We start from the raw sequence: 67,856 nt of genomic DNA, 5'->3' as shown, positions 1-67,856 counted from the left end.
TTGCAAGTTGTTTTGGAGCAAGCATTGCGTGTCATGTGCCTCTCTACAATTGTTCTTAGCAGTAGTTCTATTCACAAATTGTTTTCGAGCAAGAAGTGGATGTCATGTGCCTCTCTAAAATTGTTCTTAGTGGCAATTATCTCAATTGGGCTTATTATAAACAAAATCCATTGCTCCTAAATAATGATATGTAATAGTTTGCCTTTAACCTAAAATAAAACAAATGAATGATTTTTTGAGTGGATGTTTACCATTTAAATGTGACAAATTAGTGCAAAAGTTAAATTTATAAGTGTCATTTTCTTTATTTATTTGTATTGAAAATTAAGAGAGGCCACTATTTACACATAGCCCTCTATAAGAGGTAGTAGTAGAATTTTTTTTTTGGTTATTTAAAAAATTTTTCACACTACAAAAGGTCCCTTTTATTATTAAGAAGTTGTTTTGATAAAAAATTATCAAAGGTGTCATTTCTTTAGTAATTTGTATTAAAAATTAAGAGAGGCTACTATTTACACATAGCCCTCTATAAAAGGTAGTAGTAGCATTTTTTGGCTATTTAAAAAGATTTTCACACTGCAAAAGATCCCTTTTACTATTAAGAAGTTGTTTTAAAAAAACTATCAAAGGAACATTTTAAACGTGCAAATTATCAAAGTGTCAAAGTAAAGGGGGGAAGAAGCTTTCATGTCAAAGGAGGATACATTTTTTAAAATTTACAAAATTGATTTTAGATACAAATTTCCTATTTTTTAGGTTTATTTAAACTTGTTTTAGAAATCTTCACATACAATTTGTTGATTTGAAAGACTAGGGTTACAAAAATTTATTGTGTTTGTAAGAACTTTATACCTCATGTAATGAGAAAGTTATGACCAAAGTTTATGCATTTTATTACAAAAAAATGAATTGCTATGGTGTTTTAGTGGATGCAAGAACCATGTTGTTGAGAAGAGATATGCTTCTATGATAAGCATGCAGGTTTGTTTAGATGTTTTTATGGGTGCAAAGATTTATGTGGAGTGTGTGTGATTGATCTTTGGATGGACTAGTTTTCTTGAGAGCTTTGATTTCAGCACTATGAAAAGGAAACTACATTGATTATGCTTGCAAAGGTAGGCATGCGTTTATTTTCTAATCAAAACTATGGATGAGAAGTTGGTTTGCTCAAGGCCCATGTTTCTTATTCTCTCCATGATGAGAAGATGTTAGATGCCATGTGATGCATATTTCATGTTAAAGTAAATCCATGCACGAAGGCTTGTTTGTTATTATGTGCACCCAAAGTTTAAATATTTCTACAAAGATATGTTTTGTGAGGAGATGATTTCTTCATTACATGCAATACTAGTTAGCGGGGATGTGGTGAGCATAATGGTAGTAAGTTGGTGAAAGACATGCTTTTATGTGTTTTCCAACCATCACATGATCAAATGCACATGGTCAAGTGATTAATGGAAAGCATCCTTAAAGAAAGTTCATTTGAACAAGATTTGAAGAAGAAGTAATTTTTTAATATTTGATTTGATGTGCTCTATGGTGAGCTATTATAGCCATAATGATGGCTAGTTGGTCAACCCAAAGATGGTTTTATTTTGATGTCATGAAGAAAAGAGGAGATTGAAGCAAAAGGGACTCATGAAGAAGAGCTCAATTATGATCTAGCTACTACAACTTAAAGGATTATGCAACCCCAAAATATTTCCAAATTTTTTCTCTTTTGCGAGTAAAGAAAGAAGTTACCTTTTGAAGATGATCATGCCAAATAGTTGGAGTAGCCTATGTCAAACCTTGAAGAAGACATTATTTTTGTATGAGTGAGATGCAGAGAGAAAGTTATTTAGGAAGATTATTCAAGTAGATTACTAACCAATAAAGACTAACTTACATAGACAAAGGCATATATTTTTCACACATTTCAAAGGTAGCTCATGTAGTAGCTACTTCAAATGGAAGAATTGGGAGGGAGGAGGTATTAAGCATACATTCTACTTCAAGTGGAAGACATGCCACAATGGGATGAAAGAATTATCAAGAGGGGGATTTTTTTTTGTGAGCTTTGCTTGTGAGTTTCCAAGAATATCTCACGAGCTTTTGAATTTATAGTTTTTTTTTCAAGACATTGTTACTAGGTTATGGTGGAGTTTATAATTGATTATTCTCTCTCCTCCCCTATCTCTCTTCTCTCCCATCTCTCTCTCTCTCTCTCTCAAATCAAAGCCCATAGTGCATGTTGGCTTGCAAGAAGTTGCAATAAATCTTTGCATGGTGGGGGCTTCCATGTCTTTTATTATTCAAAACTCACACCACACAAAGCCTTGGACGAACCCAAGGTGCTCAAAAAGATGCCTAGGGCCCTCAAAAAGATGTTTTGAGGCCCACAACATCCCACCCCCACTTGAGTCTATGTTAAGACTAGCGTGTGCCATCACACACACACACACACACACACACACACACACACACACACACACACACATCACCATTATATTATTAAAAAAAATTCTAATGCATAATTTCAAACTTTTGACATAACAAATAGGCAATATGTTTCAATAAGTTTTATGATCTCAAATATTAAAGAAACAAGGTTTGAAAATCCCTTATATCTTTTTTTCAAAGGAAAACTCACACAACACACATAAGTCATCATTATATTTCAAACTTGTTTTCAAGTGGAGAATTTTATAATTTTGACATCATAAATGGACTCAAAAGGCTAAAATATGGTAAAAATGATTACAAACTTGGGTATATTTCAAAGAGTTTTATGGATTTCAAATATATTGTTTCCATCTCCCATATGAAAGAAGGACGCTACTTGGTACCAATTAAAAATATCGCATTACAAATATATATATATACATATATATATATAAAGTTCCTCTCACTCGGCTCACCAACCTGAACTTTCATTGTTACAATTTTAGGTATTTCATATTTGGAAAGCCCTCAAAAGCCAGCACATGCGTTGGCTTCTAAGGGCTTCCCAAAATTTTATTTTTATTTATTTTTAAGTGTAGAATTTCAAAATTTTGACATCACAAATGGACTTAGGATGCTCAAATATGGTAAAAACGACTGTAAACTTGGGGTATCTTTCGATGAGTTTAATAGATTTCAAATATTAGATTTATGGCTCTTTCTTTCTTTTTTTAGTAGTTCTATTACAAATAAAAATATGTGTATATATATATATCATAAATATAAAAAAACTAAAAAATAATATATATTTTACTAAATATTTTAAAATATTATATGTATAATTTAATAAATATATTTATTTATTTAATTTTAATAAATAATTATATACGTATATAAATAAACACCTCAATAAAATAAATTATATATGTATATAAATAAACACCTCAATAAATAAAATCTATGTCTTTTTTAATTTATTAAAGTATATTTATGTATTAATAAACATATAAATATATATGTTATTAGCTATATTATGTATACACATTATGTAAACATATATTCATAAATTAACAAATAAAAAGAATTTATGAAATTGAATATGTACAATTCATGTCTGGAGTGTCACGGAGACATCATTGTGGTATCTAGTACTCTAAGCCATGGGCCTTTCATGTTGGACAAGTATGAGCAACTGGAACATAATGTTTGTTTAGTTATTGCCACATGTGTGATGAGTAATGTGGAGCTATGGCATGCTTGCTTTGGTCACTGGAGTTTTGGTAGTTTGTTGCACCTTAAAAGGAAAAAGGTGGTGTAAGAGTTGCCAAATCTTGAGGCCTCTATTAAACATGTATGTGAGGGGTACATTTTGTTGCGCCTTAAAAGGTAAGAGATGGTGTAAGAGTTGCCAAATCTTGAGGCCCCTATCAAACATGTATGTGAGGGGTACATTTTGGGCAAGATGTAATAGGCCTAAAAGGTGAGTTAGTAAGGGCTATCCAAAAATTACAACTTATACATATAGTGATGAATGTGGTCCTATGAGGAAAATTTTTTGGGTGCCAATAAAAAGAGCACAACACCAAACCCCCATCAACAAGGAACCTAGGGATCCACTTATAGTACTTTCATTCATGGCGCATTGACCCTTTCATATGGATTTCAAGGTTTCAAGACATCCCTTTTGTAACTTGGATGCTCATCTTTAGAATCATAAATCCCCTTATAGTACTTTCATTCATGGGGCATTGACCCTTTCATATGGATTTCAAGGTTTCAAGACATCCCTTTTGTAACTTGGATGCTCATCTTTAGAATTATAAATCCACTTATGTAAGTATATTTTCTTTAGCTCCATGAAAAAAAAACCTTCTTTGTTGAATTTTTATTCTATCTTACTAGGCCCCATGTTGTAAGTTAACATTTTTGAAAAGTGTTTTACGTAAGAAGGTCCAATTATGAGAAAGTTTGAGTAGTCTTAAGATGGTTTCCTTGGCCATATGGTTTAGAGACGTTTTAGGAAGGTCTGTCGCACTACAAGTTAGCCACATGCTTGTGTGGACCACATTATTCCCATAACAATCCATACATGGGATTGGTGGAACTTACATTTTCCAACATATCCTTGTGCCATCTTGGGATTTAAGCTACACCTATGTCCAAAAGGAGTGGCTAGGAGTGTAAGAAAATTTATATTACAAGTCCATTGATGACATGCCTCGATGATGTTGGCCACTCCTAATGAATTTCTATTACAACTTTATTGATGTCATCCCTTGATGATTCCCTCAATGATGTTGGCCACTCCTGATGAATTTCATGATGTGTGGAGGAACGAAAATAAAACTATGAGAGAGAGACCTTGAATTAAATAAAAAGACATTGGAAGAAACTACAAGAGAGAGACCTTGAATTAAATAAAAAGTCATTTCATGATGTGTGGAGGAATGCAAATAAAACTATGAGAGAGGCCTTGGATTAAATTGAAAGCCATTTGAAGAAAATCCAAGTATTGAAATATATAACAAAGTAAATGAAAATTGCTTATATATTTTCCTCATAAGAGGTTACATATTTACTTAGAGAAGGCACCTATATCCAAAATCTTGTCCTCAAATTGCTACCTACAATCAAGTTCTAAAATCTATCTAATTACATAAACTTCTCCTACTTACTCCAACCATTCACATGACTTCTACCAACTAAGTAGCCCAATTATTTTTACCTATGAGGTTCTTCACACCCTTTCTACCTTTGAACCATCACCTAAGCTTCCAACACAATTTTATCAACTCCAATTCACATAAATGCAAGCTCATTGTTTTAACACCCTCCCTTGATCCAAGAATTCATAAGATGTAGCTGTGCTTGATCATCACTCAAATCAACTTGAACAAGGGTCACCCACATGTGCCCTCCATTAAGATACACACCATTTCTGGAGACTCTCATGCTCCATCACATAAAATAGAAGTACCTCAAGTCCTAACAAGTGGAATCTTATGCCACATGATCGACCCTAGTAAGTGCATCAGGACCTACCATGTGAACTTCCTGCCGCCATAGGATCCCAACCTCAACACCATTAGATGGCTCTACATCACTACTTTGAATGTGTTATCTTTCTCTTCATCGAATATGAAGAGAGATCTTCTCATCAACCTCACACCTCCAACATTAGTAGCTTCTTCATCCTGCTTCTTCTTCTAACAATTGACACTTTGTGGCCAAGTTTTCCACAATAATGACATTTTACTTTAACTTTAAACAATTGCACTATCTCCCAATGGAGAAACATCATCACTTTTGAGTCACTTTTCTTCTTCAATGAGTGAAGTTGTACACCATCCAAAGTCAGATTTGGAAGGTCACAAGATGCCTAGATTATTTAGGCATGCTCTTTAAAAGAATGGCTATAACATCCAAAGTCAGATTTGGAAGGTTCTTCAAGGTGGTCACAAGAGGCCTAAATTCTTTAGGCATGCTCTTTAAAAGAATGGCTACAACATCCTCCTCAATAGGAGCTCCAATGCTAGCCAATCGTTCCATTATGCTCTTTAATTTGCTCAAGTGTGATGCAAATGCTTCTTCAAATAGCACGATCAATATAAAAAAAGGGGATGTTAAGGCTGATTTTGGAGTTCTTTGCCTTGGCTTTGAAGGCCTTTTCAAGAGTTTCCTAAGCTTCATGGGAAGTAGTGCTTGCAAAAATATGAAGTATGAATGCATTCCCCAATGCAAGTGCAATAAGAATAGATAATGCCTTTTCATCTTTTGCTACCCATTTACTACTCTCTTCTTCTTATGTTGTATTATTTTCTCTTCTAGCCACAATTCCTCACGAAATGGCTTTTACTCAAGTGTGAAATCCTTCGCCTTGAATTTTTTAATGATAAGTACTGCACCCATTATGCTCAATATTACAATTAATTTTAGGTTAAAGTAGGCTAGAGAACCCAATGTGCTATGCTCTCAAACTCAAACCTTTGATACTATGAGATTACAAATGATAATGATTCATAATGTGATCACAAAAAACATTATGCTTGCTGAAATTACACCACCAAGGAAATCAAATAACTTACCAACTGTGATTTATTGAATTGCTCCTTTTCCTTTGATTCTTCATGCTAGAAATTTCTCCACAGGTACACTTCTTGTAGAGATAACATCTACTCCATATGAGCTTTGTTTAAGTTCAAAAATTGCGATCTTATAGAGCAAGAGACCTCAACAATATGGCAGGCAAGTCATTGTTTCTATTGTAAGGACTTGCACCATGTGGTCCAGTGTCCTAGAAGCATCACACCTAGCGTCCCAAGTCCATCTCCGATTCTAGTACCAAACCCCAATATAATTCTCTGTAAAGGCACATATTACAAGTGTGGATACAAACATGACTTCAAGGATTGTCCGAATAGAGTGATAATCACCCCAGTGGTGAGAGATGTCAACAATATTGCAGGAAATCCATTGATGTAATGTTTCCATTGTAAGGGCTTGCACCATGTTTCCCAATGTCCTCATAGAACCATCACACCTAGTGCCCCAAATGATTCTAGTACCAAACCCCAATATCATTCCATATAGAGGCACATGTTACAAGTGTGGATACGTGGTTTGTTGAGTTCTACAATATTCCATATCTTCCCTTCATCAATGGTGATCCCATTCTTGGATAGCACGTGCCTTGGGACTCTTCCACTCCTAATCATGAATTTACATTTGTCTGGGTTCATGCATAGTCTATAGTATCCGCATTTTCCAACACATATCCACCACTGCAAATGGGGAATATGATCTTTTCTCAACATTGAGTTCACACAAAGGTCGTCCAGACCTCTAAGAATTTCTATAAGAAATCCTTGTATGGGGTGGACATCAATTGTTGGAACATATTTGGCACGTTTGTGAGACCAAACGATATTACTCTATATGCAAATGTTCTGAATGCAATCTTATGCCGATCTTTTGGGTCGATGGATACTTGGTTGTATCTTGAGAATCCATCTAAGAATATATAAGCCTCTTTTTGTGCTACTCTTTTGAGCACATGTTCTATGTATGGTAAGGTAATGGTCTCTCACCATGGGCAGCATTTACCTTCTTCTAGTTCATGCATACGTGGACCTTTCCATTCTTTTTGGTACTCAATTTGTATGCTCAATCTCGTATATGAAACCTACAAAAATGAGTCTGTCAAATTCTTCCTTGACGGTATGGATTAGGTTTCATTATTCATATACATATTTTGTTTTGCTGATCTCCTCTTCAAGGGTCAAATCTATTGAGATGTGTTCCAAGAAAACACATCTTTGTATTCCTTGATTAGTAGCTCTATAAGTTTGGTCTCCTCTTCGAGGCTTAAATCTATTGAGATACAAAGGTTATGCTAGATCAATTTGTATAGCATCCTCAGGTCCCATCATAGGATACCCATGGTTCATGTGGTCTCTCCCTTCTTAATCTTGGGGCACATATCTTACGGTTTTCAATCTTGTAGTTCCTAAAATGCAAGGGGACTTGTCTCCAATCCTCTTCTTGATCACTCTCCTCGAAACTAGCCTCTTGAGAATCTCACTTGATTTGTTCCTCATGTATGGATTTATTTCGTCTTCTCCGTGTATACTTGGAAGTATTTTTTGAGTCAATCGAGGTAGAATAGATGAAATTATCCGTAGCTAAAGTTTTATTTGGATCTAATTTCAAGATATGTTGATGTGTTTTCCTCGTTAGATCCTTCCAGTTATAGTAGAATTTCTTTGTAGCTCTCAAGGCTTTAACGATGTAAATAATGGTCTTCATTCTTGAGGCTAGATGGATCTCTCGTTCTATTATGTATCCATTCTTTTGGATCCTTTAGAGAAGCTTCTCAACTTTCAAGGAACCCTTGGAGTAGTGCTTTTCTTATGACACTTCATCTCATCATCTACTACCAATTCTATGGAGCAGCTCGGCTCGAAGCTTGCACTGAAACCTCCGAGTGGTACTACATTGCATTTCTTAGGTGTTGTTTCTTTATATTTTTAAATCACTTCAACTCCTGGTTTTGTGAGTATGGTGGTGGATATGGTTCTGATAGGATGAATGCCATTAATGTCTTCGTACACAGAATTTTATTCCTATTGTTTTAGGGCATGTGTCCATAGTGGCCAATAGGTGCATCCATCTCTCCTCCTCTTCAGGGTCTAGCAATGAAGCATTGGAAGTTACCTCCTCCTTCTCGCACCTCTTACAACTATGTCCATTTATATGGCACATGTTTATGACTTCTAAATGTGCTATGTAGTATCCAATCCTAGGTCATTGGGTTGGTGTCCTAGTTAAATCTTTGTATGAGTGTTTCTTTAGGTTCACCTTGATGGTGTAGTCATCTTGTCAGAGCGGTAGTCTCCCCCAATCATGGGGACTAGCATCATTTGGCATATGAATGGGTGTCTAAGAATGACATCATAATTAGTGGAGCTTCCAAAGTCAACAATAACAAAGGTAGGCCGCACGACATTACTTCCACTTCCTTCAGGATTTCTATGTTCCTAGATTACCGTCTACAAGATTTAAGACAATCTTTAAAGGTTTGAGGGGCTCGCTTCCCTATCTTTGCCATATATCTCTTGTAGCTATGCTCTCTCCCACTCCCCTATCAAGGATTGCAGTAGTGGTCGCCTCATCCAGTTTAATTGGAATGGTGGCATTCATGTCGTCACCTTCAAAGTACGTCACCACTACACTGACTAGTACATCCTTGTACATCTTTTGTGGGTTCTCGTCATCATCTTGATCGTTCTCATTGATGTCTCCTAATGGCTTGAGCTATTTTCTCATCCATTGTGTGGATGTCCTTCCATGCTTTTAGCTTCCATGTTAAGTATTTAGCCATTGTGATAGTCACAGGAGCAGAGAGGATTGCTCTTAAGGCTCCCTCTTCTTCCTTATGTTCGGACCTTATTGAAGGCACATTGGCTATAGTCAACTTGTCATCGAAATTGAGGTACAAAGGCATGGTCTGTAAGATGTTACATTTTTAATTTTGTGACACCCATGCCTAGTTGGACAGGTTGTCTTACGAATTTTCTCCCATCATGGATTCTCCGAGTGCAATTTTTCTCTCGTGAATCATTCACTTCCTTAGGATATGGTCATGTAGTGCTCTCACGTTCTCATCATGTTTTTGCTCTAAAGGCTCATCATGGATTTCCTTCTCAGTTTTCTTGTTCCTTCAAAGCTTCTTGATTTTTCAATAATTCTCTTAAGTGGTGATTTAGTGGTAGATCTTTTTCTAATCCCTCACTAGAGACAGTTCCTTCATGGGATGCTTCTAAGATCGGCTCTAATGGTCTTTTTTTTGGGATCTTTGGTGGAAGCAAGAAGATTTGGCTTAGGAGAGGTCCTTCTATTTCTAGCTAGATCTGTTGCACCACTTCCTATGCCTCAGTCAATCTTGCGATCTCCTCTCTTAGGTTAGGGTATTCTTGCAATTTCTTTAGAAGGGGTTTGTCATTCTTTGTTCTTCGTTTGTAACGTCCTTCTACTACCTTCTTGGCCATCGAAAAGAGTTTATCCTTCCTTTCCATCACAGATAGATCCATCGCTGCCTTTTGTACCTCGTTTTTTATCAAGACATTCATAAGCAGTGTGGTTGATTCTACAGACAACACACCACATCATTTTACATCTTAGAGCCAAATGAGGATGGCGCATGTCCCTTGGAGTGGCTTTGAATGCTCCTTTAATCCCTTTGATCACATCATTTGCTATGTTCTCAACACTTTTAAGCTTTTTAGCCTTCTTTGAGTCATGGCTTTTGACACTAGGCTCTATCTTAGCCTTAGGCCTTTTGCGGTAGGAATTTGTATAAAGCTATCATCAAGTCTATGGCATCTAGGCAACATTCTACCGATGTTCAGTGTCCCTTGGCATACAACACATATGTAATTGCTTGCTTCTTAATCCCTCCAAGTACAAGGATATCAGCCTAGTTTGGCTAGATTTCTCTTTTCAAGTTCTTAAGGTGACTGATGCAATCTCTCATAGTTTCATGTTAAAGATACTTAAATTGGTATAGTTGCATCAGAGAGATATTTTTGATACCCGTTTTGGAAAATCGGTTGTTTGTGAATGGTAGTTCCAAATCCTCCATGGTCTCTTATTGAGTCTTCTAGCATTTGAAACCAACGCAAAGCATTGTTTATCCAAAAGCATCAATCTTGGTTTGAGGTCGGTCACTCTTTTTATGGTACAAAGTTGCCTAAAAGTTACCAAGTGGCTATAGGGACCTCCATTCTTGTTGAACTTTAAAATTGGCTTGGCTAGGATGAGGGAGAGAAGGTTGGATTCTAGCATTGCTATGTTCTCTTCCTACTCTCTCATGCCTCTTGTTGGTTTGACTACAGTTGGTACATTGTCAATGAGTCTTCTTGTTTCAAGAGTTATGTGAGCGGCAAGTCCTTGTTACGGCTTGTTCTGCTATTAGCTCAGGATTTATGTGAGAGAGGGTCCTTATTTTAGCTAGTTCTACTATTAGCTCGGGAGCCATATTGGTTGCGTATCTCAACTCAACTCTAGGAGGCATATGGGTATAGAATGGTCCCATCATGTACCCATAAGCTAGTACTCCATAAGATGTTTCTCTCAATGGCTCGGGAGGCACAAAGCCTATATGTGTGTCATGGGATACCATAACCGGCAGTCCATGAGTGACTGGTATGCTTGTAGATCTATGTTTATGACACTCCACTCTTGCAGTTCTTTCTAACGGCATCATCGGTTCTCACCTAATAGTTCTAGTTCCAATGGAAGGTAGATATCCTTCCATTATTGGATCTGAAGTAAAGGGAAGTCTTACCTTGACTCTTGGTGTGTCTAGAGCTAGAATAACGTGCTGAGTTCTTTTTTAAGGTCTTTTGAGTTTTTAACGGTTTTTTTTTATGTTTTTGTATTTGTAAGATTCTAACAAGAAAACAATTTACTTATCAATGCATCTATGAGTTCTTTTGGTTTTTTCCTCGTTTTTTTTCACTCTCTAGAATCCAATCAAATGGACACAATCAGATGGACGATCTGGAAGTCAGACGATTTGAACTAGCATGATCTTCCGGCGATCCCAAGATTGGGTCGACGATCCCAATGAGGCAATCTGGATAACAATGATCTTAATTAGGCAATTTGGATAACAACAACCAACTATGAGAATTGTCCACGATATACAAAAATATGTATGATCAGAATAGATCCAATTTGAAATACAAACGACACCAACACAGGCGATCAGGATCGTGAATGATCTGAATGTTAGATCGTGAATTGACTATTTGAATGACAACAATATAAATATTGGATGAATGATCAGGGCTCTTGAGCGGATATGACCAACGATCATAATGGAATGGTGATCAGAATCGAGATCAGTGATTCAAAAGTCTATTAAAGATAAAAATTAGCGCTAGTATCAATGTTTTAATCTCAGCTTTAATCTCTATAAGATCATATTAGGGAGTTTGAAAAAATCCCATTATTTTGGGAGTTTGTTTTTCAATGTACTTTTTGATGTATCTTACGCATACCAATTCCAAAGTTGCCAGAGAATGTAGATTTACTCTTCTCAAGAGGATATGTCTCATGAGGAGGTTTTGATAAAATCTTAAAATCACCGTGTCCCTCCTTTTTTGATCTTGCAAAATGGAAATTGGGATTTTTTCAAACTCCCTCATATGTTCTTCTTACAAGAAAATATATGATAGGTACTTTGACAACCCCCATAACTTATGCTCAAGTGGGTGGCAACGAAGGTCATTTACCACACCGACTGTCCCAAATTAATTATTTTCAAGTCTTTGACAATGATCTAGATGCTAATGTGATAGTCTGGATTGAGATGATATGGATCCAAGTCGACGATCCGAAAATTCCAGAGAACAAAATATATAATTATCTATAGTTTTTAAAAATTTTAAGATTTTTGTTAATGTTTATTTTTTAGGGATTATGGATATAATAGGATTACTTAGCAATACTCCAATGTCATAATTATTGACTAAATTTAACAAAATACAACACTTATTAAGATCAATACTTTGATTAAGCTAATCTAGGTTAAAAATATATATAAAAAATGCTAATGTACACTAATGTCCTAATTAATCTAAGAATAATGCTCATAGTTATGATGAAATCTACCAAGTGAAGAGATAGCTTATCTCAGATCCAAGAGAGCTTGGTCTTCATTCCACCACTCCCATGAGACAAAGAATTGAACAGGGTAAGCATCATATAACATAAAAGAGGTTAAGTTTAGAAGCAAAAACCCACTATACTCATATAAATCTCTTCCTAATTACTCCAATCACACAATACAACTCCACTACTACACTAGATACATTTCCTTGACATTCAACCAAGGATTTTCATCCAAGGGCAAGATAGAGTATAAAAAATTAGAAGATTTTGAATAGAAAAAAAGAGTGAAAAATTTTAGAAAATTTTTGAATAGAAAAATAGCTCTACTCTTTTATCTCATCCAAAACTAGTTCGATCCCCGACAGTAGCGCCATTTGTTCATGTCAAGAACTCTCAAACAACTATGCTTTCCAAGTGTACAAAAAGACTTGCCATCACCATTCGGACTTCACCAAGAATGGTACAATGAGGAAATCCATTGGCATACTTTTAACATGCATTGCAAGTTGCAAGGTGTTTAGAAGTCTAAGTTACAATTTATCAAAGGCTATCATCTTATTGAAGGTCATTAAAATGTAAAAGTGCACCACCACAATCAAGCAGACAAGTTCATTTACCTTGGCTACGCAATGTCGGCCAAGTGCAACTGTGACATGGGAATGCACTATTATCCCAAGTTCCAAAGCAATGAAAGCTATGCCTTGTCATTAGATCATAAAATAACCACATGTCAAGCATATCATTCTTTATGGAGCACACATCAACTTAGCACCAAAATTGCTTTGTAGTGAGTGCCTATGTGCTTGGCAACATTGTAAGTAAAGGACCTTTTCCAAGCCCAAATTAACTAGACTTGCAAGTTGAAAATCATTAACTACATGAGAAAGTCATACATTCCAAAGGACTTTTGCTAATGACATGCTTATCATTGGCTAAAATTTAGAAACAAATCGTAATTGTGCTGATTTTAGCATAGTTAAGAAAAGGTTCACCAAGTTTCAATCAATGCAAAAGGCCAAGTTAATTATGCAACAAAGCCAGCATCCAAGAAGAGGTGTTAAAAAAGCACACAAGGCTACTGTTTGTAAAATGGCTCGAGATAAATCATGCAATCCATGCTGGGTGCTTTTAAAGCACTCAACTCATCTCAGGGCTTGCCATGTTCACTCATCATTGTTTGACATTGTATGACCGTCTTTAACACCACACAATGATGACGGATGCCAAAGCAATGATGCTTTCTCTTCTTCTCATAAAAACTTTCATTGCCCAAATCAAGGCTCAAAGTAATCAGCCACTGCAACTATCCCAACGGAGAGTAACCCCAATTCTCATGAGATCTTGCAAGATCATGCTATGACATGCAATGCAGGCAACTATGAATAGAGATACACACATCACATGAGCGTGCACAGAGAGAGAGAGAGAGAGAGAGAGAGAGAGAGAGAGAGAGAGAGAGAGAGGGGGGGGGAGGGAGGCAGGGAGGGAGAGGGAGAGGGAGAGGGAGAGGGAGAGGGAGAGGGAGAGGGGAGAGGGAGAGGGGAGAGGAAGAGGAAGAAGCAGAAGAGGCAAGAGAGAGGGAGGGAGGCAGGAAGGGAAAGAAGAAGAGCGAGGGAGGGAGAGGGAGAGGCAGAAGGGAGAGGAACAGGAAGAAGCACAAGAGGGAGGAGAGAGGGAGGGAAAGAAGAAGAGCGAGGGAGGGAGAAAAAGAGGAAGAAGGGAGGGAGAGAGAGGAGGAGGAGGAGGAGAAGATTTGTTTTAAGGTTGTAGGAAACTATCCCAAGAACCCTTTAAGGGTTAGAGAGAGAGAGAGAGAGAGAGAGAGAGAGAGAGAGAGAGAGAGGGATATGCTAACCATTTGCTCGACGAGCCATTACAAGCTATAAAACTACTTACTACCTCTGCTTTCATAGGAAAAACAATGTCAGAGAAGCTTATTAATGTGGGGAGTAAACTATCATTCTTCTTTTCAAGCACTTTGCCTATTCAGAGGCTTTGTGCAGTTCAAATCCTTCAGCAAAAGTAGTGAGGGTTGTTGGAATTAGGGTTGCAGGAAAGCACACAAAGCTTGGGGAAGAAGAAGCAAGAATGCACACAACACAAAGTGTATTAGATTGTGTCAATGTACAAAAGATAAGTTAGCCCTAGAATGATGGGCGTATATACAAGCCGGGGGAAAAAACCTCCTAAAGAGAGAAAAAGTACCCCGGCGGTCCTAAGTGTGTTCACACACATCACTGCCTATATATATAGCAACAAATCCCCCCTGGGAGTGATGGTGTGAACGAGAGCTGGCACTCATGTATAGGGGAGTGCCATGCCCGAAGTAGATCAATCCACAAAGGGGAGCAAGCCCAAAGCTTTGCGGAAAGCTTCGAACTTCTCACGAGGAAGCGCCTTTGTGAAAAGATCGGCGAGGTTGTCCTGTGTTGACACATAGGCCAAGCTGATCTCTCCTGCTGAGAGTCTCTCCCTGACATAGTGATAATGCACCTCAATGTACTTTGTACGAGCATAAAAAACTGGGTTTCTCGCAACTGCCAATGCGCTCTGACTGTCATCAGTGAAGATAGAGGTGGCAGACTCCTGTCCAACACCCAAGTCAGCCATAAGCCGTCTGAGCCACACACACTCAACCGTAGCTGTGAAAGCTGCCCTGTACTTAGCTTCACAACTAGAAGTAGCCACAGTAGGTTGCTTCTTGCTCAACCAAGATATGCATGAGCTACCGAGCATAAAACAAAAACCACTTGTGGACACTCTTGTGTCATAGCAACTAGCCCAATCTGAGTCCGAAAAAGCATGTAAATCTGGCGGCAACGATCCCCCCTTGGGATAAAACAACCCAAGATGTATGGTGCCACTCAAGTAGCGAAAGATGCGTTTAACTGCCTTCCAATACTGAGACCCTGGGCTATGCATAAACCTGCTCACCTGTGAGACTGCAAACTGAATGTCCGGCCTCGTAATGCATACATAAATGAGGCAACCAACAGCTGTCTGATAGAGTGTGACATCAAAGTGATCTCCAGCATCATGAAGACTCAACTTCAAACCTGTCTCCATTGGAGTAGCAAAATAGGCTTGCAGTCTTCAAGGCCAAATCTCCGCAACAATGTCTCAATATACTTTGTCTGACACAAAGCAATACCTCCATCACACTGCTTAAATTGTATCCCCAAATAATGATGCAAATGCCCCAAATCTGACATCTCGAAAGAGGCATTCAAATCAGCCTTAAAATCAACAATATGACTCTCATTTGGTCCTGTGAGCAGCATGTCATCGACATAGAGAGCAATGATTAAATGTACACCATCCACACGTTTAACGTACAAAGTGCTTTCTGTTGGACTATTCTGAAACCCATGTGCAGTCAAATATGCATGTATCTTTTCATACCAAGCTCGTGGAGCTTGCTTTAAACCATATAAAGCCTTTTTTAACTTGCACACTTTGTTTTCTTGCCCTTTTTGAACAAAACCACGAGGCTGCGATACATACACCTCCTCATGCAAATCTCCATTTAAGAACGCAGTCTTTATATCCAACTGATGTACATTCCAACCATTATGAGCTGCCAATGCACAAATGCTACGAATGGTAGTCTTACGACAAGTGGGAGCAAAGGTCTCATCAAAATCAATGCCCTTTTCTTGAGCATAACCCTTTGCAACAAGTCTAGCCTTATAGCGATCAACACTGCCATCTGGCTTTCGTTTCATCTTAAAAACCCACTTACATCCAATGGCCTTTTTACCAATAGACAAATCACACAAAGACCATGTACCATTCTTCATTATAGCATTATATTCACTTTGCATTGCAGCCAACCAATTTTCTGAATTTTGTGTCTCATCAAATGAAAGAGGTTCTTCCTCTTCACACATACTAGACACAGCCAAAGCATAACAATCTGATGCATAAGAGGCATGCTGAAAACCTGAACGAGTACGACTAGTCATAGGTACATCAATCTTACTATCACGCAAGGTTTGCACCAGCCATTTAGGCATACCTCTAGCCTGCTCATTTTCAGCCCTATCCTCATGAATTACATCCTGTAAATCTGCATCAGAAATAGGTTGATCTATGATATCGTTTGAAATCTGCATAGGCTGAATATTTGCCTCATTAGGACTTACATTTGAATTCCCACCTGTAAAGAGAGGCAACAACGTATCAAATACATCCCGTGAGCTCACACCTGTCTCTTTGGTACATGATAACAAAGGCTACACAGCATCTTCTACAAAAACAACATCTCGACTAATCAAGATACGCTTTGACTGCGGATGATACAATCTGTAACCCTTGCTTTCAGCACTATAACCAACAAAAATGCATTTAACAACCTTATCATCCAATTTTCTGCATTATTGCACATGCACTAAAGCATAGGCCAAGCAACCAAAGACACGCAAGTGACCAATAGAAGGCTTCCTGCCATGCCAAGCTTCGTATGGAGTAATAGACTGCAAGGCCTTAGTGGGACACCTGTTGAGCACATATGCAGCACACATGATAGCCTCAAGCCAAAACGCATGTGGCAAAGCTTGGCTCTTAACCATACATCGTGCCATCTCCATAAGTGACCTCTTCTTCCTCTCAGCAACACCATTTTGCTGAGGGGTATACGACACTGTACATTGATGTTTTATCCCACGACTAGCCAGAAATGCATCAAACTCTTTAGACATGTACTCCCTCCCTCGATCAGAACGGAGGGTGCCCACAGTACAATTGGATACATTTTCAACCATAAGAAAAAACTGTTTGAAGCACAAAAACACTTCGGACTTTGCCTTCAGTGGATATACCCATGCATGCCTTGAGTAATCATCAATGAAAGTCACGAAGTACAAGTGTTTATCAAATGACGGAGTTTGCATAGGCCCACATACATCACTATGTACAAGCTGCAATTTGCGAGTGGCCCGCACAGAACCATCCTTTGGAAACGCAGAACGCTGCATTTTGCCCAAAATACAGCCTTCACAAACATGTTTCAATGGTGCCTCAAGAGGGAGCAATGAAGCAACCATATCAAATTTCTGCAAACGCAGCAAACTAGCAAAGTTCAGATGACCAAAACGAGCATGCCATAGTTTTGCATCTGAAACTGTCTTTTCATCAGAAACTGCATTTGCTGAATCTTCCACACACTTGTCATAAGAATTGAGCCTATACAGCCCACGAAACAAGGTGCCAGATACAATAATCGTATCACCAGAAGTCAAATCATGAACAGTACATCTGTCATCCACAAATTTGACTACAAGTCCAAGTCTAGCAAGCGCAGAGACAGACAATAGATTCTTCTTTATCCCTGACACACAAAGCTGACATGATCATTTGCCTTACAATAGTTGCACCTGGTCTTTTTCTTGCCTTTATCAAGAGCCTTCTCAGACTTATTGTTGCTACCTGTGGAAGGAGAAGAAGTTGCAGACCTACTAATAGGAGAAGAAACAGTGGAAGGGGCTGTCTTACCACTTCTTCTCTGCTGCTGGGCAACAATAAATGCTTGATCAACTGCACGCTGCCTGGCCCTGTTTTGCCTGGACTGCGCTTCTTGCAAGAGCTTGTTGACTAAAGTATCATACTTGACTGCATCAGGTCTGTCCTCATTAAGAAGTCTCCACGTGGAAGCAAAAGTCTGATATGTCTCAGGTAAAGCATCAAGAACAGTCTGCACAAGAGAATAATCAGGAATAATCTCACCTGCAGAAATCAATTGTTCTTTGAGATCTTTAATCTCAGCAAGAAAAACATTCATGTCATCATCTTCTTGCATAATCTTCAATTCTAGCTCTTTACGCAGGTAAGCGATTTTTACCTCGTTACGACCTGCATACAAACCAGCTAGAATATCCCAAGCCTGTTTTGTTGTTTTAGCTGAAGAATATGTGGGGTGATGTTACGTTTGACAAAAAGTGCAATCAAGGTATGAGCCTGCGCATCTTTACCATCCCAACAAGCTTGTTCAGCAGTGGGTAAAACAGCAGCAACAGTAGAGCTGCTAGAACCTGCAACATCCTCAATAGATCCTACATCCACAGAACCTGGACGTACATCCGTACCCTGCACAATGTTCCACACTCCTTTTGCAACCAAAACATGCTGCATCATGTATGCCCAAAGTGGATAGTTTCTATCTCCATCCAGTTTGTCTTCAACAGACAACATGCGAAATACATCATTGCTGTTATCAGCCATGGCTACTGACTGAAACTGATGCAAAAGCTACCTGCAATGAAGCAATGTCACGTGCATCCCGCACTTGGATGCCACGTAGACATTTCTGTACAGAAGGTGCAGGACCTGGGTTGGTGAACTGGTCCCATGTGAGCCCAGTCCGGGACGAGTCAGCCAGGGATCCATCTCAGTCGTCCGAGGTCAGGTGTGCATTGTCCTGCACATGAGTCCAAGGTCAGGTGTGCATTGTCCTGCACATGAAGCAGTGCCAGTCCGCGCTATGAGTCTCCCTCTGGAATGATGTCAGATGTGCTGAGTATCTGGTTTGCAACTGGATGCCAGGCCTCTGTAGGCATGTAGTTTGCATGTAGAGATGGGGCCAGCCCATAGGGCTACCCCAGGGCAAGGTTTTGCATTGGCATACTTAGTATGGGCATGGGGGAGGTATAGAACCACCCCCAAGGGGCCAGGAGGGCCCAAGATATTGCCCACCAGCCAAGGCAAGGGCTGGAGGGGCAGTCGGCCAGCTCCAGAGCCTCTGGACAGGCAGCCGACAGAGTGTAAAACCCTAGAACAGCAGGCGGCCAGGTGTGGGGGGCAGTCCCACACCTCTGCGCAGCATGTCCAGCAGCCAGGGTGCTGCCCAGAGTCATGCGCAGGCTGGACAGGGTCTAAACAAGTGTGAAAACACTTTATTAAAGTGTGAACACAATTTATTAACAAGACTCAGTCGTGGGCTGTCCTGAAGCCAGCCGACTGCATGAAGGGAGGGGTATAAATACCCAAGTCTTAAATCATTTCTTCCATCTCATAATTCACCAAGAGCATCAAGCATTCAAGGGCCAGGACAGCCAAGGGTTTGCTAAAGCTAAGGGGTGAAGGACTGAAGGTCAAGGGCAGGTTTTCCAGCCAAGAAAAGGTCAAGTACTTTGTATTTGTTTCAGATTTACATCATTCTAATAAAGCAAATACACCATCCGTGGTGGGGGCCCTACAGAGGGTAATTGGGACCCAATACTGTGTCCTCTCCATCCCCCCCTTCTCTCTCTATTTTCTGCACATCGTCTTTCAGTTTTGTGCGTTAATTCCGTCGCGAAAAGAGTGCTGTTTTCTGAGTTTTGAAGTACCGATCCTTCTCCGAAGCTTCCGCATATTACAGTGGTATCAGAGCCTACTTCAAGGACGAAGATTCAGCAAAGAAAACCAGAAAATTTTTCGCTCGTGTGGTTGGTTTTTAGACGCCGGTGGACTACCCTTTTCGGAGTGACTCCTGTCCCTCGAAGGACGGTTGGTTTTTAGCCTCCGGAAGCCTCCGGAAGTCTCCCACACAGATAGTGGATGGTCAGAATGCGTTCCGGAAAGGAACTGCATTTTCCCGCTATGGCGAACTTCGGCGACGAGAGAGAACCAGAACCATGGGACCAGAGTGCACCAGGCAGCCCAGCTAGGGCACCCGGCTTGAGTGTACAAGACATGTTCCAGCAGATGATGCGAGCAATCGCAGACCAGACAACCAAGTTGGACGAGCAGAAGGCGCGGATTTTGGCTCTGGAGGAGCGTTCTCGCTCTCCAGCGTCGCGTTTTCCATCTCCTCCTCCCTCTCCTTCCGTACCCCAGATACCAGATCCTCGTCACAGGGACCCTCTCGAGGGGTCACAGCCGCAGTCAAGCTCCTTGCTTGAGATGCAGATACGGGCATTGGAGATTCGACAACGAGAAGACGAAGCCATGCGACGAGTGGAACACGAGCGTTACCTCCGAGCTTTGGACGCCAGATTGACACCGGCGGCGACCTCGAATCATTTTCCCGAGAAAATGAACTTCAGTAAGTATAATGGTAAACTCGATCCCACTACTCTGTATTCATGGTTACATCAGTTTGAAGCTTACTTTGCCGCAGTTAGGAAATCAGATATTGACAAAGTGATCTTAGCCAGTTGGTATTTGGAAGATGAGGCCATTCCTTGGTGGACTCAGTGGGCTCATGCCCACACCAGATCAGGTATGGCAGCTTATGGGTGGGACGAGTTCGTCCGTGACCTTAAGCAGCGGTTTTTACCGCCCCACTACCTTGAGCGACTCGAAGACGAGTTCAGGGGAGCGCGTCAGAACGCGCAACCAGTCCTTCAGTTTGCCAATAGAATTTCGACCTTGTGTCTACAATTAGGCTTATCTGATGCGGACAAGAAAGGGCAGTTTTTGTATGGCCTGGACACGCAAATCCAGTGGGAGGTGCGTATGTTTAGACCAGCCACCTTTGAGGACGCACTCTCGCTTGCGCAGAGTGCAGAAATGAAGCACAATGGTGGCAAGCCCAAAACTTCCCAGCCGGCTTCTCCCAAGGCTAACGCCTCGGGGGGCAAAAGCCAGAACCAGACGGGGTCTTCCCAGGACAGAGCCCGGGAGCCTCTGGCTCCAAGAACTCGAACAATGCGTCTAAGCTTACTCCAGACCAGAAAGCGGAGGCAGGCAAGACAGGTGGCAAGTTGAGTGCTGAGGAGCTTGCTCAGTACAGGAAGGAGGGTAGATGTTACTTTTGTCACACAAAAGGACATACTTCTCGGGATTGTCCGAAGAAGCCTCCAAAGCCCGCCGCCGCCTCCACAGCTTCCGTGGTGAGCACAGCTCCCACACAGACCCCAGTGGCTACCCCTAGTTCTTCAACCCCCGGTGCTTCAGTTGGAGCAATTATTAGCCGGGAGCTCGAAGATAAGCAGAAGGGCGCCCCTGACCAGGAGTATGAGCGCAACGAATTGCTCAAGTCCTTTGGCTACATAGGTGGCCAGAGAGTCGTTGTCTTGTTTGACAGCGGCAGCACGGAGGATGTGATCACGGAAGAGGCCGCTAGGCGTGCCCGTTTCGAGCTCACTCCGGTGGACAAACAAGTTGAGGGTTTTAGCACAGGTATGACAACGAGCGTCAAGTATGAAGCTCTAGGTGCTAAGTTAGTAATTCAGGGCATAGAGTTTGTGCGTGACTTTATGGTTGCCCCTCTTGTAGGAGCAGACATAATTTTGGGTATCCAGTGGTTTCACAAGTTTCTTCCTGATGTCAAGTGGGACAAGCACACGTTCCAGATTGATCGGAATGTGTCAAACACCCCGGTGACCATCAAGTGTGAGCCAGGTATTCCAAACTTTCCGCTCATAAGCCACTTGCAGGCTAAGCGAGCAGTCAGGAAAGGCGCACAGTGTGCGATGATTTACATCCAGACAGCCCAGACGGTGGCCAGTGCTTCCGAGAAGTACTCGGTCCTCCATGAAAAGTTCCAGAAGATTTTTCTTCGGGACCGTCTCCCTCCCCAGCTTCCCCCGTCCAGACCGGAGGATCACAAGATTGACCTCCTCCCAGGCTCGGAACCCCCGAGCAAGTTTCCGTATCGCCTTTCTAAGGCAATGGAGTCGGAGTTGGACCGCCAACTCCAAGAATTGTTGCAAGCTGGCTTCATCCGCCCCAGCGTGTCGCCGTTTGCAGCACCGATCTTGTTTGTCAAGAAGAAAGATGGGTCTTCTCGGTTGTGTGTCGATTATCGTGCACTCAACAAGCTGACTATCAAAAGCAGATTCCCGATGCCTCGAATTGACTATATTCTCGAGAGGCTGAATGGAGCTAAGGTGTTCTCTAAATTGGATTTAAAGAGTGGGTACCACCAGGTTCGGATTGTTGAGGGGGACATCCCCAAGACAGCTTTCCGTACAGAACGGGCCCACTATGAATTTGTGGTCATGCCATTTGGTTTGACGAACGCCCCAGCTACATTTAACCACATGATGATGCGTATTTTCCGGGAGTTGATCGGAGTGTGTGTGTTCATATTTCTGGACGACATACTCATATTTTCAGCTACAGTTGAGCAGCATGACATTGATGTGGAGAAAGTCCTTAAGTTGCTGGAAAGCAACGAGCTCTATATCAATGAAAAGAAGTCAGAATTTTATCTGTTCCAGGTACATTACTTGGGATATATAATCAGTGCCGAAGGCATTCGACTTGATCCGGCTAAAGTGGCCGAGATTGTTAACTGGGAAGTACCTCAGACTGCTTATGACATTAGATCATTTGTGGGTATATGCCAGGCATATTCCACCCACATTGACAAGTTTTCTGATCTCTCGGCAGACCTCACCGATCTGCTAAAGGGAGTGAAAACAAGGAGGCAAAAGATTCGAATGACTCCACGAGCGTTGGAGGCATTCCAGAACCTCAAGGTGGCTTTGTCTGAAGCGCCTTGTCTAGCCCTTGCCTCGTGGGACGAACCATTTCAGGTGATCACCGATGCGAGTAACATCGCAATTGGAGGTGTATTGCAACAGAATGGTCATCCAGTAGCTTACATGTCTCGTAAGTTACTGCCCGCCGAAAAGAATTACTCAGTCTACGATCGTGAGCTCCTAGCAGTCATTCAGGCCTTAAAACATTGGAAACATTTCCTGTATGGCCGTGACTTCGAGGTCCGCACTGACCATCAGGCATTGCGCTGGATTCAGACAATGCCAAGTGCACAGTGGAGTGATCGACAACACCGCTGGAGTCAGATATTCCAGCAGTTCGGTGGAATGATTGAGTACCTTCCAGGACAGGCCAATCCAGTGGCCGATGCTTTGAGCAGGAAGGGACAAGTATCCGCGATTCAGACCACTAGACTGGACCTTGTTGGTACAGGACTAGAAGACATGAAGCACACGTACGCGGATTCCGAGGAATTCGGTACGCAGTGGGAACAAGCATTGGATGCCACAGGACCATGCCATTTTCTGATACGCGATGGTTGGCTTTACTACAAAGGCCGACTGTGTGTCATGAAATCATTCCGGGCAGCTCTTCTCCATGATGCCCATGACGCCATTACAAGTGGTCATAGGGGCATGAATTCGACTCTGGAGAAGTTAGAACGGCAATACTATTGGCCAAAGATGAGGCGTGATGTGTTTACTTATGTACAACGCTGTGACATTTGTCAAAAGGTGAAAGCTCCTCGTGGAAAGAAGATAGGGTTGTTACAGCCTTTGCCAATTCCTGAGGGTCCTTTCCAAGACATTTCGATGGACTTTGTCACAAATCTGCCTCCCAGTCCGAGTAAGCGTAATACACAGTGTTTGACTATTGTTGACAGGTTCAGCAAATTTGTGATGCTTATTCCTTGCAGGGCCAATGTGACCGCCGAGGATGTTGCCCAGCTATTCATTCGGCATTGGTACCCGATTGGTGGGATTCCTAGGACCATAGTGTCAGACCGAGATGCCAAGTTTACCAGTCATTTTTGGAGGGCATTGTTTGATAATTTTGGTACTAAGTTGAATTTTTCCAGTGCATTCCACCCACAGACAGATGGCCAGACAGAGATATACAACCAGTTGGCCTTTGATGTGCTGAAATGTTACGTCCACGATCAGCAAGGTAAGTGGGAATCGTTTTTGCCTTTAGTTCAAGCTGTTCTGAATGACTCTTTTTCTTCAGCTATTGGCAGGACTCCATATGAGGCAGCGTTTGGAAGGCCTTTCCAATCGTTGTTAACCAGGACCTCGTCTTCAGTACCGGAGGCGAACAGAGTGACGGAGTCTTACCAGGAGATCCTAGAGTCCGTCAAAGACAGGTTGGCTAAAGCGCAAGAGGCCTACACTCGACAGGCCAATAAAGACCGAAGGGACATGAAGTTTTCGGAAGGAGATTGGGTATATCTTCGGATTATGAAGCAAAGATTAAAGCAGGTGGGCAAGCGATGCCCAAAGTTGTCTTTCAGGAGCTTCGGACCATTCCCCATCCGGAAAAAGATTAATGAGGTGTCTATGCAGTTAAAGCTACCTCCGAGTTGGACTACGCACGATGTATTTCATGTCAGTTGGTTAAAGCCATATGCAGGTCCACCCCCTTCAGAGATCAAAGACGAAGCGGAACCAGACATCATTGATGAAGCAGAAGTAATGGTTCCAGAACAGATCCTTCTGCACCGTTTCAAGCATGGCTCAGGCCGAAGACTGGACAGTTCCTCACGAAGTTTCAGGACCGAGGAACTCATGAAGCGGTATGGCTCGACAAAGAATTTTTCGAAGACTATCCGGCTTTATTGACGGATTATTTGGAGGCTATGCAGCTTCCGTCAAGTTAAGCAGAAGGGGATGTCACGTGCATCCCGCACTTGGATGCCACGTAGACATTTCTGTACAGAAGGTGCAGGACCTGGGTTGGTGAACTGGTCCCATGTGAGCCCAGTCCGGGACGAGTCAGCCAGGGATCCATCTCAGTCGTCCGAGGTCAGGTGTGCATTGTCCTGCACATGAGTCCAAGGTCAGGTGTGCATTGTCCTGCACATGAAGCAGTGCCAGTCCGCGCTATGAGTCTCCCTCTGGAATGATGTCAGATGTGCTGAGTATCTGGTTTGCAACTGGATGCCAGGCCTCTGTAGGCATGTAGTTTGCATGTAGAGATGGGGCCAGCCCATAGGGCTACCCCAGGGCAAGGTTTTGCATTGGCATACTTAGTATGGGCATGGGGGAGGTATAGAACCACTCCCAAGGGGCCAGGAGGGCCCAAGATATTGCCCACCAGCCAAGGCAAGGGCTGGAGGGGCAGTCGGCCAGCTCCAGAGCCTCTGGACAGGCAGCCGACAGAGTGTAAAACCCTAGAACAGCAGGCGGCCAGGTGTGGGGGGCAGTCCCACACCTCTGCGCAGCATGTCCAGCAGCCAGGGTGCTGCCCAGAGTCATGGGCAGGCTGGACAGGGTCTAAACAAGTGTGAAAACACTTTATTAAAGTGTGAACACAATTTATTAACAAGACTCAGTCGTGGGCTGTCCTGAAGCCAGCCGACTGCATGAAGGGAGGGGTATAAATACCCAAGTCTTAAATCATTTCTTCCATCTCATAATTCACCAAGAGCATCAAGCATTCAAGGGCCAGGACAGCCAAGGGTTTGCTAAAGCTAAGGGGTGAAGGACTGAAGGTCAAGGGCAGGTTTTCCAGCCAAGAAAAGGTCAAGTACTTTGTATTTGTTTCAGATTTACATCATTCTAATAAAGCAAATACACCATCCGTGGTGGGGGCCCTACAGAGGGTAATTGGGACCCAATACTGTGTCCTCTCCATCCCCCCCTTCTCTCTCTATTTTCTGCACATCGTCTTTCAGTTTTGTGCGTTAATTCCGTCGCGAAAAGAGTGCTGTTTTCTGAGTTTTGAAGTACCGATCCTTCTCCGAAGCTTCCGCATATTACAAGCAAAGACTGAACAGAAGACAACTTGTGCTATGTAGCACAGTCCACAATAGAACACGTATGCCTGTTTTGTAGAAAACTGCACTGTCGAAATTTCTGCAGAAAATGACGAAAACACCTGTGCAGAACTTGAAATGCAAAAACGGAGCCCGAAACGACCTCAGATGTAAAGTCTGAGAACGCAAAGCCCATCGGGCAAATTTGCAGAGTGTAGGGACCTGCAAGCGCTCGTGAAAACTCACCTCAATCGGAGAACGTGAGTCGGAGGGTGCTGGCGGCGTAGCCCTGGGAGCCGATGCCTGCTCTGATACCAATTGTTAGAATTAGGGTTGCAGGAAAGCACACAAAGCTTGGGAAAGAAGAAGCAAGAATGCACACAACACAAAGTGTATTAGATTGTGTCAATGTACAAAAGATAAGTTAGTCCTAGAATGATGGGCGTATATACAAGCCGGGGGAAAAAACCTCCTAAAGAGGGAAAAAGTGCCCCGACGGTCCTAAGTGTGTTCACACACATCACTGCCTATATATATGGCAACAAGGGTGAATCGACTTTAGTACTGACATACCCTGTGAAGACAAAATGTACATCATAGTCACATTGCTTTCTTGTAAGCATTTCTTATGCCTGAAGAAATCCCTTCTCTTGCAAACTTAGAACTGTATCTTTGATAGCTTCTTCTCGAGAAGTGAATGTAAATCCAAGGCCTAATAACTTCTTTGATGGGTTGGCCAAGCGCACAAGTCCTGGCTGAGTCTCCTCCTTGAACCTACATTTTTATCAACACCCCAAAAATCAAGCTTTTTTATTTAGAGAAGTTGAAGTTAAAGCCTCTGTATAAATTTACACTGCACTTTGTCATAAGCTAACTCTTGAAAGGTAGCAACAAACCACACATACAAAGGAGTTTAAATACACTTTAAAAACCCTACAGAGACTGTTGGAAATAGCAACTATGCACCTGCACACGTTGTATTGTGGGTACAGTTGAGCAACTTCTTCTGCTAAGTCACTGAAATGAATAATCTCATCAGTGCACATATGCCTGCCTTTGGCAGCTGGAGTTTCATAGAGCAAAATGTGAGCTTGAGCAACATCTTGGACATGTACAGCACCAAGCCAGATAAGTTCTTGTGTATCGGGGACTCCTGTAAAGAAGGACAAGACCAGAGGTGGGTCAGGCACTGCAGCTTTTAGAGGAAATTTGCAGCAAAATAGTGGGTTCACTGGAATCAAACAGAAGACGGTGTTTAAGTTGATGCATATACAAAGAAGGTCAGCAAGAGGCGAAGGAGATGAAATGATTAGCGGCAATTTACAGTATATCAAGTAAAGCGTAAAGGAGAGGGGAAATTACAGGCAAACAATTGTTTGAGAAGAAACCTTGACCAAGAACATGTAGGTATGTAGGCAAGTGGGCACGTGGGTAGGTTGATAGGATAGAAGTGTGCCAATGTGTGCGAGTGTGCATGTGTACTTAAAGAATCATTTAGCAATCACCAAACATCATAAGCACCCAAATAAAGCAGCATGAGCAACCAAAGGTGAACATCCACTCATGATGTCGTTAGATAATGTATGAAAAATTGAGTAAGTGATTGCGAAGCGAAGTAGAAATAGTCAAAAGATAGTATGTAAGCTTTCCTGAATCCATTCCCTGAAGCCTTGATGCATCATGACTCATGAGTTAGCTCACAATCGGTGAAAGGCTACCTCACTGCTTGCTGAGGAAGACCACTGGTGACAGAGCCCAAAACGGGGTCATGCTCACAAGCTTGTGGCTTGTCTGATACCACCTTGGAAATGACTTGTGGTGTCACCTCACAAGTAGCCAAAGACAAAAATGCATTTGAGAAGGAAAGTAAAGCACAGCACGCTGGTTACCTTGGATAAGGTTGAGAAGCACACCACTACTTGTATTAAATTTAGGTTGCAGTGACTTCCCAAACACACACCCTGGATTGATGACAACCACATCCAAACCAGTTTCTCCAGCAAATTTCCAAGCGGCTTTCTCAGCCAGTGTCTTTGAGATTGGATACCAAACCTGCATCAGTAAAAGACCTCTGCTCAGAGTCCAGAGACTACATCCACATGATACCCTTCTTTCCCTGCATGACTGAGACCGCAGAAACTCAGCCCTCTTCAAAACAAAAAATAAATTCTTGGAAGCTTTTGCTCACCCCTCTTTCCTTGCAGTATTCAATGTCAGTCCAGCTATTTTCGTCCACAGCAGTGCCTGGAGGGAGCTTAGGGTTGGGATACATTGCAGAAACTGATGATGTTACCACAACCCTTCTTACCCCAGCCGCATGCGAAGCTTTCAATACGTTCATGGTGCCCTGCACTGCCGGATCGATGAGCTCCCTCTGCCCAAAACAACAGAAAAAACAAAAATATTAAGCTTCAAAGGAAAGCCCCCAAAACCATAATATCTTGAAACTAACAGGCAGCAGGCCAGAGCCACCACAGAAGCCTCGTCTTCTTTGCTCGTCAAATTGTGCAGTGCACATTTTCATAAGAATATATAGACACTTTACTCTATCGTCTTGTACCTGCACACTTAACCTTACTACACTTATTTCACATTTGTAAACAGACAGAAATACATATTCACATCTTGACAAAAACAATAGGAACAACATACACACTTCCTCTAAACAAGTATGGAAGACAGCCCAGTGCTGCTATAAAGATATCCCCATACACCCTTACATCCCTTATATTCTAGTAGAAATCCAAAACAAGTTGCAGAGTCCTCGTTGCTACTTCATATGTAAAAACCCTGAAGAACCTAGCATCCCCTTTCTCTCATAGAAATCCTAGCAGGCCAATTTCACTGACTGAAAGCCCCGAGAGATGTCAAAGCCCCAGAAACTTCTAAGAGTCCCAACCCCTTTTCCTCTTTCAAGAGGGCAAAACCCTAATCCAGCAACTGTCCCTTTTTCTTACCATCAAAGGGGAGAATTCTGGCGTTTAAATTACATGAACACATACGACATACAAATATGTCTATACATGATACACGTATACCCATACATCCATACATACCTGTGGATCTTTTGGCTGTTCTAGCCAGCAGGGAGAGGCAACATGGAAGACACCATCACTCTTGCCAATGGCAGTAGCTAGGGCCCCATAATCCAACAGATCGGCCTCAAAGAGCTCCAGCCTCTTGTCTGCCCCCTCAAAACTCATCAAATGCTTGGTCTCCCGATCATCTCCTGCAAACAGTTACCATGTTTTCACCGCCATATCCAACGACTGTAGCAGCCATTTGAAGCTGGGTGGGTTTGAAGAAGTACAAATTTCGCCGGATTATCGTTTCCACTAACAGAAACGAGTTTGCACGGCTGTTTATGCCCTTCATTTGCAGGATATTAGTTCAAATTTAGCAGTTTTCTGGTTGAGAAGTTATGTTTTGAAGGGATAAGGGCTAATTAAGCACAGTTTAGGGTCACCTAGATTTTGGACAGTGCCTCGCACACGGTAGCCTCGCTGCAGGAGGAAGCGAACGATCCATGATCCGATGAACCCACTGGCTCCAGTCACACACACGGTCTCGTCCGCCATTGGAACCTTAGATACGAGGACGATGATACGTGCGGTTTGCAATAACCAGACGCGTTTGCCCTTCAAACAGTCCTTTGCGTGTTGCATAGCACTTGTCAATCATGAACTATAAAGCAAGGTAACTATTTTCAAATTAGATTAAATTAGATTACATTGTGTTTAGATAAGTTTGTTTCTTGCCTAACATTTCATGGATGCTAGCTTCATCTAGCATTGCCTGATGCATCCACATGTTTTGGTTTATATCTAAGCTCGTACCTTCACATAAATGAAGAGCAAATGCTTACATGCAGGATTGCCTATGCTAATTACTTCTCAAGTCATGACATGTCGGGTATGGGTGCTGCTGAGTGTTGTACTTTACATGGATCAATACCCTTCTACTCACTTTCTATACTTTATAAAAAAAAAACATAAAAAATATCCTTGCAATGTTGTATAAGAACTCTAGTACCTATAATATCTGCATTTTATGCCAGTGAGTTTATAGTATTCGCATGTGTCATGCAAGATATAATATACATATATCAATGCTTTTGGCACCAAAAGATGTACCTTGTTGTCTGCACTCTTTATGTCTAGAGTATCTGTGATGTAATTAGAATTTTGACCTTCATATTTGTTCAACTTGAGCGTGCCTATGGTAATAGGTTAAAATCTAGGCACTTGGTTAGGTACTTGCCTTATCATACATACTTGGTACTCTCCATGTTTGTTCAACCTAAGCATGCCTATGGAAATAGGTTAAACTATAAGCACTTGGTTAGGTACTTGCCTTATCATTCTTGATACTCTCCATGTGTTTGTTCAACATAAGCATGCTTATGACAATAGGTTGAACTCTAGGCACTTTGTTAGGTACTTTCCTTATTAGACTTGGTACTCTCCAAGTGTGTGTCTTACATTTGTGTCACATTAGTACATGAACTAGTTTATAGTACCTTTTCCCCTAATATGCTCACTAAAGAAAGCTATCATACTTAAGTGCGTAGTACCTTATCCCCAAATTTGCTCACTAAAGAACTATGTGTGTATCTTACATTTGTGTTGCATAAGTACATGAACTAGTTTGTAGTACCTTTTCCTGAATGAAATATGCTCACTAAAAAGGAATAAGGAGCTACATCACATACCATGGAATGGCTATTAACATTTTTTTTAAAATCAATGAAGGCACTTAACATTTTTCCTCCTCACCTATAACCCAATCTTAAAGGAGAGAGGCTAGTATCATGGTATAAATATACATGGCTATCAAATTTTATGTTCTATATGCAAGGCCATCCAACTCGCCCATTGGAACTCAAATGCTTGAGTCAAACAAGCCAATGGACAATCTTCACCACTCACTTACACAACCCACAACCATATCAAGATAAGTTATCTTGGACTATATGGAGTGACACAAATACCTAGATAAGAGGAGTGCATGTGCATGTGTAACGGTGGAGTAGGTAAATTCTTCACATTAAATGCCCATTTTGTGGAGTGGGCTCAAAGCACAAGAATATGTGTTAAGTTAACAAAGAAAAAAGATTTTTTATTTTTTGGTTTTAGAGATTGATGGTAGTCCCATACCCTTGGTGTCCTCTATTGGTGCACTTATTTTTAGTACATAATGGATGATTCATTAGGCCAATTTTTGCACGTGGACTCTAGTTGGTCTTCATGGATTGATTATAAATTATAAGATTGAACCTTTATAAATTATAAGATTGAACCTTTAAAACAAGGTGGTACTTATGTATGATCCCTTTCTATCCTTTGAACAATTATTCTTCAAATGAACCTTTAAAACAAGGTGCTACATATGTATAATGTATGTATGGTCTCTTGCTATCTATTAAATAGTTCTTCTATAATTTTTTTTAATTTATTTAATAGAGATAATGATTATTATATTATATTATTAGGCAAAAAAATCACCTTTACATGACAAACGTATAATAAACCTTGAAAGGCAAACAAAACAATTAGCTACCCTTCTTCTTATAGCTACTCCTCTTTAGCTTACTCTAAAAAAAGTCTCACTTCATTTTTATTGAAATGAAAATATTAACCCCCAAAGTATCAACAAGAACCTTGCACAAAGTGGATTGTAATAGAACTTAAACTTCATCAACTAGGATGAGACATCTCTAGCCATCTTCATTTGTTAGCTTTAAACCCCCATGGTGCTTGACTTCTCCCAACTTCCAAACTTTATAACCTATGTGAATCATTGTCATCACCCAAAACTATAAATTATAAGGGACTCACCCATGGTGCTTGACTTCTCCCAACCTCCAAACTTTATAACCTATGTGAATCATTGTCATCACCCAAAACTATAAATTATAAGGGACTCACCCAAAACATGTGAATTATTATCATCACCTTTGAAACCTATAAATTTTAAGGGCCACACCCAAAACATATGAGATATAAAATAAAAGATAACTGCATCATGTATGAGATCCAAGCTTGTAACGGGGTATTTGCACCTACAAAATAAACGATGACCCCCCTTTTTAGGCTACATTCCTCAAAATAGTCTTTTAATAACTACATGTATGAGATCCAATCTTGTAACAAGATAATTGCACCTATAAAATAAAGGATGACCCCCCTTTTTAGGCTATGTTCCTCAAAATAGTCTTTTAATAAAGAAAACTTAACTTGCTTTTCCTTTTAAGAAACAAGAAACTAATAAAATTAATAAGATTAATGTCCCTCAAAATATCTCATCATGACTAGTACGTTCAAATCTACTTCCAACAAAGGCAAATTTAAATAATTAGCTTTTCCCTTCACCACTCCGGGGGGGGGGGGGGGGGGGGTATTGAGAGACTTACAAGGCATATACATGCAAGAGGGTAATAAACAAATACTTAATGTAATGAATTTATATAAATCTACAAAGGGGGGTTTTTAATTCAAAATAAATTCATATAAACTTACAAAGGGGGTTTTTTAATTCAAAATACAAATATGTATACTTATAAAAAGGGGGTAAACAAATATGCATACTTAAATTTACAAGGGGGGGTAAATTCAAAATGCAAATATGTATACTTACAAAAAGGGAGTAAACAAATATCTATACTTACAAAAAGAGGCTAAAAAATGTGTCAAAAAAATGTGAAGGTTAAAAAATAGGGGTATAGATACATGCACTTACATGGTATATGGGTGTTAATCAAAGGTTAAAGAATAGATGTATTTTGATTAGATACATCACACACATGCTATCGAGTGAAGGCTAAAGAATAGAGGTATTTTAAATAGATACATGCACACACACACTAAATGGGTTTTAAACGAGTGAAGCCCACACTCCCCTCCTTTGAGCTATTAATAAAGTGGGGTAAACAAATGTGTTTAAAAATGTGAAGATAAAAGAATAGGGGTATTTTAAATAGATACATACACACACATGCTATGTGGTTTTTTATCCAGTAAGGTTAAAGAATATGAGTATTTTAAATAGATACATGCACACACATATACTATATGGGTTTTAATCAACTGAAGCCCATTCCCTCTCTCCCTCCCTTCCTCCCACCCCCCTTCTTCTTGAGCTATTGACAAAGTGGAAGTTTCCTCTATATTTAAATAGTTGAATTAGCCCATTGTACATCCATTATGCAATTGCTCTTTCAAACTCTGAGGCATCTAGATGTGTGACAAATATTACTTTTGTCAACTTTGAACCAACACCAAGCTCCACATTGGGATGTCAATTGCACAATTAACTTGACAAATCCAAGCTTATCCTGGTAACAAAGGGAACTCATTATTTCCCTTATCATTATTGGGATATGAATCACATTGTGTCTTGCTTCTGGCAACTTTCATAAGGACTTTTAACACCTAAAATTCATCTTTACATTGTGTCTTGCTTCTGGCAACTTTCATAAGGACTTTTAACACCTAAAATTCATCTTTACATGTCAAATTGTTAGCCATTCTCAGCACGTAGGAGGGCAAGTATGTTTGCAGGGAAAGCCCCAACTTCTAACATAATTTAATTGTTCAAGCTTGTCAACCCCTTAGACACCAATGTCCAAAGTGTGTGCTAGCTTGGAGTGGTTATAATTTTAACAAAAATTTCTCTTTATTCTCTCAAATCTAAGCGAATAATTTTCCTTACGTTTGGAAACATCATAAAAATCTAGAGATAAGACATCAAGGCCATACTGTTTGACATCTCTTTTCTAAATAGAATTTGACCTTCTACAAATTATGAGGAGTAGTGGAACATTGAAGGGTAGTGGAACATTGCTAGAGAAGTTCTTCAAAAAACATTTTCCATTCTTCACATTGAAGGGTTAAAAAATATGGACCACCCATATGAAGGGAATTTATTTAGAAAAGCAATTATATACATAGTTAAATTGATATTATTTATGTAATAATTTATAAAAATTAATATATATATATATAGTTAAATTGATATTATTTATGTAATAATTTATTTTTGTTAATATTTTTACTTGAAAAGGCAACCTTTAATGTTGGTCCATCTCTTGAAGGGCAAAGAAAAAATAGAGAAGGGAAACTTTTAAAGAGACCTTTCTCAAAACAAGGTAGCTTACTCTTGGACAAATAAACATTAGTTTGAAAGGCAAGGTACCTTACTTGCAAAAACAAAGCAATCCATGAAAGACAAGTTCCCTTACTTGAAAAAATAAACACTAGTTTGAATCTATGATGAAAAACAAAGTCCCTTACTTGCAAAAATAAACATTAGTTTGAATCCATATAAAAGGGAGTTAAAAAGTATTCAACTTAAAAATTTTATATTAAGTAGCATCGCCGTAAATAGGCTTCCCTTTCACTCTCCCTCTAGAAAACCAATGGCCCAAGAACAAATGAAAAATTACAAGGACTATCCATTGTAGGAACTTCAACCTCCTTGGGGATATCCCTTGCTGGCACACTTTGCTTGAGGCTCTAACTCCTTGCTATGCTTGTGTAGCCACAAATTTGGGCCCTTTTTGTGGGTTTTAAATTTTCCAAATTAAGATTTAAGCACAAATCAAAGATATTGGGTGGAAAAAATGGTCCTTTCTTATCATTTTTCTTGCTTGAGAGCCCAATGTAGGTTACATTGATGAAGCCAAGAATCTAGGCCTTTTTTTGAGATGCCATATACACGCAAGATGGGATTCAAAAAATAGCTATTTTAATGAATTAATATAAATTTACAAAGATGGGTTTAAAATTTAAAACTCAAATATGTATACTTACAAAAGGGGGTGAAAATGTGTTCAAAAATATGAGATTAAAGAATGGGGGTGTTATAAATAGATACATGCATACACATGATATATGGGTCTTAATCAAGTTAAGGTTAAACAATATGGGGTGTTATGAATAGATACATATGTGCATACACATGATATATGGGTTTTAATCGAGTGAAGTTTAAACAATATGGGGTGTTATAAATAGATACATGCATACACATGATATATGGGTTTTAATCGAGTGAAGGTTAAACTATATGGGATGTTATAAATAGATACATGCATACACAGAGGAGGGTGGATTAGAGAAAATTGGTTGATTAGAGGAGTATTTATTGACCAAATCCAATATTTGTCTAATAAAACTACTTCAGCTTTCTCTTCAAAGAGGAATGCATGGCTCTTAACATTCTTGGAACAGGCTAGTGCATGGTGAGAAACTACTCTTTATCCCTGTTTAGGTGGTCCTCGGAGTTCTCCCCTAATGGTCCAAAGCCAACTAACAGTTCGATCTAGGTGGGGCTTTCTGATCTTCCCTTGATGTTTATGTATGCCATATCATGAAGGGCATGGATGGGCTTGAAACATAGCTTATAAAAAAACACATAGTCACTCCGATTCATTAGGATGTTAGCCATAGAACTGCAAATGATCAAGAACTTGAAATGATTTGGACTCAAATTATACGCACCTAAATAAAGTGGATTAGGTCCAACTTTCTATTATTTTGAGAGAATTCCAACTAGAGCACGAGTCCATCTTTGTGTGAACATAAGCATTCCCAAAGCTAGAGGCACACATGATAGCATGTGTAAGTAGATATGGGTTGTAATTAAACATAACAGTAGCATAAATTAGCTATATATTAGCCAACAATTAGGTGCTCCAAAGATTTAATGAATAGACTACATAATCCACCCTATTGCACATTATCCCATGATTAGAAGAAAGTATCAGTACAACCCTAACAAAATTTTACAAGTGACAAGTTTGCAAAAGGAGGTAATTTGCAATGTTTTCTCATGGAGGGCAAGTCTTATAGTGGTCCGTGATAATTAGCTTGATCCTGAGGTACAAGTTAGAAGACACGTGCCTCTATCATAATAGTCAGCTATATATTCTTAATGATGATGCTATAAAGTGAAAAGCTTGACTAAGGTCCATGACAGCCTTATTGGACACCCCATATATGTAAAGACATACATGTCAGTCAAGAGGAGTTTCTTTTGGCCTAGACTCAAGAAGGATGTATTGCAACATGCACAACAATGCCTAACTTGCTCTAGAGGATCAAATCAGAGACGGTAAAGCTACAAGGAAAATTGCATCTCTTAGACATAATACCTTAGATAAAGTGGGAATGCATAAGCATTAATTTTATTACTGGATTGCCTTCCACTAATGCTGGATTTGACTCCATTTTTGTGGTTGTGTACTGCTCGAGGTCACTCACCTTATCCTAGTTAAAATAAATCTTTACTGCTTTAGATGTTGCCAAGGTTTTTCTCTCAAGGAAATCTCTAGAGTGCATGGATTACCCCAGAGGATTTTGTGTGACAGAGATGTAAAGTTTACCTCCAAATTTTGGACCGCCTTTTTTTGAACCCGTGAACATTCTTAGATTTAAGCATAGCTTACCATCTATAGATAGACAGTCACACAAAGAGTGTAAATCAAGTGATTGAGGATACTAATACTAATTTTCCCATACAAATTATGTGATCCCCACCCTAGCTAAGGAAACTCTTTCTACATATGGCCAAGGGCCCAACCTTATAATGAAAGTTGACCATATAAAGCTTGTAAATAAAGAAGAGAACTAGTAATGGGCACCTTATAAGTGTGGGTCGTTGTGCAAACTCCATTGTATATACGTGACTTATGGAGGTCTATAAAGACATTTTGGGTAGTACATTCTACTTTTGAGCTCAATTTTAGAGAGCTACTCTACTTGCATTATATTGTGATTTCATGTCTCTTATTGCTTCCATTTTCTTATGTCTCTATGGCTATGAATGTTTCTTGCTTTCTTTCATGCTTGAGTGAGTGTGTGTATTCATGTTGAGAGCTTGAAGCTTGCATGGTTCAAGTATTGTGATTGCTAGTTGTGGAGAGGGAGAGATTGAGAGAGAGAGATAGTGTAGGACACCCTCTATTACTGCCGAGGCTTCCATTTCTCCCAATCAATGTGCTTTCACACTTTAGACAAATTCACACTTCTAGCTATGCTTGTTGAGATGAACTATAACTTCCACTTAATAAGAGGTAGAGTGGTTTTGGAGCATTCTGTTGATCCATTGTTTGTTTTAGTTTTCCCATGAGTTGCAAAACTTGTGGTAGATGGACTGAGTGTTGAGATTTAAAGTGACTAGAGTGGTGAAAGTGTGATTAAAATAGGAGTTTTAAGTGGTTATTGGTAACTTTAACTATCTTCTTTTCTTTTTTTTTCTTGCTTTTGATCAATGGGTGATGGAAGAAGGAAGAGAAACTCTCAATATGATTAGGTGGAAGTCCCACAACCTCCCTAGCTACCAATTTCATCATTAATTGTTTGAATTTTACCAAATTTTTGCTTAATTAGGCTAATTAAGAACTCTCAACTTTTGCACAAATTCTTGATTTTTTGTGAATTGATGCTCGATTGAAGGTAATGTACCATCAAGAAGAGCTTCAATCTATGCAGTAAGTGGTCTAGGGAAAAATTTGGCCCAAAAAGGGGGATAGAAAGCAAAACTATGTAGGAAAAAAATAGGCGAAAATACTCCGCGTTGGACTGTGAAGACTAATTGTTGGACTGTGAAGACTAATTGTTGGGTCCAATCGCCAAGTTCAAATGTTGGACTGTGAAGACTAATTGTTGGGATCGCCAAGTCCAATTGCCAAGAATCAAGAAAATGTGGATTGAATAGTCAAAATCTTGGGCAGTTCTGGTTTGCAAAGCTATAAACAGTAAGTGAATCCACTAAATGGGGGAGTTATACCTATTTTACTAACCGAATCTGATAGAGAGAATATTAAGGGAATGTGTATAATAAAAGGGGGGAGTTATACCTATTTTACTGACCGAATTTGAAAGAGACTATTGAGGGGACATGCACACAATCAATGCAGGTATAGATGTGCAAAAAGTATAATCACTGTACGATCGATTGTGTACGAGCAACTACAAAGGTTGATCATTGATGAGGAATGCTAAATCCTACAATCGGATACATAGACCAATCATCAGTATGACCAATCATTGGAAAGTCTAATCACACTACTAAGTCTAATTGTAGAATAGTCAAGTCGCTAGTCATCTCAAGTCCGATCATCGACTAGTGAAGTTCAATCATTACCAGTCTAATCATCAAGAAGTATAATTGCTAAAATTTCAATCACCTAATTGGAAAAGTCCAATCATCTTATTGAATATTGAAAAAGTCTAATCATTCAATTAACCGATTGGAAAAATCCAATCATCCGATGTGGAAATTTCCAGAACTTTCTAGACAAATTTTTATAGTTTCTTAGATTTGTAGGAAACACAAGGACCCCCAAAATACCTATGTTCGTTGAGCACATAAAAAAATCATGAAAAAATTGTTTAAAAAACATTTGCAAGTGACTCTGGCATTGGACCAAGTGCTTATGCATTTATGTTCAAGCCGAATCATTGCGACTTCGTACTCAAACCCAACTTTTGAACAAAAAATATTATCATATGCACCAACTCTAGGGAGTGTGATAGGACCAGGAGTTGATTTAACCACCCTAGTAGCTCTTGATTCCAGTTCACTACATAGGATACTAGGTCAAGATTGTGCGACATTAGCCTAATTTGGCATTCTTCAATACCAGATCAAGATTGTGCGACATTAGCCTAATTTGGCATCCAAGCTCAGATATGACTAAACGAGACCATGTAATTTTTAGAGGGAGTCATTAAAAGGAGTCGAAAGGTCCCAAGCTGGAAGACTAATGGGTGAGAGAGCCATGAGCGAACAAGTTAGGGGCCAGGCAAATAACATAGGATCTAGTGAAGTGTACATCTTACAATGATACGAATTCCACACAACTAAGCAAGCCCCAATATTCATTGACATGAACTATATACTCCTAGAAATATGGCCTATGTCTTCAGTTTACAGAATTGATCCAGATCTCTTAGACAACTTGCGAGTGGTGTTATCAGATACTACTAGTGGAAACGTGTTCTATCTGGACTCCGATGGAATGATGTATATCCCAACGAGGGACAACAAGAAAGTTAGATCACTAGCCATGGAAAATGAGATAAAAAGACCCAGAAGATTACAAGAAGTTACTAGTGCTCATACAAAGCTGATAAGAACTTAGTGTCCTAATGTCATCATTGATGAGTTCATTTTTAGGAGAGGATGCCTCACACAATCTCTACACAATCACTGATATTCCTAGAGAAATTTAAGGATCCTTTCAATTCCTTGATATGCCCTTAGGAATGGTGATGTACGAGGATGCCTCACACAACCTCTATAAAATCACTGATATTCCTAGAGACATCTTTCAATTTCTTGATACACCCATAGTGAGAAAGTGTTACCAGCATGCCACTGATCAAATGACATATGTTGATGATGAAATGTAGCACCTATACCCCAAGAATTCTTGAGGAGGTAAGGAATACAGAAGGATCTAGGCAGGGGGTGTTACACCACCCCTAGCCACAAAGAGCAAAAGAAAAGCAAGAGGAAGGGAAGCAACGCAAGAACCTCTTAGGAGGAAATCACTTCAAGAAGAGGCAGTCTAGTGGAGGGGGAATAATTCTCATTCAATAGCCGCAAATAGGATGTCAACTTCCATATTCCTTCCTCATTGGATCCAATCAAGAAAAAAGGGATGAGGGAAAATAGTACCATCCAGAGAGAGACAACACCTCTAAAAATAACAAAGAGCAACCACTCCCTTAGAGGGCAGAGTACTAGCTCAAAGAGCTTGGGAACTTGAGAGACCACACAATCATAAATGGAGGGCTACGAGCCTACCAGTAGTTAATGAGATACTAGTAGTGGGATACCCTATGGTGACAGATATGGCCACCAATGTGCTCCTAGAACCCTTAGTAGAATCATCAGTCATAGTGTTAGCCTATGGGTATGCATGACTGTCTTACACACTACTACCTTCCAGAACCCTTCCTAGAATCATCAGTCAGAGTGCTAGCTTATGGGTATGCACAAGATTGTCATACACGCATTAGTACCTCCTAGAGCTAAACCAAGACAGTAGTGCCAAAGGCTCCAAAACCAATAGTTAAGCCCACGGAACTTAGGGCATGAGTTTGTATTCTTGAGGAAACAAGAAGAATGCTAGATGCCAACCCAATGGTGGTTAGAGCTCCCAAAGGAATGAGGGAAGAATACAATCACAATTATCCATGATTAGAGTCTCACACATATCCAAGCTAGTGTGAAGGATCAGGGGATCCTTACAACCATCTTGTTGCGTTTAGAAAAATCTACATAACAGAGAGGATAACTGATCCTAGAACTAAGACAGATGCCTTCGAATTGACTCTAAAAGGTAATGCATTGTTGTGGCTTCAAATTTGTTTAGAAAAATCTACATAACAGAGAGGATAATTGATCCTAGAACTAAGGCAGATGCCTTCAAATTGACTCTAAAAGGTAATGCATTGTTGAGGCTTCAAATGCGTTTAGACAAATCTACATAACAAAGAGGATGATCGATCCTAGAACTAAGACAGATGCCTTTGGATTGACTCTAAATGGTAATGCATTGTTGTGGCTTCAAATTCTAGAAGAATCACAGAAAGAGACAATGGAGGATCTCGAACTAAAATTTACTACGAGCTTCTCCAAGACTGGTGTTAAGCATAGCTCTATTACATAATTGTGCCAATTCTAGTAGCTTGAGCATGAGTCTATAAGAGACTATCAACCATCTTAATAAGGACTTAAACAACAAACCAACACTAGTGGAGTGTTGCCTAGATATAATAGATTTTGACGATAACTTTACAGGCATCCCTTCATGGAAATTTGAAGAACAGAACCTTTGGTCAAAACGGAACCCAGTGTCAAAAGTTAAGATACTAGGAAAACACAAGAGTCCAAGAGTGTGAGACATTGCTAAGGTAGTGATCAAAGGGCTAGAAGTAGTGTAAAAAGCTTCTCTCATAAAAGGAGACAGGCCATCTGCATTTAGCTCCAAGATGGGAAATGACTTGGTGTGTTGTTTGCAAAAGCACCCACATAGTATATGAGTGCCCAGTCTTGAGAGAAAGGGGGAACTAGTGGCGTGGATATTTTAGAAGATATAGAAATATGAATCGTCCAACTGCTACCATACAAAATGAATGGTTACAATGATAGGAGCGTTTGCATTATCGTCGGTAGCTCCTTAGTTCATTAGCCGTGGTTGGCCAACACCACCTATAGTTGGACCAAATCATACTTAAGTAGCATTGAACTCCACATTGGCTAGAAACTCGTACAACAGTGAAGGTTCCACGTCCAGTGTTACCGCCAGCCATATCCAATGCTGCCCATAGGAACCATGTCGAAGACAAGGGTAATAGACACTAAACTTATTTTTTATGAACCCCCTAATGAGTCAAAATTTTATGTTAACTATCCAAACTCAATCCTTGAAAGTGAATATTATTTGAGACAACCAGGAGAAGTGATGGGACACACAACAATTGACTACCTTAATGCAAATAGCATTGAGAGCCTATAGACTATAGGATATTAATAGCTTGAGGAGAGGCCCTCTTGCTTGTTTTAAAAGTCAAGACCCACATAGAGTGGCTGGATACCCCATAAACAAACCCAAAAGCAATAACAACAAAATCGCCACCCTTGGATAGATGGTGCATTAGGTGTGACATTGATCACTTGATCAATTATTACCTGCGTAAGCCCACAACTTCAAATCCATCTACCATCACACCTTAGATACCACCAACAAGCTGAGTAACATAAGCCAACCTTCTTCATATGAAGAACAAAAAGTGTCAGTGATGATGATTTGACTAAGGTACAAACTCGACAAAAGCAAAAGCAGTCTACGACCCAAGCATGGAAACTTTCAAAAGTATTAAAAACAAGAAACGGGGCAAGAATCATAATAAGAGAAAAGATACATCACCTTCTTCTAAACCAACTAAAGTACCCAATCAACCATGTACCTAAATAAGTCCTAGTGGTAAGGAGAGAAGGGTAAGAGTCCCAAAGGACTACCCAAGTTATGCTGAGATATCAAAGATGTTCTTGATTTAGGAAGTCGAATACTCATGGATGAAGAGAAGGGTTTTAACAGTTTGGATGGACCTACGCTGATAGAGAAAACCTCATAACTTTGGAAGAAAGTAGAAAGAGCTTCAAATGCCCATGGAAAATAATGAACAACCCTGGGATAAAACAAATTATTAATGGTCTGAGTTATGTAGAAATAGAAATCGTCCCTGAATCTATAGTTTAAATCACTCTTACAGGGCAAGGAAAGTGAAAAAAAATCAATCATAATGGACTGAAAGGATGAGCTTCTTAAAATGGCCAAGAAAGTCATGGAAGGGGGATACAAATTTAGAGGATTAGAAGAATCCCTTCCCAAGAAGTTGCAAGCTTACCTTAACCCGAGAGAGGAAATCTTGAGGTTAATGGTGCGCAGGAGTTGGTGTAGCAGATTCAGCTAGAAATAAAAGGGCCATCATGACCAACTTCTATATTTCCACAATGAACCCATGTCTCACAACACCATTTTAGAGCCGGTCAGAGAGGAATCGAATAAGGGGAGCGTACCAAGTAAGGAATAAGAATCACTTACAGAAACACCATTTTAGAGCCGGTCAGAGAGGAATCGATTAAGGGGAGCGTACCAAGTAAGGAATAAGAATCACTTACAGAAACACCAAAGCCTTTCAAAGCTCCAAGAGCTTGAGAATATGAGGTTGCTCTATGAGCACATTATACGAGAGAGGCTTGATAAAGAAAGGCAATATGCCCTTGGGGAATCCCTAATGGGAAGATACACTAAGAGATTATCTTCAGAATGGGGCATGGGTAGTACCACAAAAATCTATTGCACCGTCCTACATGGGTACGGATGAGGATTCAATGACAATTGAAAACATGCCATCCTTAAGGCCTGCGTATTGAAATGAGAAATTGAAGCCTTGAGAGCAATTCTCTCAGCCCCAATCACTATAACCATGGCTAAATGCTTGGCATGCAAGCCATAATCTTGGGATGAAGTTCATCAGTAGATGAAAGAAAAGCTCAAACCAGTTGGAGAAATTGAGGAGACAAACTAAGCTAAAATAAATAACCCATGATGAACATTCACAAGATGTGATTGGGAAGTACTATGAGGGAGATGATATGAATGCCACCATCCCAATCAAATTGGGATAACCCATGATGAACATTCACAAGATGTGATTGGGAAGTACTATGAGGGAGATGATATGAATGCCACCATCCCAATCAAATTGAGATGATATGAATGCCACCATCCCAATCAAATTGGGAGGAGTGACCATCACTGTAATCCTTAATGGGGTAGTGAGCATTGCTACCAAGGACATGTGGTAAAGATGGGGAAACAAGTCTCTTAAAAGAGCAAAAATAGTCCTCAAGCTAGCAGATGAGAATTTAGGAACCCCTATGGGAATCTTGAAGGGTGTTGAGGTAACTTTGCGAGGCATGACCTATGAGCATACATTTGCCATTGTCAACTTTGGAAGGCCCACCAATTACGATGTAATATTAGGAAGACCATTCATTTCATGTGCCAATTGTCAATGATTCATGATTGGGGATATGATGTCATTTACCTCTATCAAGTGGGAAATACCATTAAGGTAAACTTGAAGGACCATAAGTACAAAGAGGTAGCTAGAATGCCTATCGAAATGACTTAGGGTCAGATATGACTACTTACTCTAATTCAATACACATGCACCACTTTGGTGGACAAAGAAATAAAATATGCAAACCAAAGGATAAAGCTTCCATAGCTTCATTACCAGACCTTGAAGAAGAGGAAAATTGGCTGCACTTGCTAGCCACAATGGATGCATGTGTCCTACACCAATGGGAACATAGTTTTGTGATGAAAATGGTAGAGACATGATCCTAGTCAAGCCTATGACCCTTAGTGCTTCCAAAAATAGAGACATCAATTCTGCCAACAAGGAAGGGGGAATCAAAAATGGGAAAAAGCTATTCCCAAGTGCCAAAAATGGGACCAATCAGGGACTTAAGTGCGAGTTTTGCACCAAGCGGCTCCTCGGATATTGAAGATGATGAAGGAGAAGTGTCACTAGAACACCAGGCCCTTCTTAGAGAATTCCTCGAAAAGAGAGAATATCTACTCAAGAGAGCCAAAAAACTAGCAAAAATTAGAGCTAGAGACCCACCATAAGCCTCAAGGGGGAAGAACAATACTTACAAATATGTGGAAGCCTTGAAGGCAACATAGGAATTTTGCTCTAGCTGGAAGGACCTAATGAAAATACCTAGTGTAAATGCCATGAAAATAGGTCCTGAAATAGTGGAAGTTAGCCCATAATTACCCCTACGATACGGTTTCAGTGGACTCCAAAAATACTTCCACCCCAATGTGTCACATCTCCCAACAACGATCAATTGTGCAATGTATGAACGTGATGGGGCACAAACTTTTCCATGAAATCTTTAATCTTTTGAGGTGACCCTTTGTCACAAGGGAATACACATCATTCATCGCATAATCTCTCTATCAAATGATTCACTTTGAAGAACCGAAATTCACTTCCTTTGTACTTCCATTGCCTTGCCACTCATCTCTTTGCCATGGATATTTTATCATCCAAGGAACTCCTACAAGAGCTATAACAAGTATATTATAGAATGCAGGCAAACCTTCCCTCCATGATCATGGTGCAAAGCTATTTGCAACCAAGTAATCGAGACCTACACTAACTCCTCTTCATTGATCAGCATTGTCATCGATTCCACACACAATGCTACCAACACCTACACCAACCCCTCTCTTCATTGATCATCACCGTTATGAATTCCACACACAATATACTACCCTCATCACCAATCTTGCAAATGCTAGACCCTGGCCTCCAAAATTTGTGAGAGCTGGCATAACTTGTATAACCTCCTTCACTTTCTCATGCAAGCCTCCTCTGTTCCTTCTAGACTCAAGGTAGGGAAGTCATGTACATGCATGCTTCTATAGCCTAAAGAATGGATCTGTAGTATATGTTGATAGTAAGGGTCTACCTGTTGGTAGGAGAACACAGATAAGCTAGCATACAATGAATATCTAGTCAATTTTCCAAAACTACTATCATTGCCACAAGGAGAACATATAGATGAGTAATATATGAGAGGCAGTTAATGAGATTCTTTTTAGACGAACACCACAGTTCATAAGATTTTCATGTATAAATGTTCTGCATGACCTTTATGACTCTTCTAATTTGCTTATAAATTTTGAAGATGTAAGGTTGGCACATTTATTTACGAACACCTTCGCCAATAGCTTGCCTTTAACTTTGCCATAAGACCAACTCATCGCCATATCTATGGGTACTATGAGTAAGTTAAATACCTAAGGTTGGCACATTTATTACAAACACCCTCGCCAACAGCTTGCCTTTGACTTGCCTTTGACTTTGCCATAGGACCAACTCATTGCCAAGTCTATGGGTATTTGGGTATTATGTGAGAGTTAAATATCTACTTACCCACCACATATGCGGACATTCGAGCAGTGCTTCTTGATAGAGTTTTTCTAAGCCAGCATGTCAGGTTTTCGAGCCCTTCTTTGTCAACCCACTCATCCGATTTGAAGCCCTTCGTAATTTTGTTGCCAACCCTATGGTATTTAGGTAGACACTTCTGAGGACTGAAGGCAGGGGGGTTGTTACTACTTGTTTTATACACATGATATGGTCCCCACCCTAGCTTAGGAATCTCACTCTACATATGGCCAAGGGCCAAACCTTATAATGAAAGCCATCCACATAAGGCTTATGAATAGAAGAGAACTAGTAATGGAGACCCCATAAGTGTGGGCAGTTGGGCAAACCCCATTGTATATAAGTGACTTATGGAGGTTTGTAAAGACATTTTGGGTAATACATTATACTTTTGAGTTCAAGATTTGGGAGCTTCTCTACTTGCATTATCTTGGGATTTCATGTCTCTTATTGTTTGCTTCCATTTTCTTGCATGTCTATGGCTATGAATCTTGCCTTCTTGCTTACATGCTTGAATGAGTGTGTGTGTGATTGCATGTTGAGAGCTTGAAGCTTGCATGGTTCAAGTCTTGTGATTTGCTATTTATGGAGAGGGAGAGATTGAGAGAGAGATATATAGTGTAGGTGGAGAGAAAGCTTTCTAGCGTTCCTCTCTTGAAAATTATATTTACAAGTGGATTGCAAAGAGTCCAAGCAATAGGATGGATAGAGCTCGAGGGTTTGACACCCCCATAGGCTTCCATTTCTTGTTGCAATCAATGTGCTTTCATGCTTCAGACAGCTTCATACTTCTAGTTGCGATAAACTACAACTTCCCTTAACAGATACTTTGAGAGCTTTTTGTGTGGACGGGAACCTCACTGATTGGTTAACTACTTACATATCGTAGAATTTGCTTATAATGCATCCCATTGTAGGAGCATAGAAATGAGTCCATTTAAGGCTCTCTATGGACAAGAATGCCTCACACCTTTAACTTGGTATGATCCTATAATCAGAGTTGAGGTATCTAAAAAAATGCTTGATGAGATGGATCATTACAAATAAGGGAGAAGTCCCTTCTGAATTGTACTCTGAAGGAATTCCTAATCAAGTGGAAGTTTTATCTAGTAGAAGATGCCACTTGGGAGAAAGAGAATGAATTCATCATTATCCCCTCTTTCCTAGATGAGGACATCTTGAGTCCTTAAGTGGGGAAGGATGTAAGGTACCTCCCTACTTGTATTCCAGTTATATCAAAATATGTATTTTTTCCATGAAGGAATTCTAGAGAGAGAAAGTTTACGTTTTGAAAATGTATTTAAATGAAAATTTTTCTTTTTATATATGAAACTCGTGTGAAAACATATCTCAAATCCGATCTTGATTGTAAGAGATTTTTAAGTTGTAAGTTAATGATAGGAACTGTAAATGGGGTTCAAGTTGACTAATAGGACGAAAAGTGAGCTATATAAATCTAAATGGGGTCATATAACATCTCAAAATTTATCGTCGTGACTTTTGAAGACCAACCAAAGTGACATAATTAAATTTTGACTCCTTGAGAGTGGTCAACCACGTAAGGTATCCACCTTAGACAAAATCCTTAAACTAGGTTTATAAATTAAGATGGTATAAATAAATGGCTTCAAACGTTGTAGACTTAGTAGGAAGGATAATTGCCAAAGGATTTATTAAATGCAAAGGTTAGAGTGAATCGAAGTAAAGTAATCTAAAAATATAAAAAATAATTACATGCCCTTGAGATAAGGGAATTGCATGGGTTAGAAACATGGTGGGCCTTCATTTTTTAAGAGTGGTTTTAGGAAAAGGAAAGATGGGCATCATGCCCCCTACTTTAGGGCGAAAAGTCCCAAAAATTAGCGAAGACATGCATCCTGCCCACCTATATAAGGAGGTTTACTCCCCTAGCTCTAGACACAATCATTTGGATGGGAATTTCAAAATTTAGACAAAACATAAATTTGAGGTTTGCTTAAGTGCTTGATTAATTTTTGAAAACTCACAATTTTTAGGAAGTAGTATGAAATAGCATGATAATTTATTTTTGAGGAATTCCATGAAGAAAGAAGTTCATTTCTTGATTAGGGAATTAGTTTTTCTTGAGATTTTTTTATTTTAAAATGAATCTAGAGTCCAATCAATATCTACGATAGAGAACAAGGCTTTTGTCTCATGGGCAATAGAAATTAATGTAGAACCTTTAGGTAGTAGAGAAAAGCAATTTTCTATCCTCAAAACTACTTTTTGAGAAAAAGTGGGTTTTTCTAATCTTAATCCTGAGCATAATCCAACCGAATTACATTAATTGTTGGAATTAGGATTGCAGGAAAGCACACAAAGCTTGGAGAAGAAGAAGCAAGAATGCACACAACACAAAGTGTATTAGATTGTGTCAATGTACAAAGATAAGTTAGCCCTAGAGTGATGGGCGTATATACAAGCCGGGGAAAAAACCTCCTAAAGAGGGAAAAAGTGCCCCGGCGGTCCTAAGTGTGTTCACACACATCACTGCCTATATATATATATAGCAACAAATCCCCCCTGGGAGTGATGGTGTGAACGAGAGCTGGCACTCATGTATAGGGGAGTGCCATGCCCGAAGTAGATCAATCCACAAAGGGGAGCAAGCCCAAAGCTTTGCGGAAAGCTTCGAACTTCTCACGAGGAAGCGCCTTTGTGAAAAGATCGGCGAGGTTGTCCTGTGTTGGCACATAGGCCAAGCTGATCTCTCCTGCTGAGAGTCTCTCCCTAACATAGTGATAATGCACCTCAATGTGCTTTGTGCGAGCATGAAAAATTGGGTTTCTCGCAACTGCCAATGCACTCTAACTATTAGTGAAGATAGAGGTGGCAAACTCCTGTCCAACACCCAAGTCAGCCATAAGCCGTCTGAGCCACACACACTCAACCGTAGCTGTGAAAGCTGCCTTGTACTCAGCTTCACAACTAGAAGTGGCCACAGTAGGTTGCGTCTTGCTCAACCAAGATATGCATGAGCTACCGAGCATGAAACAAAAACCAGTTGTGGACACTCTTGTGTCATAGCAACCAGCCCAATCTGAGTCCGAAAAAGCATGTAAATCTGGCGGCAACGATCCCCCCTTGGGATAAAACAACCCAAGATGTATGGTGCCACTCAAGTCACGAAAGATGCGTTTAACTGCCTTCCAATGCTGAGACCCTCGGCTATGCATAAACCTGCTCACCTGTGAGACTGCAAACTGAATGTCCGGCCTCGTAATGCATACATAAATGAGGCAACCAACAACTGTCTGATAGAGTGTGACATCAAAGTGATCTCCAGCATCATGAAGACTCAACTTCAAACCTGTCTCCATTGGAGTAGCAATAGGCTTACAGTCTTCAAGGCCAAATCTCCGCAACAATGTCTCAATATACTTTGTCTGACACAAAGCAATACCTCCATCACACTGCTTAAATTGTATCCCCAAATAATGATGCAAATGCCCCAAATCTGACATCTCAAAAGAGGCATTCAAATCAGCCTTAAAATCAGCAATATGACTCTCATTTGGTCCTGTGAGCAGCATGTCATCGACATAGAGAGCAATGATTAGATGTACACCATCCACACGTTTAACGTACAAAGTGCTTTCTGTTGGACTATTCTGAAACCCATGTGCAGTCAAATATGCATGTATCTTTTCATACCAAGCTCATGGAGCTTGCTTTAAACCATATAAAGCCTTTTTTAACTTGCACACTTTGTTTTCCTGCCCTCTTTGAACAAAACCACGAGGCTGCGATACATACACCTCCTCATGCAAATCTCCATTTAAGAACACAGTCTTTATATCCAACTGATGTACATTCCAACCATTATGAGCTGCCAATGCACAAATGCTACGAATGGTAGTCTTACGACAAGTGGGAGCAAAGGTCTCATCAAAATCAATGCCCTTTTCTTGAGCATAACCCTTTGCAACAAGTCTAGCCTTATAGTGATCAACACTGCCATCTGGCTTTCGTTTCATCTTAAAAACCCACTTACATCCAATGGCCTTTTTACCAATAGACAAATCACACAAAGACCATGTACCATTCTTCATTATAGCATCATATTCACTTTGCATTGCAGCCAACCAATTTTCTGAATTTTGTGCCTCTTCAAATGAAAGAGGTTCTGCCTCTTCACACATACTAGACACAGCCAAAGCATAACAATCTGATGCATAAGAGGCATGCTGAAAACCTGAACGAGTACGACTAGTCATAGGTGCATCAATCTTACTATCACGCAAGGTTTGCACCAGCCATTTAGGCATACCTCTAGCCTGCTCATTTTCAGCCCTATCCTCATGAATTACATCCTGTAAATCTGCATCAAAAATAGGCTGATCTATGATGTCGTTTGAAATCTGCATAAGCTGAATATTTGCCTTATTAGGACTTACATTTGAATTCCCACCTGTAAACAGAGGCAACAATGTATCAAATACATCCCGTGAGCTCACACCTGTCTCTTTGGTACATGATAACAAAGGCTGCACAGCATCTTCCACAAAAACAACATCTCGACTAATCAAGATACGATTTGACTACGGATGATACAATCTGTAACCCTTGCTCTCAGCACTATAACCAACAAAAATGCATTTGACAGCCTTATCATCCAATTTTTTGCGTTGTTGCATAGGCACTAAAGCATAGGCCAAGCAACCAAAGACACACAATTGACTAATAGAAGGCTTCCTGCCATGCCAAGCTTCGTATGGAGTAATAGACTGCAAGGCCTTAGTGGGACACCTGTTGAGTACATATGCAGTACACATGACAGCTTCAAGCCAAAACGCATGTGGCAAAGCTTGGCTCTTGACCATACATCATTCCATCTCCATAAGTGACCTGTTCTTCCTCTCAGTAACACCATTTTGCTGAGGGGTATACGGCACTGTACATTGGTGTTTTATCCCACGACTAGCCAGAAATGCATCAAACTCTTTAGACATGTACTCCCCCCCTCGATCAGAATGGCGGAGGGTGCCCGCAGTACAATTGGATACATTTTCAACCATAAGAAAAAACTGTTTGAAGCACAAAAACACTTCGGACTTTGCCTTCAGTGGATATACCCATGCATGCCTTGAGTAATCATCAATGAAAGTCACGAAGTACAAGTGTTTACCAAATGATGGAGTTTGCATAGGCCCACATACATCACTATGTACAAGCTGCAATTTGCGAGTGGCCCGCACAGAACCATCCTTTGGAAACGCAGAACGCTGCATTTTGCCCAAAATACAGCCTTCACAAACATGTTTCAATGGTGCCTCAAGAGGGGGCAACAATGAAGCAACCATATCAAATTTCTGCAAACGCAACAAACTAGCAAAGTTCAGATGACCAAAACGAGCATGCCATAGTTTTGCATCTGAAACTGCCTTTTCATCAGAAACTGCATTTGCTGAATCTTCCACACACTTGTCATAAGAATTGAGCCTATACAGCCCACGAAACAAGGTGCCAGATACAATAATCGTATCACCAGAAGTCAAATCATGAACAGTACATCTGTCATCCACAAATTTGACTACAAGTCCAAGTCTAGCAAGCGCAGAGACAGACAATAGATTCTTCTTTATCCCTGGCACATACAAAGCATCTGAAAGTGTGAAAGCGCTGCCATTTGCAGCAGTAAGCATAATTTTACCAATGCCCTTCTCACTGGGTAAGAAGCATTATTGGCACATGTGACAGTATTCCCATTAGGGACAGCCTCAAGAGAAGTGAACATATCACGATGCGAGGTAATGTGCTTTGTAGCACCACTGTCAAAATACCATACATGAGAGTCAACAGAAACTGCCAAACATGCATCATGTACAGATGGGTCATACTGGCAATACACGCTAAATGCCCATTCTGTATCCTGCACAACATTTGCAGAATCTGCATTTGTGGAAGCATCCGCTATTGTGGCTGCATTTGACTCTTTCTTCTTTGCCTCTTTAGCCTTTAGCTTAGGGCAATTCTTAATGACATGATCATTTGCCTTACAATAGTTGCACCTGGTCTTTTTCTTGCCTTTATCAAGAGCCTTCTCAGACTTATTGTTGCTACTTGTGGAAGGAGAAGAAGTTGCAGACCTACTAATAGGAGAAGAAACAGTGGAAGGGGCTGCCTTACCACTTCTTCTCTGCTATTGGGCAGCAAAAATGCTTGATCAATTGCACGCTGCCTGGCCCTGTTTTGCCTGGACTGCGCTTCTTGCAAGAGCTTGTTGACTAAAGTATCATACTTGACAGCATCAGGTCTGTCCTCATTAAGAAGTCGCCACATGGAAGCAAAAGTCTGATATGTCTCAGGTAAAGCATCAAGAACAGTCTGCACAAGATAATGATCAGGAATAATCTCACCTGCAGAAATCAACTGTTCTTTGAGATCTTTAATCTCAGCAAGAAAAACATTCATGTCATCATCTTCTTGCATAATCTTCAATTCTAGCTCTTTACGCAGGTAAGCGATTTTTGCCTCGTTACGACCTGCATACAAACCAGCTAGAATATCCCAAGCCTGTTTTGCTGTTTTAGCTGAACGAATATGTGGGGTGATGTTACGTTTGACAGAAAGTGCAATCAAGGCATGAGCCTGCGCATCTTTACCATCCCAAAACGAGCTTGTTCAACAGTGGGTAAAACAGCAGCAACAGTAGAACTGCTAGAACCTGCAACATCCTCAACAGATCCTACATCCACATAACCTGGACGTACATCCGTACCCTGCACAATGTTCCACACTCCTTTTGCAACCAAAACATGCTGCATCATGTATGCCCAAAGTGGGTAGTTGCTGTCTCCATCCAGTTTGTCTTCAGCAGACAACATGCGAAATACATCATTGCTGTTATCAGCCATGGCCACTGACTGAAACTGATGCAAAAGCTACCTGTAATGAAGCAAAGACTGAACAGAAGATAACTTGTGCTATGTAGCACGGTCCACAACAATAGAACACGTATGCCTGTTTTGCAGAAAATTGCACTGTCAAAATTTTTGCAGAAAATGACGAACACCTGTGCAGAACTTGAAATGCAAAAACGGAGCCCGAAACGACCTCAGATTGCAAATTCTGAGAACGCAAAGCGCATCGGGCTTATTTGCAGAGTATAGGGACCTGCAAGCGCTCGTGAAAACTCACCTCAATCGGAGAACGTGAGTCGGAGGGTGCTAGCGGCGTAGCCCTGGGAGCCGATGCCTGCTCTGATACCAATTGTTGGAATTAGGGTTGCAGGAAAGCACACAAAGCTTGGAGAAGAAGAAGCAAGAATGCACACACCACAAAGTGTATTAGATTGTGTCAATGTACAAAGATAAGTTAGCCCTAGAGTGATGGGCGTATATACAAGCCGGGGAAAAAAACCTCCTAAAGAGGGAAAAAGTGCCCCGGCGGTCCTAAGTGTGTTCACACACATCACTGCCTTTATATATATATAGCAACATTAATCCTCGATTTGAGAGCATTAGCATGCTATTTTCAGTTTTTGGACTTATTAATCATGCTAAATCTCTATAATGGATGACTATAGGGCTTCCCAAGCATTATAATGTATTTTTAGCCCAAAAATGTCCCTTTTATGTATGTCTACAAGCCATATGCTATAAATTACAATTTTGATGAATATTTGGACCTAAAAATACTTGAAGATAGCTAAAATTCCACTTTTTTAATACGTAGAATTGATTTATAAATTTTGGCTATAGGAAATTTCCCAGCCAATAATTGTGAGATTCTAGAGAATTCTTCATAGCCAAAAGTAGTTTTCAATAATTATATGAAATATTAATCTCCCAAAATGCTTAAAAACTAGTTTAAAATCATGCTTTTGCATTAGTTTTGTAATTTTGTAAACTACTAAAAATTACCCAAATCATAGATTAGAGATTCTTATAGGTTTCCTAACCTTGAAAGTATTTTTCATAAACTTATTGGACTTTTAAGAAACCAAAATTTTAAGCTTAAATTTTATTTTTAGGCATCTAAAAATAGGTTAATTAACTCTAGGCATTTCTTTATTCATATTTCTGAATCCTAGTAGGTTCCTCATAAGTTTTTCAAGATTTTTTATAATTTTTAGAAATTTTATTGATTTAAATATTTTTTGGGGACTATTTTTTTAAAAGGTAGTTAAAAATAAAGAAATAATCTTAAAAATAGCAGAAAATTAAGAGTCAATATTTTAATAGTTTACAAAGGTTTTGGGTCTAGAAATATTAGTTTAAAACCACTATCAGGGCCATATCTATCATGGAACAAATTTAATTAACAACCATTAAAAGTCTTTAAAAAATACTAAAAAAAAGCTATAGAAAAATCTCAAATGGTACTAGGGTCAATAAATTAGAGCTAAATAATGGAGTGGGATCTTTTAGATAAGAGAATAAATTTTTTAAGCTGAGGTATTAAGAATAAGATAGTTTAATTGAAAAGAGTTCTAAAATGCATATAGTTCGAGTTTAGTTAATTGAACTCAATCTAATCCTCATAGATTAAGAAAAATAGAATCATCTTAAGAAATAACCATAATCAAGATCTTAAAAAGGAATAAATCAAGACTCAAAAATAGTTATGATTGACTAACATAACTCTAAGTAGATTTTAGAAGAATTTCTTTTCCAAAAATTGGCATTGATGGAGGTATTAGAGAAAGATTTTCTTCTTCATTATGGAATAGGAAGAATGAGAATTAGGATATTGTTTCCCAAGGTTATGTGTATTTTTGAGTGATGGGACATTGTTCCTTATCTTTAGGTCCTGGAAAGGTAAACCCTATTAAGAGTTATAGAAATCATGAGGAGAGAAATCCATGAGTTGGACTACTGCAAGCTATTTTCCTTTGAAAATAAGAAAGATTCCTAAATAGTATTATGCATCATCATATATAAGGGACTAGCTATGGTGAGGAGACACCCTTAGACAAACATCATCACATAAAAATAAAAGGACTCCTAAAATAGTGATTATGCATTAGCATATATGGGGGACTAGCAAGGGGGGAGACACCCTTAGACAAAAATATGAATAGTTAAGGGGCATGGTCCATATTCAAAATATGAAAGACATCAACTAAATTTGATCAATATTCCCATGTAGCTTGGAGACCCAATTTGCTGCAAACTATCTTCAAAGATGCGAAGCCACCCACTTCTCTATGAGATGGGCATGTTGTGTTTGCCAAGAGGATATCCTGACTGATATAGCCACTCTCCCTTTGGGTTATGTCATAACATTATGTATCTCCCTTTTAAAGATACCGACTTATCAAAGATTAATTGATAGTAAGGAATGAGCTTGATCATATCAATTATTAATTGGTAAGAGGGTCAAAGTTTAGAGAGGAGAACCTTATATGCACCATACTTCCACCCATTCACCTAAACAACCAAAGCTGGTACGTTGCTATCACACATACTTTTAAGATTATCCAAAGAGTAGAGCATTCCATGAGTAAACTTAACCATACCAAATAAGATCCTCTATTAGACCTAGAGGTTTACCAAGCAACAAATTTGATGACACCGTAAATCCAAGAGTGGGAAAAATTGATCTATTCATTTTTCCACATAGCTCTCAATGTTAGGCACCCCCAAAAGTAATGCCATTGGCCCTCCACCTTTGTCCTACGCATCTTGAACATGTTAGAAGATAGGAAGTTTGAAAAGGGTCAGGGCCAATAGACCCAATCTCAAGACCCTCAAACTACTACTGATGATCAAAGAAGATGGGATTTACATGATACTCAAGCTTTGGCATTAAATGCCTTATCAGTTAAAAGGTTTATTGTTTTGTACATGCAAGCACTTGTAAAACATCCATGCTTGCTTGGAACACTCTAGAGACTATGTATTAGGATAAAAATGATGCACGAGTTCCTTTTCTCAAAAGTCAACTTAATATTCACAAAATACATGAGAAGGGGTCCATGAATGAACACATAACCAAGTTACAGTTTTAAGAAAATAACTTCTCAACATTGATGAGATCATTTCTAACAAGGAAATGGTTAACATCACCATTAACTCTTTGCATTAATCTTATTTGGGATTTAACACTTTCCTCTGAATTTCTTTGAGAGGCAATATAGCACCTCTTACCTATCAAGAACTGGTTAGCTCACTATTGTATAGGAGGAAGAGTCTAGAAAGAATGCTTGTGAGAGTTCCAGCAGTGATGATCAGGCTCTAGCAAACCAAGGATAAGGGCAAGAAGTTTTAGTCGACAGAATACTAATTCAAACAAAAATTTTGAGGCTAAAGGTGAATCCAAACAACAAAATAAGGTGAATTGATGATATTTTAAGAAGCTCGACCATGCAATTAAAATTTGCTTTAAACTTCAAAATAAGGAAAGAAAAAAAATCCAACAAAGGTTTTAGCAGTTCTACTTTTGACAAACAGAGTTCTAAGAAAGAGGACTTTGCTAATGTCATTGTCTATGAAGACTTCTCACTAATGGCTATTTGCAATTAGGATGCATGTCTCAGTGCAACTATCTCGGATAGTTGATTTCTTGACTATGGTGCTTCTAAGCACATAACTTCTCAAAGAAGTTTGGTAAAACATATGGAAACTATGCAAGGTAGTGTTATGTGTGCCAATGATGCCTCATAGCCAATCAAAAGTATCCAAATCCGATGTTGTGTCATGCTATAAGCACACACGGATTGATGATGAGCTACTACTGAATGACAAGTTGCTCATGGGTGAGGGGTTGAGCTTGTTGAAGTGGCTTAGGTGCTCACGTTATACACATGAGAGGTAGCGAAACATGTAGGTATTAATGCATCCACAACTATAGCTTTGCTAGTGAGGTAGATCAGCGTTAACATGAGCAAGTGGCAACATGGGGCCCCCAGTAGTGCCACTCATTTCGTGGGCCCCCAATAGTGTTAATATGAAGTCTTCAGCATGGAGACTAACATATCAGGGCATTTAATACATGTAGAGGGTAAAGTAGAGGTGGCTAATCAACAATAGGTGGTATCATGGCTAGGTTGCACGAGCTACAAACTTAAGATATCATGGAACACAGAGCCGGTTTGGCAAGCTACACACTAAAGATATCATGGAACAAACAACCAATTTGGTCCACACATCACAGAAGGCGGTTGTGATGGCCGCATCAATTACTAACGCTAAGATGATGCCCCATGAGAATCAAACACTAAGGTGAATGGGGATAATGCAGTATTAGTAGAGGCTCATAGGGATAATGCAGTATTAGCAGAGGCTCATAGGGATAATGCAGTATTAGCAAAGACTCATAGGGATAATGCAATGGTATTAAGGTGGTAGCAATGGAGAGAATACATAGGTAATCAACCATTCTCTGGTACCATGTAGGAAACCATGGTGCAAGGCCCATGAGGGAGTGAGAGTGTAAGGAAGATATGAAGAGAGAGAGAGAGAGAGAGAGAGAGAGAGAGAGAGATTGCACAACACACTGATGAATGAATTATGATGATATTTCCACCATGTACATTGCTTTTATAGGCATCAAGCCTCATCTTTTTACCTAGACACCTTAATAAGGGTTGTTCACACACCTAAGAGGGAGTTCACACCAACTCACTCTAAAATACCCAATAGTATGCTCTATGCATGCATAGAGCCCATGTATGCTCTATGCATGCATATTAGAGCTATGCATGCTCTATGCATGATATTAGAACTATGTATGCTCTATGCATGCATATTGGAGTTCTCTGTGCATGCATATGCTCTATACATGCATATTAGAGCTTTGCATGCTCTAATATGCATGCATAGAGCATACATAGTTCTAATATCATGCATAGAGCATACATAGAGCATGCATATTAGAGAATATCATGCATAGAGCATACATAGAGCATGCATATTAGAGAATACATAAAGTGCATAGCTCTTATATGCATGCATAGAGCGTATATATGCATAGCTCTATGCATGCATATTAGAGCATACATAGAGTGCATAGCTCTAATATGCATGCATAGAGCATATGTATGCATAGCTCTATGCATGCATATTAGAGCATACATAGAGTGCATAGCTCTAATATGCATGCATAGAGCATATGTATGCTGTATGCATGCATATTAGAGCTATATGTACTCTATGTATTATTTTAAGAAACTCCTTCATGGCATTAAGAGGATGACAAGGTTGTGTTCTTTGAAGCCCGACATTCTCCAACTAGAGAAACTTCCCATTATTTGTGATACTAATATTTCTTCCATATTGTATGCCACTTATATATACAGAGCTCCATTACTTTGCCAACTTTTGTTAGCTTTAACAAAGTAATTGATCTTCTTATTACATACAAGTGACAAAACGATCACAATAGTATGGCACTAACCTATAGATGAGACAATGCTATCAAAATAGTCCAAAAAGAAGGATCACCCAAGCACTAACCTAAATAAATCTATATATGCATACACCCAAGCACTAACCTAAACAAATCTATTGGTGTATACAAGACTCGTAGAGCCTTATGAATAGAGACTCATGCATAGAGCCCTTTATATATACTAGAGCAAAATGAAACAAATCTACGCCATAGAACCTGAGAGTGTACCATTAATAGAAAGAATTTAAGGTTTAGACCTTACCTCAATAGGAAGGGCTGTAAAATGTCAGTAGACAAAAAAAAAAGACCCCACAATTATCAAGAGCCACACAACAACAAAATGTAATCACAACCATAAACCTATAAAAAATGTTAATGTAAAGGGTAGAGGTGATGCATAGGTATAGAAGCCTCTTACGCATTCTATATGCATGCATATTTTGGAGCTATGCATGCTCTATGTATGCATATAGGAGCATACATAGAACATGCATAGAGTGTATATATTGGAGCTAGGCATACTCTATGTATGCATTTTAGATCATACTCAATGTATGCATATTAGAACATAATCTACACCCAAGGATGCGATAAACGTAGAGAAAATCATAAACAATTATTAAAAAAAAGAGGGTTTACCTCTTTTTTTGTGAAGCCAAAGGAGAGGATTAGTGCGAGACCTACGAAATATAAAATTAAATAAAGTAATTAGTAGATTAAACAAAGTGATTAACCCATCCATTCATTCACATCTATCTGATTCACAACACATCTCATCACATCTATGCACATCACATCCCATCACATCTATTGAGAGCTCTCAACATGCATAGAGAGCTCTTAACATCCATAGAGACCTTAAAAAATCACAAAACCCTAAAAATCCCTAAAAGAATAATAAAAATGAGTGAGATCTTACCTTAAGAAGCTAGGGTTGTGGGTTATTGACTTGAATAAGCCTACAAAATAGCAACAAAATAAAAGAAAAAATTAGAAAGTATACCTTATTTTAACATATGAGAAAGCAAGAGGAGAAGTGAAAGAGGAGAAGGGGAAGAGGAGAAAAACAAGATGAGTTTCTTTCAGCCTAACCCTAATGCATAAATGATTGAAATTTCATGATTTATGAAACCCTGACCTTAGCTTCTACATAGAAAGCCTAATAGAGAGCTTTGATGGAGAGCTCTCTATTGGCACTTCTATGTAGAAGCTAGAGTTAGGGCAAGGCAAAAAGAGAGGAGAAAGAGAAAGGAAAAAGAGGGGAAGAAAAAGAAAAGCATGGTTGAAGTTTTCCATGAAAGCTTGAGAGAAAAAAACAAAGGAATGAAGCTTTCCATGAAATATTGAGAGCATAGGAGAGAGAGAGAGAGAAACACATACCTTGGAAGAGGAATGAGCTTTGATGGAGGGAGAGGTGGAAGGGATGGAAAGCACTTGGGTGGGAGAAAGAACTACTGCCATTGTCGTCCTAGCCATGTGCGGTAGCTAGAAAGAATCCTGGGGTGGCAATGATTTAGGCGGGACTACCAGTTTGCAGGTCACTATTGAGCAACAAAACTTTACTACTAATTTCGCTACAAAGTAATGAATTTTCGCAGCCCTAAATGCTACATACGTTGGGCCACTTTCCACTTGGTAGTTCTGGACAGCACATGTCTTTTTATGCTAATATATATTCACTTTTAGTCTGATTTCATACATCTGCTCTACTAGTGATAAGGCTAATATATATGACACCATCGTATAACAATTGAGCATGTCCGAATATATGGACTTCATGAGGTATTGGCACAACCAAGTGCAGATGATGAAATGGAGGAGAACCATAGGAGAATGTTACACAATATGCCACACCATTCAATGACATCGGGTAGATTGCAAGGTGACAAGACTTCATAGGGAAAGCATGGTTGATAATCATCTTTGCCAACCCAATGAATGAGGTGCCTCCACCATTGTCACATGAGAAGGAAGAGGATCTCATCATGGAAGACATGGTGAATGATTTCTTTGAATGGGTGGTCATAGATGATTGAGAGCAAGTTCCAATGTCACAAGAGGAGCAAACCTTGCGTAGAGAGGCAAGCATCCCTTTGTATGAGGGATGTTTGTACTCTACACTCCGAGCAAACTTGGAGCTATTAAACTTGAAAACAACTTATGGATGGAGTGATGCAATTGTCACAAGTCTTCTAAGATCCAATCAATATATTCTCTTAAATAGAAAATGTCTCTTGTTTTATATACTCTGCTTGTAGATATTTTGACATATAATTTCTTATATTATGTTGTAGGTTTCTCAAGAAGATTCTTCCCCCTCAAAATCTATTGCCAGACTCACGAGATGGGTCTTGTAAATTTCTCTCTATGCTAGGTATGAATTATACAAAAATACATGCATGTCCCAACAATTACATGCTATTTTGAGGGGTTGATAAAGATGTAATACAATGTCTATAATGTGGAAAGAGCCGATATAGAGATGATTTGCAAGGAGACAATTTTTCGAAAGGTGTTGAGACACTTTCCTGTTATTCCTTGCATCCAACACATTTTCAAATGTTAGGGAATTGTATAGCTCATGACATGGCATGTAACTCATTGATCAATAGATGGCATCATGAGGATCGTATAACTGATTCACCAGCATGGCAACATGTGGAGCGTCAATAGGGCCAAAGTTTAAAGATGAGCCCCATCACTTATGTCTTGGCTTGGGCATGGATGGTGTTAACCCATGTGGCTTCAAGTCCACTTGGCCTATTGTATTGGTGAATTACAACCTCCCTCCATGGGTGGCAATCAAGAAAGGTCATATCATGCTTGCTCTCCTTGTACACCAGGTAAGTATAAGGTGGCAAACATGGATGTGTATCTCAAGATTTGATTGAGGAGCTTGAGACACTATGGCAAGGTATCAAAGTGCATGATGTCTCGGCATGATATGGAGGTGAAAGGAGTTTTACTTTGGACAATGCATGACTATCCCATCATGGTCTACTTGGCCTATTGTATTGGTGAATTACAACCTCCCTCCATGGGTGGCAATCAAGAAAGGTCATATCATGCTTGCTCTCCTTGTACACCAGGTAAGTATAAGGTGGCAAACATGGATGTGTATCTCAAGATTTGATTGAGGAGCTTGAGACACTATGGCAAGGTATCAAAGTGCACGATGTCTCGGCATGATATGGAGGTGAAAGGAGTTTTACTTTGGACAATGCATGACTATCCCAAGTTCTTAAAGTGCTCAAGTACATACTTGAACTTTATAACTTTAAACTTTAAACTTGTCTTACTCTACCTCTCAATTATCTCAATTTTAAAACAGGTTTGGCAACCTCCGGACATCATGCATGTCCGATTTGTGGACCATCCACCATTTAATTGGTAAAAGAGATACCAAGTGCAAGGGATGACTTAAAAACATTGGACGCCTTCAAAGTGCATGGCCGATTGTAGGTGAGAGTGGTAACATGGCCCTACCAAAGGAACCATGGGTATTAACCAAGAAGGAGCACAATAAATTGAAAAGTGTGATTGCCTCTTTTTGTACACCAATGGAAGTAATGCATTCATTGAAGGGTGCAAAGAACAAAAAGAAAGGAGAGGTACAATTATATGGCCTCAAGACACATGATTGGCACAAGATATTAAAGGTATTCAAATATTCTTTTATTCATTTTCTCTTTATGGTACCTAATTTATAGGCTCATATACTAACTTCCATTTTTTTTCTATGCATAGTTTATTCTTCCAATAGCTATAGTTGGTTGTGGAGATAAGAAGGTGAGAGAGACTATTTACAAAATGGAAAGCTTGGCAAGATATGAATCTTCACTTGAATTCACTATCTAAGTTATATTTAATATTTGATATTCTCATTCAATCACAGGTTATGTATAGTAAATAGTGCACATGATTGCTATGTATGTAGATACATATCCTTAAAGGAGATAGATCCTACATCCATTGAGATGGCTCGTCTCAGCTATTGAGGAAGTGTGTATGATCGAGTAAAACTTTCCTTGAACAATTCTCACTAGCCAATTGCATCTTGTGGTGTTGTTCATGTTTGATATATTTTTTTTCTTGAAAGAAGGTTTATGAAAACCTTAAAAAACTTTGTGAGACAAAAAGCAAGGCCAGAAGTAAGCATGGTAGAGGGATGGTTGATGCAAGAGTCTCTTGTATCTCAAAACATCTGTCTCACATAGATCCTTCCATGCCACAATTGTGAAGCAATGAGGAGGATGACCGACTAATCACTAATGTGCCACAAGGAAAAGGAAGGCAACAAAGATTGGATGAAGCATTGCACCAAAAGGTGAATACATTCTACATTCTAAATAGTCCCATCATGGAGAAGTGGATTAGGAGATACAAGGATGTAATTAATAGACGAAAGGATGAGAGAAGAGCTTTTAGAAGAGAAAATAGATACTGGTTCCAACACTGGTAAATATTAATATAGTATAATGAAAGTGTAATCCCTTTGCTTTGTGATTTTAGGTTGAGAGTTTCACACCGATCGAATTGATCTTAAGTGGTGGTATGTTATACAAGTTTCCCCTCATTCAAAACATATCTTTCAAGATCAAGATGTTGAGGCCGAATCTTTGGATGAGGTGCAAGTATTACGCCAAATTGACTCATTGGAAGAAGACAATGATGATGAAAATTAAGAAAATAGTTTAGAGGAGGCCAATCAAGTGTATGAAGAACATCAATCCAAAGAAGATGATGAGTCACCTATCAATCACTCATGACAATGCTTTATTGGATAATGATGAGTCACCTATCAATCACTCATGACAATGCTTTATTGGATAATGATAGTGATATTGATATAGAACCCCATCTTTTCATTGAGCTTCCATTAGATATAGACATTGATGAAGCAATAAAAATGGATATATTACAAAATGAGATAGATTCATGATCTTGACATTATTTTTGTAATTATTTCCCTTCAAAAGTTTTCAACCATCTTTATTTTTTTCCCAAACATGCAATTAAGGGTTTTGATATTATCATTATTTTTTGTATGTATGTCACATGTATAATCTAATTTCAATCTTCAACAACTCTATCAACGAAATTTTGTTACTATGCTCGCCTGCTCTCACGTTAGGAAAATTTCACTGCTATGCTTGCATGCTCAATAGCAAAATTATAGTATAGTAGTGACATTTTGCTCTTGTAGTTGAGCTACTTAGTAGCAAAATTTCACTGTTGGGCAACGAAATAGCAGCAAAATTTTGATACTAGGCAATGAAATTTCGCTGCTGGCAATGAAATAGCAACAAAATTTCGCTATTGGGCATACAAAATTTTGCTGCTAGTAGGTAGCAAAATTTTAGCATTGTTTCACTTCTGAGTAACCACAAAATGCCCCGACATCTCGAAGGCCTAAACGTTACTAGAAAACGCTGATGCCCCCAACATGCTGTAGTGTTAAGGTTCATGATAACTTAAGATGCACTGATGGTCATCTCCCTCATAAGGAGAATGGCAAGATGATCTTATCCATGACACCATGGATCTTGACAAAGAAGAAAGAGAAAAGAGGAAAAGAACAAATTTTCGTACTCCAACTGAATGCATGTGTTTCTTTGAAGGGTGCATTCACAAAAATAAAGAAGTAGGGATCAACACAATTGTATGGCCTTTAAAACCTCTGATTGGCACAAAATGTTACATGTATGTTTTAACTTTATCTATGCTTTCCAACACATCATTCATTATAATCCCACATCATTAATTACATGCCTTTATGCTATACAGTCCACCCTTTCGATTTGCATTAGTGGATATGGCCTTAAAACCCATGATTGTCACAAAATGTTACTTGTATATTTTAACTTTATCATTGCTTTCCAAAACCCTATTCATTTAAATCCTATGTCATTCATTACATGCCTTTGTGCTATATAGTTCATTTTTCCATCGAGTGGATGTGGAGACCCTAAAATGTGCGAGGCAATATACAAGATGGGATAACTTGTGATGTAGAGTAAGATAGAGATTATGAAATCATGGTTATCTAATCTAGTGTTTTGTGCTAATAAAGATTATGAATGCATGGTTATATTATCTGGTGTCTTGTGCTAATGGTGACTAATGTTCCTAAGCTCAAAGGAGATAGATCCATCTTCAATTGATGCAGCTCGCATAATGGAAATGGAGGTGGTGTAATTGATTGAGGTTTCATTATGGAAAATTTTCCAAGATCCATGCTCACTATAGTCAACTACATCTAGCAGTACACTTGGTGGATGAGGTGGTCTTGTGTGGTGCTCTACATGCTCATGCTCGATGGATGTTCTTCCTTGAGAGGTTCATCAAGACATTGAAGCACTTTGTTAGGCAAAGATCACTTGAGGGAAGCATGGTGGAGGGTTGGTTGGTGCAAAAGTCACTTGTATGTATTTCAAAGTGTCTCTCTATAGTAGATCCCTCCATGCCTAGATATTATGGAGCAATGAGGAAGGTGAACACATGGTTGGCCATTTATCACACAGAAAGGAAAGAGGCTAAAAGATGCCGGAACATGGATTAAGAAATGCTCAACAAGGTGAATACATTTATATCGTCAATAGTGACTCAATGAATAAGTGGGTGGCAAGGTAAAAAGAGGCAAGACAGATGAGAGAGGAAGAGAGACATGCTTTTAGGAACACACATAGGAGATGTGTGGTGTTTCCACCCAACCTTTTTAATCTTCCCAAGGATTGTAGTGTTGATTGACTATATGATGAAATGGAGAAAGGAAAGAGGCTAAAAGATGCCGGAACATGGATTAAGAAATGCTCAACAAGGTGAATACATTTATATCGTCAATAGTGACTCAATGAATCAGTGGGTGGCAAGGTAAAAAGAGGCAAGACAGACGAGAGAGGAAGAGAGACATGCTTTTAGGAACACCCATAGGAGATGTGTGGTGTTTCCACCCAACCTTTTTAATCTTCCCAAGGATTGTAGTGTTGATTGACTATATGATGAAATGGAGAAGGCAAAAAGAGACGGAGAGGAGGTCACCAAAGAGAAATGGGAGTATGCAAGCGGATGTCTACATAAAGTAAGTATGTCTCTACATATCTTCTCAATATAAAACATTAATTTCATATAGTTATCTTATATATTGTTTATTTGGAGTTCTTGAAGAGGAATGTAACTATGCAAGAGGATGTCTATAGAAAGTAAGTGTGTCTCTACATCTCTTCTTGAAGAGGAACGTGAGTATGCAAGAGGATGTCTATAGAAAGTAAGTGTGTCTCTACATCTCTTCTTGAAGAGGAACGTGAGTATGCAAGAGGATGTCTATAGAAAGTAAGTGTGTCTCTACATCTCTTCTCAATATTAAACATTAATTTCATATAGCTATCATATATATTGTTTATTTAGTGTTCTTGTAGTGTACCCTTTACAATGCTATGTGGTTCGAACAAAAGCATTTTCACAAATAGAATTGACTCCAAGAGAAATACACAAGATTGTGGGGTCATGGCAAGTTTTGAGCAAGTGGATGGGAAAATGCTTGATTATTGTTGCATGATTGAGAATATCATAGGACATCTGATATCTTTATATTGGATGTTAAATGGTTCAAGGATGTGGTGTGTTACGGTCCTCAAGCAACTATGAGAAGGAATCCAAGTGGGATCATGGCAATAGACTCAAGAAAGTTTTGGCAATAGGAGAAGGACACCTTCATACTACCTTAACATTGTGAGCCAGTACAACATTATTAAAAATGTGAGCAGGTACAACATTGTAAGTAGGTACAACATTATTAAAAATCTCTCATTACATACTTATGTTATATGTCATAATTTGACAACGTTGGGCAAAACCTATGATAAAGAGGGTAGCTGTTGGTGTAAAGGATCCTAGCAAGATATGAAACATCCTCTTGTTTCATCTCTCTCTCTCTCTCTATATATATGTGTGTGTGTGTGTGTGTGTGTGTGTGTGTGTGTGTGTGTATTTTCGTTCTCTGCTTTACAACATCCTTCTCTCTCTCTATATATATGTGTGTGTGTGTGTGTGTGTGTGTGTGTGTGTGTGCATATTTTTTGTCTCTTCTTTACAGTATCTTTCTCGTCTTTATAACTAATTTAAAACCATAGGATTTTCTCTTGGATATTGTTTTGATTAAAATAAAAACTTCCTTGATTAGCTAGGAATTTATGTAATAAAAGGAGCCATTAGAAGCCCTTGGCATCATCATGATGTGTGGATTAGGATTATGCTAGTAGATTAGTTAGAAATTTAGGTAAGTAAGGAGCCATTAGAAGCCCTTGGCATCATCATCGTGTGTAGATTAGCTAGGAATTTAGGTAGGAAAAGGAGCCATTAACTAATCTACTAGTAGATTAGCTAGGAATTTAGATAGGAAAAGGAGCCATTAGAAGCCCTTGGCATCATCATCGTGTGTAGATTAGGATTATGCTAGTAGATTAGATGAATAAAGTTTTTTGTTCTTAAACCTATAATACTGGTATTAGAGCCTAGTTTTCTTCTAGCTTACATCTATTCTTGAAGCTTTTTCCATTTCACTATTGTGAGTGAGAATTTACTTTTTAAAGCATTTTCTTTAACCTTTTGTAAAAACACTTTCTTCTTGCTTTTTTTGATAGCCCTATATAAATTCATTACGCTTCACAAGGTGGAAAGTGTGGGTGACTTTGCAAGCTTGCCTCCTTTCAGCCTATAAGCCCAAGTAAGCATGTGTTTTTTGGTCATGCCTATACCAAGGCTATGTGAGAAGTGCTATTTTTGGGATAGTTAAGACTTTATAATAATCAAGAAATCTAACAATATATAATAATTTTAACTTTTTAGTAATAATTAATAATTAAAAGATTTGGTTTTTAGTGCCCCTTGTTAGGTTAGATTTGGTGTAAGATATGTTTTAACTATCAGTTATTGTTTGTGTTATTAGTAAAGTTATTGTTCACAACAAGAAGTATTGTTCTAATTATCATTTATTATTTGAGTTAGTATATTTATTGTTCACAACAACAAGAAGTATTAGTTTGATTAGCGCCTGTTATTTGTGTAAGTGTAGTTATTATTCACAAATAACTATACCTACACAAATAAGAAGCCGATCATCAAGTAAATCAAGGATGGAAGTTTATCCTATAATTTTTGTTTTTTGTTTTTAAAAAAATTTAGTGTAGATATGTTTTTATCATCATTTAATGTTTGTGTATGTTTATAATAAGAACACTACATAGTGGCAAGACACCCTTTTTGAAAATGGGTATTTGCAAGTTGTTTTGGAGCAAGCATTGCCTATCATGTGCCTCTCTACAATTGTTCTTAGCAGTAGTTCTATTCACAAATTATTTTCGAGCAAGAAGTGGATGTCATGTGCCTCTCTAAAATTGTTCTTGGTGGCAGTTATCTCAATTGGGCTTATTATAAACAAAATCCATTGCTCCTAAATAATGATATGTAATAGTTTGCCTTTAACCTAAAATAAAACAAATGAATGATTTTTTGAGTGGATGTTTACCAGTTAAATGTGACAAATTAGTGCAAAAGTTAAATTTATAGGTGTCATTTTCTTTATTTATTTGTATTAAAAATTAAGAGAGGCCACTATTTACACATAGCCCTCTATAAGAGGTAGTAGTAGATTTTTATTTTGGTTATTTAAAAAGTTTTTCACACTACAAAAGGTCCCTTTTATTATTAAGAAGTTGTTTTGATAAAAAATTATCAAAGGTGTCATTTCTTTATTAATTTGTATTAAAAATTAAGAGAGGCTACTGTTTACACATAGCCCTCTATAAGAGGTAGTAGTAGCATTTTTTGGCTATTTAAAAAGATTTTCACACTGCAAAAGATCCATTTTACTATTAAGAAGTTGTTTTAAAAGAACAATCAAAGGAACATTTTAAACGTGCAAATTTTCAAAGTGTCAAAGTAAA

The 67,856-nt window shown here is 39.2% G+C and overlaps 1 protein-coding gene and 1 long non-coding RNA gene across 2 annotated transcripts; one reads left to right on the top strand and one right to left on the bottom strand.

Annotated features, from left to right (window-relative positions):
- Window positions 1–24,945: 24,945 nt before the first annotated feature.
- On the top strand, window positions 24,946–26,739 carry LOC147642271 (uncharacterized). The gene is made up of 2 exons (XR_015266890.1): window positions 24,946–25,054; window positions 25,089–26,739. It is a non-coding gene; the product is annotated as an uncharacterized LOC147642271 (long non-coding RNA).
- On the bottom strand, window positions 26,378–29,725 carry LOC147642270 (phenylacetaldehyde reductase-like). Its single transcript, XM_086804588.1, has 6 exons — window positions 29,469–29,725; window positions 29,059–29,231; window positions 28,191–28,376; window positions 27,892–28,054; window positions 26,969–27,155; window positions 26,378–26,776 (listed from the first exon to the last, which is right to left on the bottom strand). The coding sequence occupies exons 1-6, from the start codon at window positions 29,665–29,667 to the stop codon at window positions 26,629–26,631; spliced, it is 1,056 nt and encodes a 351-aa protein (XP_086660714.1). The 5' UTR covers window positions 29,668–29,725; the 3' UTR covers window positions 26,378–26,628.
- Between the last annotated feature and the right edge of the window lie 38,131 nt (window positions 29,726–67,856).

The sequence above is a fragment of the Cibotium barometz genome, chromosome 1 (assembly GCF_041138505.1).
Source record: "Cibotium barometz isolate CiBa-2024 chromosome 1, ASM4113850v1, whole genome shotgun sequence".
Taxonomy (NCBI): Eukaryota; Viridiplantae; Streptophyta; class Polypodiopsida; order Cyatheales; family Cibotiaceae; genus Cibotium; species Cibotium barometz.
Note: the sequence above shows the minus strand (reverse complement) of the source record. Positions and strands in the feature narration are given on the sequence as shown.

What these genes read in the sequence shown, in the direction of transcription:
- LOC147642270 (XM_086804588.1), bottom strand. Translation starts at nt 29,667, where the DNA reads ATGCAACACGCAAAGGACTGTTTGAAGGGCAAACGCGTCTGGTTATTG. An exon ending in AGGCACTGTCCAAAATCTAG is followed by an intron (nt 29,232 to 29,468) that starts GTGACCCTAAAC and finishes AACTGTTTGCAG; the next exon opens with GAGATGATCGGGAGACCAAG. An exon ending in CCACAATACAACGTGTGCAG is followed by an intron (nt 26,777 to 26,968) that starts GTGCATAGTTGC and finishes ATAAAAATGTAG; the next exon opens with GTTCAAGGAGGAGACTCAGC.